Genomic DNA, 72,089 nt, shown 5'->3' on the forward strand with positions numbered 1-72,089 from the left:
CTCACCCACTCAGCTACTCGGTGATTAGGTGCCTGGCTCTGACTGGGGGGTTCGAACTCCGTACAAGAATCTGTACTTTACTGAGAAAGTATTATCCCAAATATAACATATTTTGCATTTGACCGCTTTCTAAATGACATTGTGTATTGACAACCCGTTTCAATCTACAAGGTAATGGATGGAGATGGTGAATCTTCAGTGGCGAGTGAGTGAGTTGGGTTTTATGCCGCTTTTAACTATATCCCAGCAATATAACGCAGGGGACACCAGAATTGGGCTTGTACCCATGTGGGGAATAGAACCCGGGTCTTCGGCGTGACGAGCGAACGCTTTAACCACTAGGCTACTCCGTCGCCCCCTTCAGTGACGAACAAAAACAACTTGAAAGTAATTGAGAACACGGAGGACTAATGACCCTTTTTACACAATTCTTTTATTGAAAGAGGATGGTTTTGGTTGGATGCTCAATAAAATATGTAAATAACGCCCGTAGAAATATAGAGTGGATCAACTCCTCTCGAGGTCACTGTGATTGGGTCATGCATGTCACGTGGTACTGGAACTCAAACACAAATCACGCCTTTTCTCGCTAAACTCTCGCCCCTGTTGCTGAATTGGAAGGATTTGTCGGCTTTTGTAGGTATGCTGAAATGCGAAAAGCACATAGTGATTCAATGTGAATGCTATAACGTAATAAGATGATACGCTGATTGAACATCTGTGTTCACAAATCACACATTGGAAATTAGGGGCTTACCTTTGTGAAGAATACACGGGAATTCGACGGCGAGTATGGTATATGCATCTGCTATGGGAAATATCACTAATCGCCTGGTATAATCCTTTAACATTTATAATTCACATACACGCACACACATATTCTCTTGCTGTTTGGAAAAAGAGTCAGCGACCTGAGACTGAACGTTCTAATATATTCTAACTTTGAATCCTTAGAGAGGCAATATATTTATAATGAGGTTGGCCCATGGAAAGAATTTGTATACCTAGATTCGATCATGTTTTTTGTAATGATAAGTAAACACAGATTAATTCAGTCAGTTCTCTACTCTTAATTGTTAGATGATACGGGCTAGAATTGGGCTAATACAACCAATGTTTGTCTTAAGAAGCGGTTAACGGGATCGGATGGTCAGGCTGACTGACTTGATTGATACAGGTATTCGTGTCCCAGGTGTGTACACCGGTGCTCATGATGTCGACCACTGGTTTGTCACTAGATTGTCTGGCCCAGACTGGATTATTTCCAACCGCCATCATACATACACATGGGAAGTATAGCCATATAGCCATTTACATTCATATCATAATTATGTTTGTTTCTATGATTAGTTTGATTTTAGATGTTAGCTGAGATGAAAGACGACCATCACGGGCAATATGTGTATCCGTCATTAAGCAAACATCAAATTTTAGTAAACTGTTCCTACAGTTAATTAATTGATTTCGTTGTTGATATATGGGGCCTCTTCAACGGACAATTACTCAAAGATGACAGGTTATTGGTATCCTTAATGCTGGCCTGTCATTGAGGTCTATTGCAAGATATGTTGGTCATCCATTGACTATCGGCCGTTGGGCCATACACATCAGCAAACTAATGACGTTAAGGACCTTCAACATCCATGTCAACCACGAGTTACACTAGGGAGGATACAGGCCTTCTCAGAATCACAACATCTCATCTGTATGGGTCAAGTTGAGTGTTAAAAGAGTGGCTTCCACATCGACGTTCGTCCATCAGAACGGTACAGTATTGCCTACAATTCTCCGTTGTTTTCCACAGAGCGCAGAGCAGCACAACTAGCTTGGTGGTAAGCTCGAAGTCACTGGAATTTAAAGTCATGTGGAAGGGTCCACTGTTCGACCAAAAGTCGGTTGTTTCTTCTGCTCACGACTGATATCCGAGTTCGTAACTGAACGGTTCAGTATTGCCTACAATTATCCGGGTATAGAGCCATCCGTTGTTTTCCACAGAGCAGCACAACTTGCTTGTTGTCCAGCTCGAAGTCACTGGAATTTAAGGTCATGTGGAACGGTCCACTGTGTTCGGCCGAAATTCGGTTTCTTCTGCTCACGACTGATGGCCGAGTTCTTGTTTGGCTCCGTAGACACACTGCACTTCACAACGGGGTATCTTGGAACAAGTACTGATTGGTGTGGGGGTGCCACAGAAATGACTGTAAACTGACCATGTGACGATCAGACAAAATCCGAATGGACAACGGTACATCACTGACATCCTAGGCAGGGTTGTTGTACCACATTTCAATGACCATCCTCTGAACACGTGCTGTTGGGGATTTATTGCTAGTGAGTGAGTGAGTTTAGTTTTACGCCTCACTTAGCAATATTCCAGCTATATGGCGGCGGTCTGTAAATAACCGAGTCTGGACCAGACAATCCAGTTATCAACAGCATGAACATCGATCTGCGCTTTTGGGAACAAATAACATGTGTCAACCAAGCCAGCGAGCCTGACCTGACCACCCGATCCCGTTAGTCGCCTGAGCTCTTATGACAAGTATGGGTTACTGAAGATCAATTCTAACCCGGACCTTCACGGGTAGGGATTTGTTGCGTCAAGGGGCAGTAGCAACTCTATCTCGGCCCGCCAGGAGTCCAGATCTCGATCCCATAGAGGATGTTTGAGACATTATGGGTTGCAGTGTACGTCAGAGAGATCCTCCGGTAAAAAATCTTGATGTATTACATTACATTTATATACATTTATATAGCGCTAATATCCAGTCTTAAGAAGACTGCTCAAGAGCGCTGCTGAACTCCGTATGCAATGCTGAACAAATGAGTTTTTAATCTGGATTTGAAAGTACTGAATGTGTCTGCAAAGCTGGGCCGACAACCTGAAAAACCTTTCACCAAATGTCTTGGTCCGGCTGACCTCTATCTGGCACAAGTGTTGTTGTGATGACCACAGATGACGTGTTGGTTTATGTTCCTGCACAAGGTCTGAGTGGTAACTGGTGCCGTGTTGTGCAAGGCTTTGAACATCAGTACCGATAATTTGTACTGGATACGTTGTCGGATGGGTAACCAGTGACATGTCATCAGAGCAGGTGTTATGTGCTCTGTTTTCTTTGTGCGTGTCACAGATCGGGCAGCTGAGTTCTGGACTCTCTGTAACCTGCTCAGAAGATATTCTGGAATCCCCTGTAGCAGAGCATTGCAATAGTCCAACAGAGATACTACATATGCTTGCATCAATGTTGCAGCAGTTTGCTGGTTGATGTACTTCCTGATAAAGCCTATGTTGCGGATGAAATACTAGGCATTTTTGCACATGTTATTGACGTGCTGTTCAAGGATAATAGTTCAAAGATTGCGCATGATCAGTGGGTTCAATGATACATTCATCAATTTCAAGTGTTATTGAAGACAACCTTTGTCGTGTTGAACTTGAGCAGAGAATGAGTATTTCTGTTTTGTCTTGATTCAGCTTCAGGAAATGTCTGGCCATCCATATTTGGATATCAACAATACAATTTTGAATTGCAGCACATGCTGCATCGCAGGATGACGACTGCAGTGGCTTGAAGATTTTGTCATACACTCTTCAAGAAATCACATATGTATCAAACCGCTTACAATGTCATTATCTGGTGTAACCTCACTGGCCATCCTTATCAGGAATGCAACCCAATAAGTCAACATCACATTCTACAGTATATACTGTCAAAGATGAGGATGTTACACCAGATAATGACATTGTAAGCGGTTATTTGATAAGTATGTGATTTTTTTAAGATTGCATGACAAAATCTTTAAAATGACCCCACTTGTTAGCATCACAGGACCGTTATTGAGTAAATGTTGTACATGCTTGCTTCTCAGATTCAACAAGAGCTTTACGTTTCTTTTTGCGTTTAGAATTGCCATTTACGTATTGATGGAGGGTCAATTTATCCTTATCTTTATAGCAAGGTTTGGAGTTCCTTTGCTGTGGTTAACGGTAAGTGAGTGATACTGTGAAACATATTTGGTGTTGTGATACTTTTTTCCATGTGCATAGCTGGACGAACAAACAAATACACAAATCAAGTTGCCGCTCGTTTTTCACAAATTCCCTTGAACCATTGGAGCACTGACTCTGCATATTTTGTCAGGACTAGGAACAAACACAATCTTTTTATAACAAATGGAATAAATAGTTTACAGAGAAAGGAACGACCAAGGTTCATGAGATGCTTTCATGCATATGATCTATACGTCATTTACCTGATGTAAAGTTTACTGTTCATTTTCTCTTGAAATGTCATTGGCTTCCTTCTGTACAATGGCGTTAACTAGTGCCCATCTCCTTTCGTCATCCTCAGACTGAATTTCCGGCCGGAAACCGGATCGCTTCCTCTTTCCACTGTCGCAAAATGTAGTTTTTAAGTGTTTTGGAATACATGCATTCAAATAACAAGTTTATAAAAGAAAATACTGATTCGACTTTAGCAACAAATGTCTTCAATAGTTGTTGAACTGCATTAAGATTAAAGTGTAAGACAGCCTAGTTATGCATCAGGATTTAGATTGTTATGGCGTTACGAACACGTGAAGAATTAGTCATAACACTGAACAAATTGACGGACACACACAAAAACAATATGATAATATACTAAACAAACATGTTACGTCACAAAGTGTTGAAGAAACATATACTGTCGCACAAACAAATCAATAAACATATTTACTAGGCCGAGTAACATAACAATAACTACTGTAACATGTAGTTTGTAAGCAGTACACAGCCTATGATTTTCTTATAGTGTGACAGATTTCACAAATTTGATCAGGGTGTTTATCAATGTACTCTGAGATAATGTCAATGAAGACGCGATGGCAAGAGTGAATGAGTGACTGACTGAGTGAGTGAGTTGGGTTTTACGCCGCTTATAGCAATATTCGAGCAATATCACGGCAGGGGGACACTAGAAATGGGCTTCATGTACATGTACCCATGTGGGGAATCGAACCCACTAGGCTACCCTACCGCCGGCGATGGCAAGATTTTTATACATTATAAATGTTGAAGACGTTATCCCTGAGTCGTGGTATGTCGTCAATATTAGACATGACAGCTCGTATGGACGTAACGTTAGTTGTCATTGTTAGTACAAGGGAGCATTATAAACACACGATTGTTGTACATAGGGAACATGCAGACACATTGAAGGACACACAGTGGGGCGGAGACATACATCTTGGTGATTCATGATACGAGTGCTCTCAGCTACATCCGCATGCACGTGTGACAGTCATGTGAGTATGTTAACAACAGACATCGTATTGCATTGTGACGAGTAACAAATAACCCATGTTACAGAGCGAACCGACAATGTTCGACTGAGGGTCGTGCCGCCCAGTGTCACGCCACACACTGTATGTTACTTTAACTGTAAAAGCAATCATAGTCAAACTTGCAGTTAAGTCAACGTGTAGTAAAGTCAATCATACAGTAAGTCAATCATACTGAAAATATCACCAATGCAATAAAGTCTATCATACTAGAAAAATCACTAATGTAGTAAAGGCACGTATACAGTAAAGTCAAACTTGTAGTAAAGTCAATCATGCGATAATGTCAGTCATACTGGAACAATCACCAATGCAGTAAAGCCAACATACTGGAAAAAATCATCATTGCAGTAAAGTCAATCATACTTGAAAAAAACAAGGCACCTATACAGTAAAGTATATCATACTGAAAACCAATGCAGTAAAGCAGTCATTCAATCACACAATAAAACCACTCTTACACTAAAATATAAAACTCTATTACGTCAGTCATACAATAAAGTCAATCCTACAATAAACTAAGTCATCAAGCATTCACTTGAGGTCAATCATACAGTAAATACAATCACACAAACAGACGCTACTGCAGGGTGACACTCCAGTTTTGACAAGGAAGAGAGCAACTGGTTCCGATATAACGCCACATTGTTTTAAAGATAATACAAAACGGAGTATTCCCAGTTCATGTTCTTGCAAAGTCACAAACAGATATGGGACGGTACATAAATATACATGTTGAACACGGTATATCCCCTCAGAATGAAACAACATTGATTTTCTTACAACTTTTCGTTGTATCCATGATTTCATTACCTGGGGTACAAGACCGAGTTTCTCTAATGATTGTATAAAACAATCACACAAAACACATGAGTAAATCACAGGTCAAATATTAAGGTATGGTAGGATATATATATACACACACATCGTTGTTCCTAATTCAGACACCACATTGCGCTCCCAAAGAAGAATCCCTTGGAAACACAAATCGTTGGACAAGAGTTAGATCCGACATAAAGGGTTGAACACACATACACACAGGGCAAAACATTGCCATGGTGACGCTGTACTGTGGACGTTGAACACGTGACATCACCACGTGATGTCGTCACGTGACCAAACAATGGCCCCACACGTGACCGACCGACAGGGATACCTACATACTGAGCGGATCATACTGTCCATGGGCAACCATGCCGCCACTTTGTACCAAGGCCATCAGGGCCTGTAACTCTGCTATTCTCTGATCGGATGATGACCGCCTGATTCTAAACAAAGTGAGAGACACATCTATTACCATGGTAACTGGAAGAATCAAGAATTAATCACAAAGCAAGAGCTTTGAACGATGTTCCTGGGTGGGTAAACAACTCAAGAAAACTAAGCGTTTTGCCGCGTCGCTAGTCCAAACAAACCAGCCTTTCTCAAGCGGTATCGCCTCCCCTGTTTCAAAAACCTCTGAAAGGAAATGCATGAATACACTATACTGCATGGATTTGGAATGATGCAGTGTTGTTGTAAACGGCAATGGAAGGATTGACGAACAAAGAATATAAAGCATATCAATAAACAGCTTCATTACACTTAGGAGCTACGTTTCAATTGTCATATCAGCCATGGCTCTGAAGCATATGTAAAGCCATGGACATGAATAATGTAAATGTATCGTAAAACACTCTTTGGTTTGTTGTGTTTCTTTATCATCATGGTACTCAGAGTTCTTTCAAAACATCACGCCTCCGTAATTAGTCCAACATTGTTGGTAATTAAGCTGATTGGATTAAGAGAGGCCAGTGCAGGGACACTGAAGTGTTGAGGGGCCACTCAGGGAAGGGCCACTCCGGGCATAATTCGACCTAGACCCATCCATCTCCTGATTATAATAAAGGAGTTGTTCATCCATGCATCCTATCCTTACTCATTACTATAAGTTCGAAACGCCTCTCAAGAAGTTGTCTGAAAGTGAAAAAAAGAATAATTTAACGTCATATAGTTTCCTTGGTAATCTCAGCAGATTCATCCGCCATTATCAAAATCCATGAACACGTCAGTACACAGACACCCTGTGACCGCTAAATCCACTGTAATACCGACTTTCTGTGTTCACAATTAACTTGACAGCCGAAGCTAGATTTGTGACTCCAGAGTCCTAAAATACTAAGGAAATATAGACTCTTTGAATTGTCTTAAAACACAATAACTACAAGATGAAGCACTCAGAACATCCGAACGATATATTTGTCGCGTTATTTACATCACACAAAAAGAGTGTGTACAGCGTGCATGTGTGTGTGAGTGAGAGATAGGAGTTTGGAGATTTTCTGTTTGATTGAGTTTAACGTTGTGTGTTGCGTTGGAATATTGATATTGAATCATGCAGGAGTGCATGCAGTATATGGGCATACGTGTATAGTGATATACAACCAGCATGCGAACTATAACATTGTCTCGTGCAATATGACAAGTAGTCCAGCCAATGACAATCCAGATTTAAAATCTGTACTACCAAGATAAAAATGCAAACTTTTCCAAACACTATTTACAGAAATGTTTCACGTGCATCGTCGAGAAAAAGATTACAGCAAGTATTGATCAAACACATCACTTGAAGTATCCCGTTTTTAACCTTTATTTTTTGCCCGAAACACTCCATGTATAGTTTTTTAATTACGAAGGGTCAATTTGATCTGTGATTTCACCATTGGTAGGACTACTTTGTGTCCCCTTTATCACCAAATGCTAACAAACCTATTGACTATATCGACCACCCCACACGCAACCTGAGCACAGCCGTTATAAGGAATCTTTCCGCCAAGTGCAATCCATGCCAAGTATTCCGCCGCCTGTACGTCGGCTGACTGGCGTTTTACCCTGAAAGCAAATAGCGCCGAAACGCAACATATCGTTGTTAACATTTTCTACGCGATTTATGATTGGGTGACAGCTTCAGCTGTTGCGTGGAAACTATCATGGTCACGTGGAAGCTCAACTGGAACAACAACACATATCATGGATAAGAAACGTTTTGTTTGTAGAAGATGGTATATATGTGTTTGTAGAAGATGGTATATATGTGTTTGTAGAAGATGGTATATATGTGTTTGTAGAAGATGGTATATATATGTGTTTGTAGAAGATGAAGATGGGTATATAAGTGGTTATATAGAAGAGAAGATGGTATATATGTATATGTGTTTGTAGAAGGTGGTATATATGTGTTTGTAGAAGATGGTATATATGTGTTTGTAGAAGATGGTATATATGTGTTTGTAGAAGATGGTATATATGTGTTTGTAGAAGATGGTATATATGTGTTTGTAGAAGGTGGTATATATGTGTTTGTAGAAGATGGTATATATGTGTTTGTAGAAGGTGGTATATATGTGTTTGTAGAAGGTGGTATATATGTGTTTGTAGAAGATGGTATATATGTGTTTGTAGAAGATGGTATAGATGTGTTTGTAGAAGGTGGTATATATGTGTTTGTAGAAGATGGTATATATGTGTTTGTAGAAGATGGTATATATGTGTTTGTAGAAGGTGGTATATATGTGTTTGTAGAAGGTGGTATATATATGTTTGTAGAAGGTGGTATATATGTGTTTGTAGAAGATGGTATATATGTGTTTGTAGAAGATGGTATATATGTGTTTGTAGAAGATGGTATATATATGTTTGTAGAAGGTGGTATATATGTGTTTGTAGAAGGTGGTATATATATGTTTGTAGAAGATGGTATATATGTGTTTGTAGAAGGTGGTATATATGTGTTTGTAGAAGGTGGTATATATGTGTTTGTAGAAGATGGTATAGATGTGTTTGTAGAAGATGGTATATATGTGTTTGTAGAAGATGGTATATATGTCTTTGTAGAAGGTGGTATATATGTGTTTGTAGAAGGTGGTATATATGTGTTTGTAGAAGATGGTATATATGTGTTTGTAAAAGATGGTATATATGTGTTTGTAGAAGATGGTATATATGTGTTTGTAGAAGATGGTATATATGTGTTTGTAGAAGATGGTATATATGTGTTTGTAGAAGATGGTATATATGCATGGTAACATTACCGTCAATTTGATTTTTTGTTTGCTGTTTTACGTCGCACTGAGGTACAGTCCACGGGTATATAATAAATCGGGTCTGAACCAGACAATCCAGTGATTAATTAGCGATGAAACACCACCAACCAAATAACCGAACCTTAACGGCCAATCCCATGGGTCGCCTCTTCCGACAAAGTGTTACTGGGATCTATTTAAGTCCTGACTCCCCACGAGTCATCAATTTCATGCCAATAACATAATTATATAGGATTTATAACATTGATTGTAACAAATAATATGAGTGAGTGAGTGAATATGGTTTTACGCCGCTTTTAGCAATATTCCAGCAATATCACGGCGGGGGACACCATAAATGGCATAGAATATGAAATAGAATCCTTTGTAAGTTGTTGTAAATATGAAGTTAACGATCTCAAATACAAAACTGTTCAAAGAGGCTAAAATATGTAATGACTTCGAAACAGTGACGTTATAAATCCTCCATTGTGATATACATTTATGTGTTGGGTTTGAACTGTGTGGGCATCTGGTTTCCCTCTGATGACTAGAACACCAATAAATAAATAGAAAATATGAACTAAAACTTTGAAAGTAATAGAACATAAAGGTATGAAATCGATATTGCATTTTCACAACTTAGAGTACGCGAAACATACCTATTTTTAACATCCGGAAGTCCCCTGGCGTCTGTCAAAGCTGCTAATAAAAGGGAGAGAACTACGACGAGAATTGAAATTCTTGTGTTGTTCATGTCGTCTGAAACAAACAAAAATGACAATAACATGAAAACTAATTTACACAAGACTATTTACTAATATAATTAATTGTGTAATTATGTGTATATATCTAAGTTTTAAGACCATAGGTCTTCCTTGACAGGGAGAGCTCAGTGGGTTCTTGTAGCATACTGGAAGACTCCGGTTATCCACTTTGCTGGAATGTCGCTAATAGAGCGCTTTTTGAAAAATTCAAATGTCCTATTAGAATCTGTTTTGACGAGTCCACCATGCATTAAGCTTAATGATAATAGGCACCGTTGGGGTGTAATTTCTTGACATCATTGTATAGAAAGATTGTCGCGTTCATTAAATGAATCATGTTTAGCGGATTTGTGTGATCTCTCACTCACTCACTCACTCACTCACTGGGAAATCGTCACCTATTGTTGGCGTACAATATGACAAGCCAGTCGGCCAACATCACAATGGAACTACATGTGCTAATGTAATTAGGACCGTATGTTATTTATGAATATTCAAATAATAATAACAATACAAGTCACTCACTCACTGAAACTGATGTGGATGTTATGACGGATAACATACGCTCAGCTATGTTTAACCAATCTCTAGATTGCGTCTAAATCCTCCAACTGTCCTAGATTTTACGGTCTTTACTCGAATGCAAAAATGTAGACAACATTTTCTTTTAAAACATGACGTTCTGTCTCCTAGAATTGGACTTTGATAGATTCAAGAGAAAACAAAATATGATACAGTAATCAAACTAATGCAATATGAGAATCCATCTGTTTCTTTAAAAGATCAGAACAGAAATAAAGTTCTGAAACAAAAGAACACTGTCATACTCACTGTACCTTTATTGGTATTCGTCTAAATATAGTATGAAGAACCGTTTCTTATGGGAAACAGATGAAAGTACGTCAAACGATTAGCTTTAAAAATGTCACATCCACCTAACAGCCTTATTGTGAAAGTATTAGTATATATGCCAACTTTGCCCACACAGCACATCAATGACTATGGTAGTTGTCTGTCGAAGTAATTCTGACGCTTTACTGTAGTGCCTTCCATCATTAGCTTGTCAACTCCAACCTCAACCACGCTTTGTGTAACGTAGTTTATAATAGTTTAACATTTAGATAAACTGGTAATTGTTCATAAAGGAATTTCCCGTAGATCGAGTGGCTTTGCTTATGAAACATGTTTTGATAAACATAGACAAAGAAAGATCAAACAGACCTGTTTTTTAGGAGTGTGCAAAGGTAAGAATATTTTTTCAATCACATGACGGCATAATAGTGTAACATTCCTTCATGGCCCAGTTTGTGACCATTAGCTTTCGTAATTAGTGGTTACCAATGAATTCGTTACTTGTAACACATATTTTATTTGGGATTACACTCAGCGGCGTAGAAAAATACCTCAGATTATACAAGAAAGAACAGAATTTGCTGGTCATGATGGATGTCCTGCAAAATTATTAAATACAATATTATTGTTTTTCTTTTGCTCTGAGGTAAGGAATTGTCTTGTATGTTTTAGAACTGTACCACTAAGACTGTTTTGTGGAAGGACGGGGAAAGAGAGATGTTGAGTTCCTTCCAGGAAAGTGTTTTGAAGATGTGCCTCAAACCTCAAACAAAGATCCAACCAGAATATGAACTGGGCTTTTCCCCAAAAGTTTCATTAGAAATCAGTGAGGATGATCACCGATGATGACAGATTTTTATAAAGAGATTAATTGCATAAGTAATAGATGTACACAACTAATTCGAATATATCGCATATTATAAATTCGACGATACACAGTCAATCAGGTGACCAAACCTGGCCGCTTCAAACATTAATGTAAATGCTTCTGAGTAAGGAAGTTCCAAACCTCAGTCTCTGACAGAAACCAAGTATTTTCCCTTCCACCCATTCTGCAATGCTAAAGCCCTAAATGAAGCAAGTCTAGATTTCCTCAGGTTCTGAATCTCACATCCCATTGGGGCTTATTCATATGGAAACAGTTGTTTCTATCAAAATTTTATATACACGTATTCCGAGTCTAAGCATTAGTTCATTCATACATTGGAGCACACGCACGCGTTCTACTTAATCAGTTCTTCTGAATGTCTACGCAAACGTATGGAATGATCCGACCCGGACTTTGATGGTTATTCCGTTATGGAATAGTTTTGATGCAAGAATAACGTGACTCTCCTAGAATGTTGAAAAATACCAAATACCAAAAAGTACCAAAGCCAGATGGGGAATTAGTATTTACCTTTTCACGATAATCTGGAATCATCACTATTTCATATTTCAATGCTTATGATATAGTCCAGTAGGATCAAGCTTGTAGCAGAGATTTCTTATAGACATGGAAAGGGTTCTGTCGGTTCTGTATTCATATACATGTATAGTCTTGCTTGGATATCCAGGTCTGATCGATAAAGGAATTGAAGATACTCATTAATCTTAACATTGCTGAATCTGAAACTAAGGTTGGACTCTAAAGTAGTAAACAAATCTGACTCGTATGCGAAGACAAAGCTTTATCTCATTTACTACAGCCTGCCAAATATTTGATACGAAAATTGCTCCTGTTTTATTATACGTGAAATTTGGGGCAATAATTATCATCATGAAATAGAGCAAGTGCAAACTACATATTTTAAACGATATTTAAGGGTGGGAAAGTTTGCATCAAATAAGGCCATACTTGGTGAAACTGGTAGGTATGACATGTTTATATTAACTCAAATACGATGTATTAAGTATTGGATTAAGTTGTTGCAAATGAATGTAAATCGTTACCCATATCAATGTTATGTATTACTTAAAAATTTAGATGAAAATGGAAAATGTAATTGGGTGTCCAACATTAGAACAATCCTGTTTAGAACAGGTTTCTCATTTGTGTGGATATTGCAAAATGTTGGTGATGCAAATGTGTTTATAGTGAAGTTTAGAGAAAGATTGATTGACATATACAAACAAACTTGGCATGATTCTATTTGTAACTCGCACTATTTAACGAACTACTGTAAGCTGAAAGCAGTTCTGGAGCCTGAATGTTATGTTTTACAACTGAATGATAAGTCTCTTCTAAGAGCAGTTTGTAAATTTAGAATATCCCTACATAATTTTAGAAGTGTTACTTACAGGAGAAATAAAGACAGTGGGAAAATTAGTTGTATCTGTAAAAATTGTAATCTTGGAGCGATTGAAGATGAATACCATGTTTTTATGCAATGTACAAAATATAATGAAATTCGGAAAAAGTATTTGCCACAGCTGAATGCCATGCCTCAATGTGAACAAAGCATGATAAATGTATTACACTCCAAAGATTCTAATATTATTAAATCAGTTGCTCTGTTTTTTAAACATCTGTTTAAACATTATATATGAAACTATCACGTGGCATTGTAAAATATTGTAAGTTTCAATTGTATTATAGGCCGTTAGGCCCACATTACTGAATAAATATGTCTGTCTGTCTGTCTGTCTGTCTGACAAACAGACAAGTCCTCAAAATGCCGAACAGTCAGGATGTGAACCGACTGACACACTTCTAGATCTGTGACTAAATATGGCACTTCACAAGCAATTGAAAGTTACTAGACATGGGTGTCGACACGGTGTTTCAGGGAACTGGTAGTCATCACAGTCAACAAAATGCATCATACTACTGTATAACTAACGATCGACCAGAGACCATATACAGATTATATTTCTAGGAGCTACACACTTTTGGCTGATATTGTTTTTTTAAACATAGATTGCAAAGTTAAATTTTTGTTTGCAAGGGAAAAAGTTAACGGCGATTCAATCAATCAATCTTTATTTCAGTACTGATTAGGCCACAGGCCTTCAGTACATTTCATATATACAAGTTTCTAATCAACATGGCTTGATAAATGAAAACCGCAACATTTTTAATTACAAATTCATTTGAAGAATTCAATAGAGAAGTAAATGGTATTCGTCTTCTATAACAGTATTATTACAACATAATACTATTCATGGAGAAATACACTGATTTCAAAATAAAGTAAAATAGTATGACGTCAATACAACAAGACAGACACTGATGGTTTAATTTTGGGGACCAAATCTCTACATGTATATGTACAATTATTTATGGGAATGAGCACTATACATTTAATATCGGATCCATAGCATATCTATGTAAATCTTTTTTTGCACATTTCGTGTCATTCTTCTGTCACAGTTCCAGGTGTGGACCACAACACACAGCTTGTCAGTACAAATGGATTTGGTAACACACTGCGCTGCAATCTCGTAATCCGCATATCATTGCGTCTATGGACATACATGTACTTAGTCCTGATGATTTCCATATGATCATCATGGCACTCTATTTTGTCAGTAGACAACTGTGTTTTTTGAACAGAAGACTCACAAGTTCTGCTCCATCCCGTATAAATTAATATCAATGAGATATAAAATACGGATCCGACTGGGGAAAACTCAGACGAACATGAAAAGAACACGATTTTTCTAAATGTTGAAAACAATGAACAAAGTAAATAATTTGAAGAAAGCTGCCAATTCATTTTTGATTTAAATTCCGATGGAATATCATGCACACAAACAAATCAGTTCTGATTATTTGAAAAAGCAATGCGTGACTTCAATGACGGAGCCAGCACTCTTATCCCATCTCTCGCCCAAAGTACATTCAGATTTTGATAAAGCTGAAGCCGTCAAATCATTTTATGTCACTTTCCAGTGTTTGTGATGTAATCGACTAGCGTCTACCATTTACTAAGCTATGTGATCCTCAACTGGATCATACCGTCATCGAATATCAAGAAATAACAGATCTCATAAAATCTCTACAGGAAAATACATCAAGCGGTCCTGATCCACAGATGACTAATAAAATAATCATTATCAGTTGATAATCTCCGACCTTCGGTTCTTCACTGTATAACTTGAACAAAGCACATTCAAATGTGCAAAAGTGCAACTACCACATGTGATGTCATTGTACAATATTTGAAATATATCCCAACCACAGGTTGTATTTAAATGATATTACTATTAAAATGATATATATTTACTTTCTGGAATCTTTCCAAACATCAATCAGGATTTGTACCACATAATTTTACTTCATGTCAATTGATCGAAATTTATCATCATATTTGTAATTCTTTTGATGATCTTAAATATTGTTTAAGATCCGGGTTAGAACGGGTCTTCAGCAACCCACGCTTGTGGTAAGAGGCAACTAACGGTTTCGGGTGGTCAGGCTCGCTGACTTGGTTGACACATGTCATCGTTTGCCTATTGCGTAGAAAGGTGCTCATAATGTTGGTCACTGGCTTGTCTGGCCCAGACTCGATTATTTCCAGACCGACTCCATATAGCTGGAATATTGCTGAGTGCAGCGTTAAGCAACAAACAAACATGTCAAGGAACCTAATCTACTGATACAGCTTTATTTGAACAGAAACTAAAACAAGACATATTCTCCGTTCATCATTGGTCACATGGCGTATGCTCATTTGTCACAAATAATCCAACCATTTGTTATGCAGTAGACACTTAAAGACATCCAAGTGTCACTGTATTTCAAGATTCAATATTGACAGCACACATTTGGATTATTCAACAGTAAAATGTGTATCCACTTCAACTTCAATATAAATTTAATAGATACAACTTCTCACATAGCCGTCTGACATTTAGAAGACATATTCAAAGACAAAGGTTCTGCTGCTATAATTGTTACAGGGTTTATTGCCTGAAGGTTTCCAATATGGCTAGCTACCTATAACAGAGAGGCCAATAACTGAACGAAAGTCCCTCATACCTAGGTTTAATACTTCAAAATAGATCAACTGTTTCAAAGTTTAATATATGTAACAAGCGTTACGAAGCTGATTCCCTTCACTTGAGTGAGTTTAGTTTGACGCCGCACTCAGCAATATTCCAGCCATATGGCGGCGGTCTGTAAATAATCAAGTCTGGACCAGACAATCCAGTGATCAACAGCATGAGCATCGATCTGTGCAGTTGGTATACGATGATATGTGTCTACTCAGTCAGCGAGCCTGACCGCCCAATCCCGCTAGTCGCCTCTTACGACAAGCATGGGTTACTGAAGATCAATTCTAACCCGGATCTTCACGGTCCCGTAACAAGTACGTGTAACACGTTTCATATGTGTATGGACACAATTCCCATATACTGTACATCTATCCTGCACTCTCACAATTAATTGTCAAATGTGATGATATGTATATAAGAAAAGGCCTTCTAAGTGTGTCACTTGTGCATAAACCATATGACTTTTCGCAATAAAATATACTGATATCAATCCGACCAACTCGAAACTCACAGTCACTACCCAACCTTTTGTTAAAAGGTTCTTATTTGACAAATGAAATGTCAACCAAGCAATTCAGCAGCTCACGTTTTTTAGATAGATCTTTTTCAAGGGGAAATGACGCCTTTCCTGAAAAAGAGCACCCTTGTTGATTACGGAACCCATTTCTCATTCCATTCATCATGATGGTGCAGAGGATGAGAAAATCAACAAGGGTTTACTTGAAGTGTTTGCCCTGGTCCCCTGCAATTTTACAAGATATCCCCGCGAATAGCTGCAAAGTAGCTGATATTCACATAGATAAGTAACTTGGTGGCAAACATGTTATTAAAACTGATTAAATAAGAAGCAGTGATTCATACAAAAACGTTAATTTGTCACTGATGTATTTCTGTGCAGATCTATACGTTATGCAAAATGTTTTTCTCATTCCAAACACATCTTAATACTTTTAATCGGAATCCTAAAATATGCTTTGAATTGTTCAAAGATCCACAGTAGGAAGCATATAGTGATGATATCAGATTTTGAGACACCGATGACACACTTCGCAAACACACGCAAAGCCAAGTGCATACCGAGGAAACTTTTGGTCAAAATGGGAAATTGCATAGGATATCATGTTGGTCGCGGATGAGTCACATTTGGAAATCTCCTTCACGTATATCGTTTAAATTAAATTTATTTATAAGGGATTGGATGTTGTAATTGGGCAAACAGCCTTAAGGAAGAGCCGTACTAAACTCCGTGAAGTCTTAATACAGCCTGGGGTAATACAGCTATAATATAGCTTTAGGTAATACATCTCGCAAACATCTAGTGTCATAACTGATTTTAAGTGGTCCTTTTAATATTGTTTACACTACTTGAACATTTTTAGTAGGATTATCATGACTGTTAAGCTTATGAAATACCATTCTAGTTCCGTAGTTTCCATTGTCCTTCTTGCCTATAGAGTTGACCATAGTGGGGATCGTTACTACAGGTTTATCGACTACAATAGGGATCATTACTACTGGTTTGTTGATTACAATGGGGGTCGTTACTACAGGTTTGTCGACTGCAGTTGGGAGGGAGCATTACTACTGGTTTGTCGACTACCGGGAGGATCGTTACTTCTAATTTGTGGACTACAGAGAGGATCGTTACTACAGGTTTGTGGACTGCAGTGGGGGTCGTTACTACTAATTTGTGGACTACAGAGAGGATCGTTACTACAGGTTTGTGGACTGCAGTGGCGATCGTTACTACTAATTTGTCGACTATAGAGAGGATCGTTACTACAGGTTTGTGGACTGCAGTGGCGAACGACTACAGTGGGGGGAACGTTACTACTCAACTACTTTTGTCGACTACAGAGAGGATCGTTACTACAGGTTTGTAGGACTGCAGACTACAGTGGGGAACGTTACTACTAATTTGTCGTTACTACAGGTTTGTGGACTGCAGTGGGGAACGTTACTACAAATTTGTCGACTACAGAGATCGTTACTACAGGTTTGTGGACTGCAGTGGGGAACGTTACTACTAATTTGGACTATAGAGAGGATCGTTACTACAGGTACTGCAGTGGGGATCGTTACTGTTTGTCGACTACAGAGAGGATCGTTACTACAGGTTTGTTGACTGCAGTGGGGAACGTTACTACTAATTTGTCGACTACAGAGAGGATCGTTACTACAGGTTTGTAGACTGCAGTGGCGATCGTTACTACTAATTTGTCGACTACAGAGAGGATCGTTACTACAGGTTTGTTGACTGCAGTGGGGAACGTTACTACTAATTTGTCGACTACAGAGAGGATCGTTACTACAGGTTTGTGGACTGCAGTGGCGATCGTTACTACTAATTTGTCGACAATAGAGAGGATCGTTACTACAGGTTTGTCTGACGTTACTACTAATTTGACTACAGAGAGGATCGTTACTACAGGTTTGTTGACTTGGGGAATCGTTACTACTAATTTGTCGACTATGAGAGGATCGTTACTACAGGTTTGTTGACTACAGTGGGGAACGTTACTACTAATTTGTCGACTACAGAGAGGATCGTTACTACAGGTTTGTTGACTACAGTGAAGAACGTTACTACAAATTTGTAGACTACATAGAGGATCTTTACTACAGGTTTGTTGACTACAGTGAAGAACGTTACTACTAATTTGTCGACTATAGAGAGGATCGTTACTACAGGTTTGTGGACTGCAGTGGCGATCATTACTACTAATTTGTCGACTATAGAGAGGATCGTTACTACAGGTTTGTGGACTGCAGTGGGGAACGTTACTACTAATTTGTCGACTACAGAGAGGATCGTTACTACAGGTCTATTGACTGCAGTGGCGATCGTCACTACTAATTTGTCGACTATAGAGAGGATCGTTACTACAGGTTTGTTGACTGCAGTGGGGAACGTTACTACTAATTTGTCGACTACAGAGAGGATCGTTACTACAGGTTTGTTGACTGCAGTGGGGAACGTTACTACTAATTTGTCGACTACAGAGAGGATCGTTACTACAGGTCTGTTGACTGCAGTGGCGATCGTCACTACTAATTTGTCGACGATAGAGAGGATCGTTACTACAGGTTTGTGGACTGCAGTGGGGAACGTTACTACTAATTTGTCGACAATAGAGAGGATCGTTACTACAGGTTTGTGGACTACAGTGGGGAACGTTACTACTGGTTTGTCGACTACAGTGGGGAACGTTACTACTGGTTTGCCGACTACAGTGGGCTTGTCATGTCTGGAGTTGGTTATTTACAGGCTACCGCGTTAGAGCTGGGTTTTGCTGTCTGTGACGTTACACAACATTCGCTCAGCTTCTGTTTGTAATTACATAGCTGTGTCTACTGACATCGACTTCACGCGAGATTTCACTCTAATTCTGGCGTAATCAATACGGACATGCCACACTTTTAACATTTAAAAACAACAACTGAAATTTAAAATATGTTTTTTTCATTCCCCCAAAAGTTAAAACCGGTTTTGAGAGATTTGTTTTTCATATCTGAAGATGAAACTGTAAACACTACCTCCTCTTAACGCTTCAGTTAGACTATGAAATCAATGTCGGAAGTCCGGGAAAACAGGTTCTATTTGAAAAGTAAGGGTTGCCAAACAAAAGAAGCGTTTGTTGCATTTTTGTGCGTGTTAATACAGTTTGACGCATTCCAGACATACCCAGAGACGCAGTTGTCTGATCATTTTGGCAGTTTTATTAATAATCTCACTATGCACCGTAAAAACACGTGTCCCGTAATGCGATAGGTCGGGCGAGATTTCCCGAGACTTGTCAGATGTGTGGATTCAGCCATGATTGAAACGATGTTTTATTTTCTCTGTTAAGGAAATATCTCTAGCTGTATTGAATGTCAGATTTCTTCTTGTATCCTTACATCGATGTAAGAAACATCGCTGCCTAGTCGTTTCATGTACATTAGATACACAATCTGGAGGCGACTGTTGTCAGCATCTCTGATAATCACTTTGGGAATAGTGTGGAAAGTTTTAAAGATTTGTTTGTCAGAATACTGATTAAAATGAAAGGTTAAGTTTAGAAAGCTTGAACACGACGCACAACTTCTGTGGTTCCACAGCGCCTTTACCAGAGAGCTGAAAGGCGACTCATCTATACCAATAGATGGAGTGTGTTACAATATCTGGCCCTCTGAATTAATACAAGGAGTGATCGGCTTAAGAATCAGTATAATGTTTCTAAGTGGTATATCGCTGGGAAAATACACTTACAATCTGTAGACACAGCAACACATACACGCACACAGCCACACGCACAGCCACCCCCACCCCCCAACAAACACACTTGCACGCACGCGCGCACACACGCACGCACACACACTCAAACACACACCACACACTTCCAAGTAAACTTAACACACACTGGCACACACTAATATCACACACACACACACTCGCATACACACACACACACTCGCATACACACCTCACAATTACGCGTAAACTTAACACACACTTACACAAACTAATTGCTCACACAAATAAGTGTTTGCGTGTCGCTACTAATCTTGAACACCTTAAGTTTAAATCCTGTTTCCTCTCACCTAGAACACGACAATAACCTGAAAACACATACTAATAAGGGCAACGGTCACACTCAGTATCTTTGTTCGTTGTTTAATGCCACATTGAAAACATTTCCAGCTATATGACGGCGGTCTGTAAATAACCGAGTCTGGATCAGACATTCCTGTGATTGACATCATGAGCATCGATCAACGGAATCGGGACACAATGACATGTGTCAACCAAGTCAGCGAGCCTGATCACCCGATCTGGTCAGTCGACTCCTTAAACAAGCACGGTTGCTGAAAAACAGTCCTAACAGTCTTGAGGGAAACGAGAAGGTAGACGCATAAATAAGTAATGAATACACGAGTCAGTGCATGCGCGAGTGAGTGAGTGTGTCAGTGAGTTTGTTTTAACTCCGCTTTGAACACTATTCCACTTTTAATAACGGTGCGTCAGACTGATATTAGAGTGGTTGTGTGAGTGAGTGAGTTTTACACCGCTTTTAGCAATATTCCAGCAATCTTACGGCGGGGGACACATATGGGCTGCACATATTGCATCCATGTGGGGAATCGAACCCGGGTCTTCGGCTTGACGAGCGAATGCTTTAACCACTAGGCTACCCCACCGCCCCGACTGATATTAAAGGAAATCCCGAAGTAGTTTACGTGTCACAAAATGTACATATGCAGTTAAACCCAAGGGTATGATGCCATTAAATATAGAATCATAACCAGTGTGAATCTAGAAACACCGAGACTTGAAGAAACCACTGCGTAAAAGAAAAATGTTTCCAGTGACTAATTACAGTGTTAAGATGAATATTATTAAATAGTATATATTTTGTACGTGGCCATTGGTCTTTACATCGAAAACAACCATACGTGTCAAGATAAAATGTAAACAGGAAAAAGAGTAAGCATATAAAGTTATATAATTATACATTTTTGTATATGCCTCACTTACATGGTTTGAAGGTGCTGGTTCCCTCCCCGAGCTCTGAATGTTCTCTGAGGGATCTCCGGATCTCCGAGTCTTTATCTGATTATCCTCACAATATGTGACCCCATTTAAACAAGGTCAACAACAGAATACACACCTCCATTTATCGTTGATTAAAATGCTGTACATATATTGACCTTCAGGTGTGTAAATTTTACATGTTCATGTTCAGAGAGAGCTCAGTAAACACTTTGTGCAGGTTTCAAGATGCACACATGTCAAATATCAAGTGGAGCTTTGTTTACATTGCCTGTGGGGATTGTTCAGCTCATATATATGGAAATAAAACAGTTTGCTGTTAATAGCCGCACTCACAAATATATCTGATACATGACAGCTATGTGTAATATAATCAAATATGGACTAGTTGTTGACACTATAAGCACCGATCCACGTAATTAGGATACCCCCGAGTTATTCGCCGAGCACGAGAAAAGTGTATTGGTTGAGTTGAAATTCTTCAGCCGTGCCAGAAACATATGATCCGGTTTTTCGAATAACGAGTCGTCCTTATTACGTTCCTTGGTAAGTCAGAACCATACCGTTGGGTTTCATCAAAGTTGGAAAACATTTACGACTTACGACACTTTTGTATCTTCGCCTATGCCACGCTGATATGTAAAACATGTAAAACTATAACTGAACTACTGGTCGAAATCGACCACTCCGGTGAATCGTTTTACAGACAGAGCATCTTAATCAATACTAATGCAAATACTTATGCATTTTCAAAATATAAGAATATTGCTGCGTTTCGTTTTCTTCCAGTCATTCAATACCCTTTCATGAAAGACACTACAGAATGATATAAACTGCTGGGTTAGCGCAATAAATATATCCTTTTTTGACAAATCTGAATATAGATCGTGCTGCGTCAACTGTAGCCTTTCGTGCATGGCTAACATAAAGGAAGTGCTTAACCGCCGATAAATGGAGAACTGTATCAATATGGAGTTGCTTTATCTACTGACAGACGCTAAATGGAGTCAATTTGTAAATATAAGCGACAAAACTGTTTCCATAATCAAATTCAAAGATGTATTCGAAACATGCAGTGCGGCGTGCCTGTGTCGTTTAACGTCGCCAACAGCATGGATATCCTATTCTCCTGACAGTGGTGTTAGATCCGTGGCGAACGTTTCAGGTTGGTTACTTGTTTTCAATGACTACCTTTGCTGATGACTTACAAGTGATCTGTTGCAAACTGATTTGTATTATTTGGATATTTATAATGATTTTCCTTCAAACAACGATAACTATTTCTTGAATAACTGTAAATGTATCCTGGTATTTCCCGAGAAAAAAAAATAACATTTGAAGAAAATCAAAATACATGTTAATTCGTTCTCTGCAAACGTTTTCTCGTTGATCTAATTACTAACCATAAAATTTAAGTATCTCCAGTTTATGTTCATGAAACAATGCAAAAGATCTGCAACTCTAAAGGTTAGTTCGTGTGGAAGTCGTTGATATTCGATGTTTAAATTCTGTTCAGACTCGATTATTTACAGACCGCCGTCATAAAGCTGGAATTTTGCTGAGTGTGGGGTTAAACAAACAAACAAACAAACAAACAAACAAACAAACAAACAAACAAACAAACAAACAAACAGAGACCAGCAACCACCCCATCCGTTAAGTCGCCTCTTCCGACAAGCAAAGAAGAAACAGGGTACTAATTCTAACCGGCTTCGTCACGGGGATGTCATTACCCTTTTTATCTCAGTAGATATAAACCATTATTGATCATCTGTCCTTGAACATATTGTAACTATATATTACACATGTATTATATTAATCATAACAGTGCAGCAAGAAGTCGTTGATCGTGAGTTCTTGCTCACCCTCTACTGTTTATTGCTTACTATTGCAAATTTCGGTTCCATTAATGTGCGGGATTTTGACAAAATATAACATCACAATTTCAAACCTAATTTTCAATGTCTAATTTATATGGTACTGCTTACTCAACCCCATCACAATCCTTCGTCTGTTAGCACAATCATAATTTTCTGTCTGTTTGCTCTGTTAATAATCTTTGTCTATCCACCCTGATCCAAATACTTTGTCGGTCTGCCCTGATCACAATCTGTTAGCACAATCATAATTTTCTGTCTGTTTGCCCTGTTAATAATCTTTGTCTATCCACCCTGATCCACATATTTTGTCGGTCTGCCCTGATCACAATCTGTTAGCACAATCATAATTTTCTGTCTGTTTGCCCTGTTAATAATCGTTGTCTATCCACCCTGATCCAAATACTTTGTCGGTCTGCCCTGGTCACAATCCCTTGTCTGTTAGCACAATCGTAATTATTTGTCTGTTTTCCCTGATCATAAACCTTTGTCTGTTAGCACAATCATAATAATTTGTCTGTTTTCCCTGATCATAAACCTTTGTCTGTTAGCACAATCATAATAATTTGTCTGTTTTCCCTGATCATAAACCTTTGTCTGTTAGCACAATCATAATTATTTGTCTGTTTTCCCTGATCATAAACCTTTGTCTGTTAGCACAATAAACATAATTATTTGTCTGTTTTCCCTGATCATAAACCTTTGTCTGTTAGCACAATCATAATTATTTGTCTGTTTTCCCTGATCATAAACCTTTGTCTGTTAGCACAATAATAATTATGTGTCTGTTTTCCCTGATCATAAACCTTTGTCTGTTAGCACAATAATAATTATGTGTCTGTTTTCCCTGATCATAAACCTTTGTCTGTCAGGGTCGCTGGTAACCCATGTCTGGTACCCACGATAATGATGTTTTTGACCATCCTGGATTTCGCTACACTTTGAACAATCTGTGGGCTTTCCTCCAAGAGCTTTAGACTGCATCCGTGGTCAAGTGGGTAGAGTTCGAAACTGTTCGAATCCCTTGTCACGTCATACCAAGATAAGTTAAAGGATGGTACTTTTTGTTACGTGAAACCCGTTTCTCCTTGTTACCTTAAACAGTCTACTGGTTGCTATATAATGTTTATAACAGCGTTGAAACGCAAATGCCCCCTTTACACTCCTTTACACTAACACAACATCGAAGTTGCTTAGCAGTAAGTGGATCGGGGTTCTCAGATGGCTACAAAGTGTATGGAATAGCAAGCTATTGAACAAGGAATCCAGCTCTCATCGATGATCTGTTGTCAACCACAGCACGCTCCTGCTATGAACCACTTTCTTCTCTAGGGGCGGTGGGGTAGCCTAGTGGTTAAAGCGTTCGCTCTTCGACCCGGGTTCGATTCCCCACATGGGTACAATATGTGAAGCCCATTTCTGGTGTCTCCCGCCGTGATATTGCTGGAATATTGCTAAAAGCAGCGTAAAACCACACTCACTCACTCAGTAACTCACTGTCTTCTGTGCTTCATATTCCCTTGATGTTTCTACAGCATATATACTCTTGTTGGTCAGCTGAACAGTGAGTGAGTGAGATTTACACCATTTTGCATTATTCCAATCACTGACGTCCAACATTGTGTTCACGTCCAACATTGTGGGAGTCGAATCCGGTCATTTGGCGTGACGATCAAATACCTCAACCACTATGCAACCCCCGACTGGTTAGAGGTAGAGTGGTTGTATGTATGATCTAATCCAGACTGTATTCCATTAGTTATACAGAGAGGTAGGGACCAGCTGTGTCACCATTCACTTAAAAGAAGCTGTATGTAAATGATTATCCATATGCTCAAGACTGAGGCAATGTCTGCAACGTGATAGTCAAACTTATGTGATAGAGTTGCAAATTTGAAACACAGACTTGGCGTTACACTTTCACCATTAAACCTGGTTAACAATCCAGGATCACAGACAATTGGTACGGGCACTGACTCCAGGAACTCGCAATGTGACACAGCATGACAGAGAATGGCGCCTGCTGCGAATGTTGACCGAGTTGGTTATCGCTCCTCTATCAGTAGGACACATAATGACACAGTATACTCATCACACAGTATACTCATCACACAGTATACTCATCACTATACTCACTCCAATCAGCAATGGTTTGGTTTGGTTTGATTCTTGTTTAACGCCGCACTCAGCAATATTCCAGCTAAATGGCGGCGGTCTGTAAATAACCGAGTCTGGACCAGACAATCCAGTGATCAACAGCATGAGCATCGATCTACAAAATTGGGATGCAATGAAATGAGTCAACAAAGACAGCGAGCCTGAAAAACGATCCCGTTAGTCACCTCTTACGATAAGCATGGGTTACTGAAGATCAATTCTAACCCGGATCTTCACAGGTAAATCAGCTATGGATGTGGCACCAACTTAACTTCAGTTTAAATCAATGTAATGACGGACACCTGGTGTTTCTTGAACTGACACACCTGTTGTACTAATCCAGTACCACCCGCCAGATGAACATCACACATGCACACCTGGAAGTATGTTCCTGGTTCTACCACTGGCCAGCAGCACTAGGGCATGAGTGAGTGAGTATTCCATCAATATTCGGAAAGGGACACCGTAAATGGGATTCACGCATTGTACTCATGTGGGGATTCGAACCCCGGTCTTCGGCGTAAAGAGCAAATGCTTTAACCACCAGGCTACAAATGTACACAACCACTCTTCACCTACAGCTAAACCCAGATGTTTATCAGGAGAGTGAGTGAGTGAGTTTACTTTTACGCCGCACTCAACAATATTCCAGCTATATGGCGGTTATCAGGATAGAGTATTCTTGGTCTTATTGGATTTCTGTGAAAATTCCGTTATCATAAAACTCAGGGCCTGCATTACTAAACTCTTTCATCTTCCATACAGCTGACAAGCTATGAAATACTATTCAAAGCGGAGATGCATCCAATTCACTCGCTGTGTTTTTAATCCGATATGTGGAATTAAATTTAAATCCTCGAAAAATGTAGCATTTGTTTTTCAGATTCTTTTCTCAAACATCTCACACTCAACTCCAAAAAGTATATACAAAATGTGTTGACAGTAAACATGAAGATCGGATATATCTGTCCAACCTTTAGACCATTAAAAACTATTTGAAAACAAATAAGTGAGTGTCAAATTTCTTGAACTGTTTGAAGACTCGCCTCTGGTGACACATCAAGCAATATCATACATGTAAACATAAAGATCCAATTATTGATTTTCCAAAATGACGCCTAAGAATTGTTGTCATCTAATCTTCGGATAATTTACATACGAGTTTATCGATTTTCCCAGCACTTCCAAAGGTTGAGTCCAATTTGTTTCAAGTCTTTCATTGCAAATCATGACATGTGACGATCTGCGTCAGTTCGAATGACGGACTAAACTGCTGTTATGAACTTTACGGTCATACGCACTTGTGCATAGTGACGAAGGTCAGCAGTTTTGTATAAAGCTGAAAAAATTTGACATTTAACAATCTGAAACGTGCAAACTTAAGCGATTTGAAAAGACCTCTTCTCTCTCCCCAACAATTTTAATCTATTTACTGTCACACCTCTCCTTTAATGATCCTCGTGAGATGCTAACCTAAGGCGGCGATTATTATTGCTAAACGTAGATAAAAGCTCTAAACCTTTTCATCTCCATAAGAAGTAACTTTTAAAAGCAGTATCGATTATACAATTCCGACTGTATCATGGGCATGTGTTCATCAATCAGTATCAATATAATTATGATACCAGGTGTTCATGAAAAGGTGATCGTATTCTGACACGCCGGTGGTCATAAACACATGCAAAGGCTTGTCAAATGTTCACCTCAAACAAATCGGGAACGTATGGTACGAGTCAAAATAGACCATTTTTGTCATTTCCTCCACGTGTCTACTGTTGATATTTTGACCTTTAGTGTTAATATTCATTCCAGTGAGGACATCTGGGCAATAGCATCAACAGTAGTGTTTATATCTAATTTCAAGGATGCCTTGGTTGTAAATAATATATATATAAGCTTATGCGGGCTAGTCAGAGAATGCAATTATGAATTCTGCTTGGAATACCAATAATGACACATTGCTATACGTTTGGAGAAACAACGCAGTGTTGATCTACTATGCTTCCGTTACCATGGTAAAACATTAGGATATTGATACTTACGTGTTCGACTCTAATGCTGTTGACTTTAAGCTATGCCTTTGACTTTAAACTGGGTAATTAAATATATATATAGGACCTTGATACACCTACACATTTTGTTGGCTATTCATATAACAGCGGAGTGGTTAATCACGATACTTATGTATTTGATCAGACTATTAGCTAGGGACAGTTAATAATGTTTCTCTGTCTCTCTGTCTCCCTCTCTCTCTCTCTCTCTCTCTCTCTCTCTCTGTCTCCTGTCTCTCTCTCTGTCTCTCTCTCTCTCTCTCTCTCTCTCTCTGTCTCTCTCTCTCTCTCTCTCTCTCTCTCTGTATGTCTCTTTCTGTATGTCTCTCTCTCTCTTCTTCTCTCTGATGATTTCTATGAATATTTCTATGTACAAACTTGATGACTCCCCCCAACCTCCTCAGAACAAAATGGCTGACCCCTCCTTCAAATCATCTTCATCCCCCCAGCAATAAATTATGAACGGTCCTCTAGCCTGCTACTGCGGTATGTCCACTGTACTGTATGGTAAGGAAGTAGTTCATTATTAAAACTAGAGGCTTGTGACATGTACCGTGATAAAAGCACATTAGGTATTTTCCTCTACCAGAAAATAAAAGCGACAGGACCAATTCCATAGCACCAAGAAGTCTCTACCGACAGCAGACTCCACTATAATGAGGGAACACGATGGCATTTACAAGGTGGTCAACTGTACCATATCTGGGGCCCGATCCACAAAGCGTTCGTAGCATTACGTCATTCGAAAAATGATGTAGTATATGGTTACGATAGATCGTAACGTTACGAACACTTTGTGGATCTGGACCCTGTACCTTACTGAGAAAGTGGTATCCCAAATGTCACTTTAGTTAAATAATGGGAATGTTTGGAAACACAGGTCAAAGAGCAAAAGGTCCACATTTCGTGCGTTCGAATCAAATTCTTGATCTAGTTAAGATCTGTGGTCTGTGAGCACCCAGCTCGTGGTCTAAGTCTGAATTGTGATAAACACAAGTGACTGTGTGATATGACCAACACTGTTGATTGCGGCGTACGATATAAACCCGCTTCATCGCTCCGGTATGAAGATAACAAGAATCGCTTTAAAATCAATACAATGTACTGTTGTATTCGCCGCTGTTAGTTGACATTTCCTAGGCTGAAGGTACAATCAGTTGCGAGTAATTGTCCACTCTTTATAAAAGCGGCAAAACCCTTTCCAAATTCATTAACTTCTCTGAGTCCACTGTACGATTCCGACTATATCATGAGCATGTGTTTATGAATCACTAATAAATAGTGACGATGCCAGGTGTTTGCGAAATGAAATATGGTGAACAAACTTAAAACTGGTGAAAGTTTAAGCTGTAGATTCAGAATCTCTTTTGTTGCTTAACTGTTCATACATGATAAAGCAGAGATGAATAAACTGTTAATTCCTATCAAAGTGACTCTCGGTTAGATTGAAAACGTATTCGCCTTTCTCATTTTCTCGAGTCGAAGCATGTGGACAGTGTCACGCACAATACACAGATAGAAATGAAATGGACCCATTCACCTCATACCTTGGACAGCCAGAGTCAGATCATTGTATATCCAGTACAAACTAATTTGAAGAGGAAAGATGCTAAATATCCCTCATCTGTCTTACATGTCACACACAAGCTGATGTCGCGTTACGTTTGATATTTTTGTATTAAGCCAGGTCACGCAGGTTTACACTGTGACTCGGGGTGTCACGCACTGAAACATGGCTTCACATTACCATAGCACAACATATAAAACTCAGTAAAACATTCGAAAGCATTTGTGAAAATAAAATTACATATACTAGGATATAACATATAATATTTTAAACTATATTGAGAGGTTCCAGCTTTGAACCGCATTGGATTTGTACCACCTTAATGAGAAAAAATATAAAACTGCATATGACTGTAATCCAACAATTTCACCTTTCTACCTCCAGTGCATGTTCTGTTTGTTTAGTAAAATATGACAGGTATTAGTGAGCTTGATAAATAATTCAATCAAGGAAAGGTTAACACCATAAAAGGTAAACGCAAAGACGTCAAGCAAGATGTGTCATATTCAGGATACGTCTTGACATCATCATCATGAACTTGCACAATAAGCAAAAATATTAACAAATATCACCGGAATAAAATATAATGGAAACATGAACAAAAAATCTAGATTATATTTTTTATCCGTGATGGAACTGATCTATCGAACATAAAAACAATCTCAAAATATAAAATATAATTATGAAATGTTTCTATTGATTACATAAATTCTATTGTGACATAATCATTATTTTCAAATATCACAAAATGATGAAACACATTATATGAAGCGGTGACGGACCTACTTGTGGAGTTCTGAGAATGAAAGACAAAACGAAACTCGGACATACCTGTGTTTCTCTTCCTTAATGCAGCTAGCACCAAAGCCGGTTCTTCTTGCAATGGAAGAATATCAGAGGATGAGACTTTATATCCCTAAAACACCCCCCTTGATACGCGTGAAGCCTTGCACGTAGAGCACATGCGGGGGTGATTATTATCAGAAACACTCAGACTGTCCAATCAGAATTCACCTACCGTTATCTATTGACAAACGTGATTGGTTGGCACCGTCTAGAATGCATGGTGCGTTAACATAGTCCCTGGAAGCACGCTCGAAGATACGCCAAGAAATATTGACTCGATACACTGTCAAGAAGTCCCCAATGACAGATGACGCCCTGGTCGAGTATTTGCACTAAGTGACGTGTCTTTAGCGACAGGCTCAGTCGATATCCATGTTCACCTTGAAGCATTAGTTGGATCTCTGCGATCACGTGAACGTGTTTGACGTCAATTAAGCAACAATTTGCCAGCCACCTGCAATTAACGTTGGCAATAATTGTTCATTGTGTAACCGTATAGGATTGTCTTCATCCATATTAAAGACATCTCTTTGTTAGAGCACTTGTGTTGGGTACAACTGTATAAACTACTGTGTCGGTGTGGGCTTAATCCAAGGTGACAGAGCCCGAGCGCTATATTACAACAGACTAGGACTGCCGGTCCTAGGTACACCGGTATATAGCAATACGCTTTTCAAACGATACGTATTGCAATATCTGAAAACTGGTATATTGGGTAAAGAACATACAAAGCTTAGATTAAAATCTGCGCAGACTTTCATTCACAACAAATGTTTTTCTTAGTAATTCAATGACAAAACGGCATAATATCATGCTATAAATTGTATAAAAATGAAAATGGATTCCCTGACTATACAACCTGCTTTTGAGATTGCTGTTATCAGAACCATAACATACATGTTTAGGGATTTATAATATAAAAAAATACGATTGACATGCACAATTAGTGTCACTCACTGTCAAACACAAAGTTCCCCAATATATCGCAATGCGTATCGCAATACGGGTTCCTGAGTCGCAATATATTGCAATACAATTTATTTGCCAATAGACATCCCTACAAAAGACAATGTACCATCTCCCAGAACAAACCAGGGCCCCGTTCCGTTCCTCAAACCGATCGTAGTGCTACGACTGCTGTTATCCTATGTTAAAGTATGGGAGTTACGATCACCTTAGGGTTACGATCGCTTTGAAGAACGGGGCCCAGGTGATCCACGTCCTTAACGTCACAAGGTGATCTATTTCGTTAACCCTCAATACCGGTAAAAGTATATTTACAAATCTAAGTGTTTAAGAACTTATATAGTTCATTTACTAATTGATTTAAGATTTTTATGTCGTTGGTGTAATATAATCTAGTTTGTGTTTACACGCATTATAAAAATACGTAATAGGAAACTGTAGAAGCAATATTTACAATTAAAAGAGACAAATGTGGGCATTAAGTTACTTTTGGACATGAATAAAATGGATATTTTCTCATTAATCTCGCACGAGTGTAGCGATGTATAGGAAAACCAGACACGAAGACCATGGAAGCTGAATGATATGTGTTTCCTTACCTTGAGGGTCAGTTAAAACATCCTGTGTCCAAATAAAACCACAATGGTTGTCTGAGTGGTTTCTACTAACCGAGAAAACGAAAAAACTGAATTGTTGAAGTCTATTTGAAAGTAGGGCTCTGACGAAAGTATTTGTTTCGATGACTTAATACACCATTGCATGTTATAGTTGGTAGCCATCAACGAACATCTGTCTACTTACATCAGTAAGTTCAGTGTAATCCTGCTTTGTAAATCTCAGTAATGTAATTATTTGTGTGAAGTGAGAAAAAACGACGTGATGCAGCTCATTGCATTGGGTGAAATAGAAAACCTTTCCAAATAATGAGAATAATGAGAATTCTCTGCAGGAACAGAAGCGAGTGAGTGAGTGAGTTTAGTTTGACGCCGCACTCAGCAATATTCCAGCTATATGGCGTCTGTCTGTAAATAATCAATTCTGGACGAGACAATCCAGTGATCAACAGCATGAGCATAGATCTGCACAATTGAGAACCGATGCCATGTGTCAGCAAAGTCAGCGAGCCTGACCACTCGATCCCGTTAGTCGCCTCTTAAGACAAGCATGGGTTACTGAAGATGAATTCTAACCCGGATCTTCACGGGGGGTCAGATGCCCAAAACGTGAATATATGTCAAAGGTAGTGGCAAGCAGTAACAAACACATGAAAAGGCAAGTCAATTTTCCAAATGCATACAACTATGATCATAAACTAATTAGGATTATATGACCAAATATAAAGACGTACATTGACTAGTATCTACATACTGGCGAGTGGTCGTTAACCACGTGAATGTAGCAAGAAATTTATCGCGCAGTATTTGTCACTTCGACCCCCACCTCGCTTCCGTGGAAGAAATCGTTATGTTATAAGTTGATTCAAATACATATTTGACTACGAGTAGAAAGTAGTTCTGATTTTCTAACTTGATGAAAAGAAACCATAATCTCATTTATTCTAACAGACTTTAGCCCGTGACTTTACGATTTTCAAAAATGGCGGCGCACTGTCGCGAACATCCGCCAGTCTGAGGATAGATGCTATTTAGGTTTGTTTTCACCGAGTTACAAAATCAAAACTACTTTCTACTGGTAATAAAATATGTATTTGATTGATGGTCAATAGGATTTTGCATGACATAGCTAATAACATAACAATTTCTCTCGTGGAAGCGAGGTGGGTGTCAATATAATACTATATACTTACAGTATTATTGTTACTTCGACCACAACCTCGCTTCCGAGGAAGAAATCGTTATGTTACAAGTTGTGTCATGGAAAATCTTTTTGGCCATCAATCACATACATATTTTACTACAACTAGTAAGTAGTTTTGATTTTTTAACTTCCGTGAAGCGATCTGAACACAAGTAAGATATCGTTTTAGGCTTCCATAACGTTCGCTTCGCACTCACAAAGATAACCCATTTAGCACGAACTGCGGGGTCCTGTGGAAATCTGTGCATGGTGACACCATTGCCCGACCCCCAGGAGCAATTGACGACAACGCAACGATTCGGCATGTCTTCGTTGATGTCGAGAAATCATCAAAATGACGAGTTTGCTACACACTTTCTATACAACTAACTGAAAATCGTTCCTCATATGACGTCACTGCAGTGCTCTGGCGACAGAGTTACGTAACCTGTCTGTGGTTTCGTTGGCGAGAGAGAGCCAGAACTCCGATTCGGGAGATGCAGAAGATGCAAGTACCGGCAATCATTTGACTGGGTTTTGCTTGTCTGATGTCTGCCTGTAGCTTTCGTAACGTTGCGTTACTCTGTATTTTTTGTAAGACTGTCATGTTCAGGTACAAGTCATAGGGAAAGTGAATTATAAAGTCACTTTTTTTCTGTAAAATTTATGTGAAAATTTAGTTGTAAGCACTATGTGTAAAAGAAAGTACTATGTACTACTATTTATTATGTGTATGTTATATGTCTTATATTCAGACTACCAGCCTGTCACCGAAATGTATATAATCATTGTGATCTTCACATGCCGTTGTCTTACGGCCTGAAAAGTATTAACAGTTCTGTTCTGTTCTGTCAGCTTAGTGCCAGTAATACCAGAAGCAACCAAAAGTTCTACTAATGTTCTACTAAATGGTTCCAAACTTTATCATTCTCGGGCCTCGTTCTGCTGTCAGTCGTGTCATTTCAGTAGTGTTATATTTATCAGTGTAAGTGTCTCACACCACGTCCTTATCTGACTGCACGTGTTTTTTAAAAACTTTTTTTTGCGTTTTCTACAGACAACAACAAAAGAAATCCAACAAGACAAAAAACATCACAAACAAACAAAGAACAACCCCCATAAAAACCCAACCCCCAACAATGCCAACAAAAACAGCAACAACAAAAAAAACAAAAACAAGAAAAAAACAAAAAACGTTCCGTTGACATGTATCACTTTCTGCACTGAATTTTATTGTTGTGTTTTCAGTTGGGTTGATTAAGCTTGAACTCGTGTTATTAAATGTTTGCAATTTCATTTTGAAAGCGGCAAAGTTTCTAATGGGCGTCAGTTTAACATTGGCGGTGTCCACAATGTAGCACCCATGCTTGCCATAGTGATATCTATGTTTATGTGTTGCTTAATTACCACGCGGATTCTGAAGGGGAATGAATTTCACTGTGCCATATCGCATTTTTATGGCTTCAGGTATTTCTGCCAACAAATATATGGACACCTGAAGTATTTTATGGCATGTTCCGCCATGTTATTGTGAAGTAGAACACAAGATATCATTATACATGTGAGTCATAGGAGGGATGTCAACCATCTCCCCCATCCCCACCCCCCTGTCCTCATCCCCAATGACTAGGAATCATTTGCCCATGAGATTAAGATGTAGGTTATTCTCTCGTCTCAATGAACCTCTGCTATACGTTTATTTCTTGTCTCTGTCACCTGGAGTTGTACGTTTATCTCATGTCTTTGACTCCAAAGGTTGTACTTTTATGTCTCTCTCCCTGACAGATGCACGTTCATCTCATGTCTCTCTCCCTGACAGATGCACGTTTATCTCATGTCTCTCTCCATGACAGATACACAGATTGTTCCTGATATGATGCACACTCATGACAGATTGTTCCTGGTATGATGCACACTCATGACAGATTGTTTCCGGATCTGATGCACACTCATGACAGATTGTTTCCGGGTATAATGCACGCTCATGAAACATTGTTCCGGGTATGATCCACACTCATGCCAGACTGTTTTCCCGGGTAAAATGCACACTCATGACAGATTGTTCCGGGTATGATGCACACTCATGACAGACTGTTTCCAGGTATGATGCACACTCATGGAAGATTGTTTCCGGGTATGATGCACACTCATGACAGATTGTTCCTGGTATGATGCACACTCATGACAGATTGTTTCCGGGGATGATGCACGCTGATGACAGACTGTTTCCGGGTCTGATGCACACTCATGACAGATTGTTTCCGGGTATGATGTACACTCATGACAGATTGTTTCCGGGGATGATGCACACTCATGACAGATTGTTTCCGGGTATGATGCACACTCATGAGAGACTGTTTCCAGGTATGCACACTCATGACAGACTTTTTCCGGGTATGATGCACATTCATGACAGATTTTTTCCAGGTATGATGCACACTCATGAGAGACTGTTTCCAGGTATGCACACTCATGACAGACTTTTTCCGGGTATGATGCACATTCATGACAGATTTTTTCCAGGTATGATGCACACTCATGACAGACATTTTCCGGGTATGACGCACACTCATGGAAGAGTGTTTCCGGGCATGACGCACACTTATGACAGATTGTTTCCAGGTATGACGCACACTCATGACAGATTGTTCCTGGTATGATGCACACTCATGACAAATTGTTCCTGTTATGATGCACACTCATGACAAATTGTTCCTGGTATGATGCACACTCATGACAGATTGTTTCCGGGGATGACGCACACTCATGACGGATTGTTTCAGGGTATGATGCACACTCATGACAAGTTGTTCTGGGTATGATGCACACTCATGATAAATTTTTCCGGGTATGATGCACACTCATGACAGTTTCCGAGTATAGTGCATGCTTCCTGCAGATAGTTTCCGAGCCAGTTTCTCTAAACTCGCCTCTTTCTCTAAACTGTATGAAGACTTGATCAGGAGCGTTGAATGTTATGTGTGAAAATATGGCAAACTAATAAGAATGCACGAAATAACTGAGCTGAAAAAGAAATCGCTGTTATGATTGAGATGTGATCGTTTAAAACTGGAATGATGCACACACATGACAGCCTGTTTCTGGGTATGACGGACACTCATGACAGATTATTCCTGGTATGATGCACACTCATGATGACAGATTGTTCCTGGTATGATGCACACTCATGATGACAATTTGTTCCTGGTATGATGCAAACTCATGACAGATTGTTTCCCGGTGTGATGCACACTCATGATAAATTGTGCCTGGTATGATGCTCACTCATGACAAATTGTTCCTGGTATTACGCAGACTCATGAATAATTGTTCCTGGTGTGATGCACACTCATGACAAATTGTTCCTGGTATGATGCACACTCATGACAAATTGTTCCTGGTATGACGCACACTCATGACAGATTGTTCCTGGTGTTATGCACTCTCATGACAAATTGTTCTTGTTATTACGCACATTCATGACAAATTGTTTCTGGTGTGATGCACTCTCATGAAACATTGTTCCTGGTATGATGCACTCTCAAGACAAATTGTTCCTGGTATGACGCACACTCATGACAGATTGTTTCCGGATATGACGCACACTCATGACAAATTGTTCCTGGTATGATGCACACTCATGACAGATTGTTTCTGGTATGACGCACACTCATGACAGATTGTTTCGGGTATGATGCACACTCATGACAGATTGTTTCGGGTATGACGCACACTCATGACAGATTGTTTCCAGGTATGACGCACACTCATGACAGATTGTTTCCGGGTATGACGCACACTCATGACAAAATTGTTCCTGGTATGATGCACACTCATGAAATATTGTTCCTGTTATGATGCACACTCATGACAGATTGTTTCCAGGTATGACGCACACTCATGGCAGATTGTTTCAGGGTATGATGCACACTCATGACAAGTTGTTCTGGGTATGATGCACACTCATGACAAATTGTTTCGGGTGTAATGCACAGTCATGATAAATTGTTCCTGTTATGATGCACACTCATGACAAATTGTTCCGGGTATGATGCACACTCATGACAGTTTCCGAGTACATGTATAGTGCATGCTTCCTGCAGATAGTTTCCGAGCCAGTTTTCACCACTCGCCTCTTTCTCTAAACTGTAGGAAGACTTGATCAGGAGTGTTGAATAAGAATGGACAAAATGACTGAGCTGAAAAAGAAATCGCTGTTATGATTGAGATGTGATCGTTTAAAACTCGTGAAAACTATATTGTCATCCTGACATTACAAAGCACATAGATAACGGCATTGTGTTGCAAGAATTAAACTTGTTAATGGACTTTTACCTTATATATTGTGTTTAAGGGAGAGAGTTTATGGATGTCAACTTCTTTATTATGAGTATATCCTTACTCCTTCATCAGGTGAACATTCATTTCTCTTCATTGGGGATATAACCCGTATATGTGTGCCACTTCAAAATGGCATTCAAAGACCTCATATTGTGTTAATATTTCTGTTCATTGGGGATAAAACCAGGATATATCACATCGTGGGTACATATCCTAGCACATCTGGGTGTTTTTTTCTTATCCCTTTTTGATACAATTATTTCATCAATAGCAGGTTGTCCAAGCATATCTTTTTTATGCGACATGCACTTTACCCTTAATATGCATTCAAACTCATGATCTTGTTTTATATGATTGAGAGAAAAATCAATTTTCAGACTTCTCAATAATGGGATTGTGTTTCATTTGTTTTAAAGTTTATGTTTTTGTTGTCAGAAATATACGCCATGTAACACGAAACGCAATCCTATTATTCCGAACCCTCAAAATTCTAATTCTAAACCTTTCACTAAAAAGATAGCTCTGTATCTTAAAAAAGCTAAAATGTTGACAAAATCGGTTTATGTTCGCTAAATGCAATAAATGTAAACGCTTCAGACAGCGAAACCCGATACTTACACTTGATCATGTTTTGACAATTGTGTACCTGTATTTGGACTTTTAAAAAGTATCAATGTAATAGCCTATTCAAGTAAAACATCATACTTGCGATTATCAAATGTCAGCGAAATTTGAATAAGTTAGTTTTCACTACTGCGATGTAAAGCCATATTTAGCAATGTATTATTGGAAATATACCATGAGCGCCTGAGAATAGTAACGTCAGTTTTTTTGTTTTTCATTTTGATTTTGATCTTTTTTATTAGCAGTAGTATATTTTCAAAAAGTTTAATTCTTTTTAAAAAAAATGCAATGTGCGAGTACTTCTGTAATATTTATTACTACTGGAATAAAAGAGAAGTATAGTGATTCTTGTTTGAAGTAGTTCGGGTGTCCATACATCAGTATGAACTCGTTCTGGAGCGACGCGAGTCGCTGTTCCACTTGACCCGAAATAATATGAGACACGAACTATTTTCGGATAATGTGCTTGCTTCTTATAGATTGTTTCTGGGTATGGCGCATGCTTCCTACATACTGCCTCCGGGTATGGTGCATGCTTCTTGGAGATTGTTTCCGGGTATGGTGCATGTTTCTGACATATTGTTTCCGGGTATGGTGCATGCTTCTGGGAGATTGTTTCCGGGTATGGTGCATGTTTCTGACATATTGTTTCCGGGTATGGTGCATGCTTGTGGCATACTGTTTGACTTGGTGGTGGTCAAGTTTTCAATTTGGTTTGGTAAGTATATCGTACGGACATATTGATACAATTTTTCAGGTACTGTGATAAATGATTGTACTGAATCATGAGGCGATGTTTTATGCCGCACTGTGCATGGTTTTGTGTGATCGTGAATTTTATTTCAACGCCATACATCATATTGTGAGGATAGTATTATTTCATATCGCGAGATGAGTGTCGCGATCGGTATAGTATCCTGATATATAGCATGAGGGGAGACTCGAGAAATACTGATATCACGTATCAGTATCGTGATTTATTTCGTATCATGTGACAGTGATCATGTTATTAGTTAATGCGAATTGTATCAAATCTTGACTAGTTTTCTGATAAATATCGCTTCATGACATTTTCATGAATCTGGAAGAACAAACAATATGTTGATTAACAAAAAATGATTTGTTCAGACCAATCTCTGCGAGACAGTTCCTGAAAGCCTGACATGGTAATTAGAGTCATACGTCTGTTTAGCATTTCCGTATTCTCTTCTGTGAGTTAAAGGTAAAAATAAAAGTGAAGGGATGAACATTTTGATGCATAGTTCTGGCACTGCCGCTTCCCCAAGTGGGGGGATTCATTGTCCAGACATGGCAAGGCGACAGTTAAATAAACACCGTGATATTCTGACAATTAAAACTCTGGCACGCCAGAAAACAGTGATAGGTCTGATTCACATGAAATGTCAAATCAGAATCCATACAACGTAAACGACCTAAAAAGGTTTGAAATTAGAACAGGACAACTTTTATTGTTTAAACAAAACACATAATGGATCAGAGTGTGTTGCTGGTGGATAAATCTGGTTTATTTACGTAATGAGAGTACGCTAAAACAGGAGTAGGAAGTAAGGTACGATTGATGCACCCTCCAAAGTCAATTAGGAGATAAATTTATCGACATTGTAAACACAAAAGTAAACCAAAAGGTCCACACACGTTTTTTGTGTCTGCACTCATTGACATCGAGTACGTGTACAGCAGTAAAATGTCATCAGCCGGCTGTTTCCCATGGTAGCATCTGGAGCTGCTCATTTGTGACGTCATTCGGACTTTACGTCACAATATGATTTTAATGACGTCATCAGAGCTGACGACGTAACAATACAATGGTGTGAACGATGTTTGCATGTATTAATACCCAGCGAATTTCCGGGAATCGAATACCATTTGATCATGTTTTTCAACCAATCAGATTAAAGAACACAGTAACTTTTGGTTTACAATAATACTACGATGGTGTCTCTTTTTGATTTCACAGGAACTAGCCATTTGTATTGGAGCTTGTTCAGCACCGCATGCTCCCCGCTCGCATTCACAACAGCAAGGCAACGTTGTCTCATTGACTGCCTAACACCCGTGAACACAGCATTAGGCAACCTGAGCCATTGCAGTACCAACATGGCGCCCAGCTCTTGACCATTGTGGGACTGACGTCTCAAGGCACTAATACTTCTTATAAGAGCGTACCGTACGTGTTCGATTGGATTGAGGTTAGGTAATCTCGATGGCATCTCCATGACGTCAATGTCCGCCTTATTGCTGGTGCAATTGCGCCCAGCGTCAACGCTCATTATGTTTACCTGTGTCAGTATCGGTCCAAAATAAGAGCACGAAGACGGGTAGCGCAGGCGGTTTCGTATGGTTGCAAAGTAACGCAGTCACGCTACCCTTAAACTATGTGTTACCGGTTGACGTTGCGACTGTAAAACAATTAGGCATATGACGTAGCCGAATTTGATTGTCCTCGGCATGTGACGTCACACGTGGTCGTTCTGACCTGGGGCGATCAGATGTCCCGCTTGATGCACAGGTGTCCAATGTTTGTAAATTGTCCGTTTACTGCATCTCATGGCACGTGCAGTTGTTGATCTCTCATTGTTTGTTTACGCTGTCAAGTTTTTTTTCCGGAACACCAGCACATTATGCACACGTGTTGATGGTTAGGTACATTTGCCCATATTAACTTCCATATGTTACTTATTTTCAACTGATTTCTCCAAATGGGAAGTTTCTTTTTATCAGTATATTTCTAGAAAAATTAATTTCTTAATTATTCCTGTTGTCACCTATGTGATTAATGCACGTTTGTCATGGTGCAACCTTATGAAGTGATATTTCCGTTGAATATGTCTTTTCATGTGAACACAGATGCCTATAATCATCTCCATGACAACATGATTGGCATTTGTAGAACGAAAGAGAAAGGACTCTCTGTTAAAACGCCAACAATATTGATTTAGCGTCAAAGATGTTGATATGCATAAAAGGTTGTATTTTAACATTGCAGACTGGCTGATGTATATAATGACTGCAGCAGTTAATATAAATCAGCATATACTAGGGGAAGAGAATAACTGAATTGTAAAAACGTGGTGTCATTGTAAGAAATAACAACTTAAACTTTTCTGTTCGTTTGATCATTGCTTTACAAATTCAAATTCATTGATAGAGAGACATACCCTGAACGTGAGTGGTGTCAAGCCTCATTTAACACTGTCAATATCGGGTCAACTTCTGTTGACATAGGCGAGCAACCGACCGTGCGTGAGTGAGTATAGTTTTTACGCCGCTTTTAGCAATATTCCAGCAATATCACGGCGGTGGGCACCAGAAATGGACTTCACACATTGTACAAACGTGGGGAATCGAACCCGGGTCTTCAGCGGGCGGACGCTTTATCCATTAGGCTACCCCACTACCGTGCATGAAGATGATAGAAGAGAAACGACAAAACCCTTTCCACATCCATAAGAAATCTCTGCTAAAAGCAGGGAGTAGATGGTATAATTTCGTCTATAACACGAGTATGTGTTTGTTTGACATTCAGCAGTGTAAAAGCTGTACGACATGCAGCGACAGGCGAACATTGAGACGTTAAATACCAAAGAAACAAACAAATTAAATTGGTTCCTTAATCAAGCATTACATTACTATTGATGAAACGCCCATGGGTATTCTGGGCAGTGTAGGTCCCCATGTTTTGCTTCAATATGGCTCAAGGTAGAGTTTAACTATTCCCACTCACTCATGTTTGACGCCCGCAATGATATTGCTAGAACATTGCTAAAAGTGGCGTAAAACTATTTTATCTCACTCATGTTTGGCGCCCGTAATGATATTACTAGAACATTACTAAAAGCGGCGTAAAAACTATACTCACTCACCGATGTTTGACGTTCACAATGATATTTCTAGAACATTGCTAAAAGCGGCGTAAAACTATTCTCACTCACCCATGTTTGGCGTCCGCAATGATATTTCTAGAACACTGCTAAAAGTGGCGTAAAACTATTCTCACTCAACCATGTTTGGCGTCCGCAATGGCATTTCTGGAACATTGCTAAAAGCGGAGTAAAACTAGTCTCACTCAACCATGTTTGGCGTTCACAATGATATTTCTAGAACATTACTAAAAGCGGCGTAAAAACTATACTCACTCACCGATGTTTGGCGTTCACAATGATATTTCTAGAACATTGCTAAAAGCAGCGTAAAACTATTCTCACTCACCCATGTTTGGCGACCGTAATGATATTACTGGAACATTACTAAAAGCGGCTTGAAACTAGTTTCACTCACCGATGTTAGGCGTTCACAATGATATTTCTAGAACATTGCTAAAAGCGGCGTAAAACTATTCTCACTCAACCATGTTTGGCGTCCGCAATGGCATTTCTGGAACATTGCTAAAAGCGGCGTAAAACTAGTCTCACTCAACCATTTTTGGCGTCCGCAATGATATTTCTAGAACATTACTAAAAGCGGCGTAAAAACTATACTCACTCACCCATGTTTGGCGTTCACAATGATATTTCTAGAACATTGCTAAAAGCGGCGTAAAACTATTCTCACTCAACCATGTTTGGCGTCCGCAATGGCATTTCTGGAACATTACTAAAGCGGAGTAAAAAACTAGTCTCACTCAACCATGTTTGGCGTTCACAATGATATTTCTAGAACATTACTAAAAGCGGCGTAAAAACTATACTCACTCACCGATGTTTGGCGTTCACAATGATATTTCTAGAACATTGCTAAAAGCAGCGTAAAACTATTCTCACTCACCCATGTTTGGCGACCGTAATGATATTACTGGAACATTACTAAAAGCGGCTTGAAACTAGTTTCACTCACCGATGTTAGGTGTTCACAATGATATTTCTAGAACATTGCTAAAAGCGGCGTAAAACTATTCTCACTCAACCATGTTTGGCGTCCGCAATGGCATTTCTGGAACATTGCTAAAAGCGGTAAAAACTATTCTCACTCAACCATTTTGGGCGTCCGCAATGATATTTCTAGAACATTACTAAAAGCGCGCGAAAACTATACTCACTCACCGATGTTTGGCGTTCACAATGATATTTCTAGAACATTGCTAAAGCGGCGCGTAAAAACTATTCTCACTCACCCATGTTTGGCGACCGCAATGATATTTCTAGAACATTACTAAAAGTGGCGTAAAACTATTTTCACTCACCCATGTTTGGCGACCGTAATGATATTACTGGAACATTACTAAAAGCGGCTTGAAACTAGTTTCACTCACCGATGTTAGGCGTTCACAATGATATTTCTAGAACATTGCTAAAAGCGGCGTAAAACTATTCTCACTCAACCATGTTTAGCGTCCGCAATGGCATTTCTGGAACATTGCTAAAAGCGGCGTAAAACTAGTCTCACTCAACCATTTTTGGCGTCCGCAATGATATTTCTAGAACATTACTAAAAGCGGCGTAAAAACTATACTCACTCACCCATGTTTGGCGTTCACAATGATATTTCTAGAACATTGCTAAAAGCGGCGTAAAACTATTCTCACTCAACCATGTTTGGCATCCGCAATGGCATTTCTGGAACATTGCTAAAAGCGGAGTAAAACTAGTCTCACTCAACCATGTTTGGCGTTCACAATGATATTTCTAGAACATTACTAAAAGCGTAAAACTATACTCACTCACCGATGTTTGGCGTTCACAATGATATTTCTAGAACATTGCTAAAAGCAGCGTAAAACTATTCTCACTCACCCATGTTTGGCGACCGTAATGATATTACTGGAACATTACTAAAAGCGGCTTGAAACTAGTTTCACTCACCGATGTTAGGTGTTCACAATGATATTTCTAGAACATTGCTAAAAGCGGCGTAAAACTATTCTCACTCAACCATGTTTGGCGTCCGCAATGGCATTTCTGGAACATTGCTAAAAGCGGCGTAAAACTATTCTCACTCAACCATTTTGGGCGTCCGCAATGATATTTCTAGAACATTACTAAAAGCGGCGTAAAAACTATACTCACTCACCGATGTTTGGCGTTCACAATGATATTTCTAGAACATTGCTAAAGCGGCGTAAAACTATTCTCACTCACCCATGTTTGGCGACCGCAATGATATTTCTAGAACATTACTAAAAGTGGCGTAAAACTATTTTCACTCACCCATGTTTGGCGACCGTAATGATATTACTGGAACATTGCTAAAAGCGGCGTAAAACTAGTCTTACACACTCATGTTTGGCGTAGAAGCCGACTCATCAACCGGTTACAGCGTTACACCCTTATCCCGTTGGTGTCGTCAGTTGTTCATGCTATCATCCACAGATCTGTGGATCCAGATTTGTTTATTTACAGACCGTACAGATGGAGTATTCCTAAACGCGGCCTATGCCGCCGCCGACATTATCCTTTAACTAATCGCTCTTTTGTCGACACAACATCAATACAAACTAGACGACACTAAAGCTGTTGTTCTCTTATGACCCTCATTCTTAAAAGGTCGTTTGTGTGTGAAAGACCAGTTGAGAATCTCAGTGATGAGTCATCATACTATATGTCATCTGGCAGACTTGCTGTGACAGGACGTTGCTAATTTAACAGTTGTAAAGACTATGATGAAGCTTCACATGCTGTGGTATATACTGGTACCGTCTATATGTATGGCTTACAGAGAGTGAGAGTACGTTCTATTATGACGGTGGTAAAAGTTATGATGAAACTACATTATGTTGTGGTATATACCAGCTGTATCTATGGCTAACAGAGAGTGACAGTACGTTCTATTGTGACACTGTTAAAAGCTATGATGAAACTACACCATGTTGTGGTATATACCAGCTATATCTATGGCTAACAGAGAGTGACAGTACGGTCTATTGTGACACTGGTAAAAGCTATGATGAAACTACAATATGTTGTGGTATATACCAGCTGTATCTATGGCTTACAGAGTGTGGGGTGCATGTTGATAGTTTGCGACTGTGGCTGTGATGAAACTACACCATCTTATATATACCTGTTATCTATATGGCTTACAGAGGGTGGAGTGTATGTTTATAGTTTGCGACTGTGGCTGTGATGAAACTGCACCATCTTATATATACCTGTTATTTATATGGCTTACAGAGTGTGGAGTGTATGTTGATAGTTTGCGAGTGTGGCTGTGATGAAACTACACCATCTTATATATACCTGTTATCTATATGGCTTACAGAGAGTGAGTGTATGTTGATAGTTTGCGACTGTGGCTGTGATGAAACTACAACATCTTATATATACCTGTTATCTATATGGCTTACAGAGAGTGAGTGTATGTTGATAGTTTGCGACTGTGGCTGTGATGAAACTACACCATCTTATATATACCTGTTATCTATATGGCTTACAGAGAGTGAGTGTATGTTGATAGTTTGCGACTGTGGCTGTGATGAAACTACACCATCTTATATATACCTGTTATCTATATGGCTTACAGAGAGTGAGTGTATGTTGATAGTTTGCGACTGTGGCTGTGATGAAACTACACCATCTAATATAAACCTGTTATTTATATGGCTTACAGAGTGTGGAGTGTATGTTGATAGTTTGCGACTGTGGCTGTGATGAAACTACACCATCTTATATATACCTGTTATCTATATGGCTTACAGAGAGTGAGTGTATGTTGATAGTTTGCGACTGTGGCTTTGATGAAACTACACCATCTTATATATACCTGTTATCTATATGGCTTACAGAGAGTGAGTGTATGTTGATTGTTTGAGACTGTGGCTGTGATGAAACTACACCATCTTATACTAGTATATACCTGTTATCTATATGGCTTACAGAGTGAGAGTATGTTGATAGTGTGCGACTGTGGCTGTGATGAAACTACACCATCTTATATATACCTGTTATCTATATGGCTTACAGAGAGTGAGAGTATGTTGATAGTGTGCGAGTGTGGCTGTGATGAAACTACACCATCTTATATATACCTGTTATCTATATGGTTTACAGAGAGTGAGAGTATGTTGATAGTGTGCGACTGTGGCTGTGATGAAACTACACCATCTTATATATACCTGTTATCTATATGGCTTACAGAGTGTGAGTGTATGTTGATAGTTCACGACTGTGGCTGTGATGAAACTACACCATCTTATATATACCTGTTATCTATATGGCTTACAGAGAGTGAGAGTATGTTGATAGTGTGCGACTGTGGCTGTGATGAAACTACACCATTTTAATATACATACCTGTTATCTATATGGCTTACAGAGAGTGAGTGTATGTTGATAGTGTGCGAGTGTGGCTGTGATGAAACTACACCATCTTATATATACCTGTTATCTATATGGCTTACAGAGAGTGAGAGTATGTTGATAGTTTGCGACTGTGGCTGTGATGAAACTACACCATCTTATATATACCTGTTATCTATATGGCTTACAGAGAGTGAGAGTATGTTGATAGTTTGCGACTGTGGCTGTGATGAAACTACACCATCTTATATATACCTGTTATCTATATGGCTTACAGAGAGTGAGTGTATGTTGATAGTTTGCGACTGTGGCTGTGATGAAACTGCACCATCTTATATATACCTGTTATCTATATGGCTACCAGAGTGTGGAGTGTATGTTGATAGTTTGCGAGTGTGGCTGTGATGAAACTACACCATCTTATATATACCTGTTATCTATATGGCTTACAGAGAGTGAGTGTATGTTGATAGTGTGCAACTGTGGCTGTGATGAAACTACACCATCTTATATATACCTGTTATCTATATGGCTTACAGAGAGAGAGTGAGTGTATGTTGATAGTTTGCGACTGTGGCTGTGATGAAACTACACCATCTTATATATACCTGTTATCTATATGGCTTACAGAGAGTGAGTGTATGTTGATAGTTTGCGACTGTGGCTGTGATGAAACTACACCATCTTATATATACCTGTTATCTATATGGCTTACAGAGAGTGAGTGTATGTTGATAGTTTGCGACTGTGGCTGTGATGAAACTACACAATCTTATATATACCTGTTATCTATATGGCTTACAGAGTGTGGAGTGTATGTTGATAGTTTGCGAGTGTGGCTGTGATGAAACTACACCATCTTATATATACCTGTTATCTATATGGCTTACAGAGAGTGAGTGTATGTTGATAGTTTGCGACTGTGGCTGTGATGAAACTACACCATCTTATATATACCTGTTATCTATATGGCTTACAGAGAGTGAGTGTATGTTGATTGTTTGAGACTGTGGCTGTGATGAAACTACACCATCTTATACTAGTATATACCTGTTATCTATATGGCTTACAGAGTGAGTGTATGTTGATAGTTTGCGACTGTGGCTTTGATGAAACTACACCATCTTATATATACCTGTTATCTATATGGCTTACAGAGAGTGAGTGTATGTTGATTGTTTGAGACTGTGGCTGTGATGAAACTACACCATCTTATACTAGTATATACCTGTTATCTATATGGCTTACAGAGTGAGAGTATGTTGATAGTGTGCGACTGTGGCTGTGATGAAACTACACCATCTTATATATACCTGTTATCTATATGGTTTACAGAGAGTGAGAGTATGTTGATAGTGTGCGACTGTGGCTGTGATGAAACTACACCATCTTATATATACCTGTTATCTATATGGCTTACAGAGAGTGAGTGTATGTTGATAGTTTGCGACTGTGGCTGTGATGAAACTACACCATCTTATATATACCTGTTATCTATATGGCTTACAGAGTGTGAGTGTATGTTGATAGTTTGCGACTGTGGCTGTGATGAAACTACACCATCTTATATATACCTGTTATCTATATGGCTTACAGAGAGTGAGAGTATGTTGATAGTGTGCAACTGTGGCTGTGATGAAACTACACCATTTTAATATACATACCTGTTATCTATATGGCTTACAGAGAGTGAGTGTATGTTGATAGTTTGCGACTGTGGCTGTGATGAAACTACACCATCTTATATATACCTGTTATCTATATGGCTTACAGAGAGTGAGAGTATGTTGATAGTTTGCGACTGTGGCTGTGATGAAACTACACCATCTTATATATACCTGTTATCTATATGGCTTACAGAGTGAGAGTATGTTGATAGTTTGCGACTGTGGCTGTGATGAAACTACACCATCTTATATATACCTGTTATCTATATGGCTTACAGAGAGTGAGTGTATGTTGATAGTTTGCGACTGTGGCTGTGATGAAACTACACCATCTTATATATATCTGTTATCTATATGGCTTACAGAGAGTGAGTGTATGTTGATAGTTTGCGACTGTGGCTGTGATGAAACTACACCATCTTATATATACCTGTTATCTATATGGCTTACAGAGTGTGGAGTGTATGTTGATAGTTTGCGACTGTGGCTGTGATGAAACTACACCATCTTATATATACCTGTTATCTATATGGCTTACAGAGTGTGGAGTGTATGTTGATAGTTTGCGAGTGTGGCTGTGATGAAACTACACCATCTTATATATACCTGTTATCTATATGGCTTACAGAGAGTGAGTGTATGTTGATAGTTTGCGACTGTGGCTGTGATGAAACTACACCATTTTAATATATATACCTGTTATCTATATGGCTTACAGAGAGTGAGTGTATGTTGATAGTTTGCGACTGTGGCTGTGATGAAACTACACCATCTTATATATACCTGTTATCTATATGGCTTACAGAGAGTGAGAGTATGTTGATAGTTTGCGACTGTGGCTGTGATGAAACTACACCATCTTATAAATACCTGTTATCTATATGGCTTACAGAGAGTGAGAGTATGTTGACAGTGTGCGACCGTGGCTGTGATGAAACTACACCATCTTATATATACCTGTTATCTATATGGCTTACAGAGAGTGAGTGTATGTTGATAGTTTGCGACTGTGGCTGTGATGAAACTACACCATCTTATATATACCTGTTATCTATATGGCTTACAGAGAGTGAGAGTATGTTGATAGTGTGCGACTGTGGCTGTGATGAAACTACACCATCTTATATATACCTGTTATCTATATGGCTTACAGCGAGTGAGTGTATGTTGATAGTTTGCGACTGTGGCTGTGATGAAACTACACCATCTTATATATACCTGTTATCTATATGGCTTACAGAGTGTGAGTGTGATGTTGATAGTTTGCGACTGTGGCTGTGATGAAACTACACCATCTTATATATACCTGTTATCTATATGGCTAACAGAGTGTGGAGTGTATGTTGATAGTTTGCGACTGTGGCTGTGATGAAACTACACCATCTTATTATATATACCTGTTATCTATATGGCTTACAGCGAGTGAGTGTATGTTGATAGTTTGCGACTGTGGCTGTGATGAAACTACAACATCTTATATATACCTGTTATCTATATGGCTTACAGAGTGTGAGTGTATGTTGATAGTTTGCGACTGTGGCTGTGATGAAACTACACCATCTTATATATACCTGTTATCTATATGGCTAACAGAGTGTGGAGTGTATGTTGATAGTTTGCGACTGTGGCTGTGATGAAACTACACCATCTTATTATATATACCTGTTATCTATATGGCTTACAGAGAGTGAGTGTATGTTGATAGTTTGCGACTGTGGCTTTGATGAAACTACACCATCTGATATATACCTGTTATCTATATGGCTTACAGAAAGTGAGAGTATGTTGATAGTTTGCGACTGTGGCTGTGATGAAACTACACCATCTTATATATACCTGTTATCTATATGGCTTACAGAGAGTGAGAGTATGTTGATTGTTTGAGACTATGTTGAAGTTACATCATGCTGTGGTATATAACATTTATATCTATGGCTAACTATCATCATACACTCCACTCTCGGTAAGCCATATATATAACTTGTATATGCCACCTCACATTTAACAGTCGAAACAATATCATAGACATTAAACCATTTGTGGAAGGTCCAAGCCAAAGACCGTGCACGTGCGTGATACAAAGCTATGATACATACCCCGCACTACGTACACAATCTACCCGTGAAGGTCCGGGTTAGAATTGATCTTCAGCAATCCATGCTTGTCGTAAGAGGCGACTAACGGAATCGGATGGTCAGGCTCGCTGACTGGGTTGACACATGTCATCGGTTCCCAGTTGCGCCGATCGAAGCTCATGCTGTTGATCACTGGATTGTCTGGTCCAGACTTGATTATTTATAAACCGCCGCCATGTAGCTGGAATATTTCTGAGTGCGGCGTAAAACTAAACTCACTCACTAACTCGTGCACAATGTGGAACACGCCGCAGTCGTGATGAGTTAGTTCGTTTATGGGCTGTAGCTGGATGAGCCCCACGTAAGGTTTCATCCAAGGAAGAACGGTTTATCATCACTAATTGGAAGGTACATTTGTCCTATGTCAGGTTTCGCTTCCAAGCATTGTAGTGCGTTAAATGTGTGTATAGCTGGGCTATGTTTGGCACTTGGTTGAATGTTTTTCAGTCAGTGGTCAAGGTAAAAATAGAAATGAACTTGCAGTCACAATCGTTAAGGGTAAACGAGTACAATGACATTCCCATTTGGAATTACAGTATACCCTGGTTATTATGCCACTGTTTGTCCAGGAGAAAATATGGCACTATCTCCAGGGTGGCATTATAACCAGGTTGGACAGTTAGAGGCCCTGTACAGTCAACAAGGTGATTGAGCTGATGTCTCCTGTAATGAGCCTTGAATTGTATTTTTGTATTGTATTTTGTACCTTGTTTGTTTGGGGGTCAATCAGAACTACTGTGGACTTAACACTTTTATGTGAAGTTCAAGTTAATTTGCGTAAAATGTTCGGTTCGTAAACCAACTCAGTAATATACTGTTAAGAAGACTAACTTCTCTTGGGTGGTTGATTGGGTGAGTGAGTGAGTGATTAGGGGTGGTGGTGGAATAATTAATACAGGAATGAAGGGGTGAGTGAGTCAACACTAATTTCTATTGATTCATTCATAATATTTTCACATCTTTGTACTCAAAATAGAATCGGTCGATAATTGAAAATACGTATTCTCTGGCACTGACTTATATTCTGTAAACGTCATATGTGTTTTTATTCCACCGAAAACGTGACAGAATATAATCCTGAATCAGGGGTGCCCAATCCCCGCCCCCGCAAGACTTGTACATACCATACACATTTTACAACGAGTAGAAATCCGCGCGAGAGGAAACAACGCATCGAGACACTTTCAAACGTTTCTTTACCACAAATACTGGACACAATTTGCCGGGGCGAATAATCCCCAAGCAGCGTCAGATAAGAATAACGTTAGCCGGAGGCCGTAGAAATCTCAATTAGGCGGCTCTATAATTAATTCAGATTCACCGAGGGCTGATGAAATGACCAAAGTTACGACGTAACAGACAACATTAAGGCGATTCCTTTGGGAGATTAACTATGCTTGGCCGATTCCTCGCAAAAATTCAGCTCGAGATGTCAATGCTGTATTTCCTTAACGTCGGCGAAGCCAGGTTTCCACGCACCCTTGACACGAACGGGAGAAATATATCTCTGTCGACGAAGACTAAGTTAATGTGAGGGAACGTACGGCGGTATTGTAGGGAATATTTTGGGAAGGGACTAAGTACTGTGTGGTTTCCTCAAGTATCATCGTACTGTTGCTTGAAACGATCCCTACACACTGAATTTTAATGAGGAGTATTCTATTCAGATAAATGTCAGATGCCAGTGAACGTATTGTGTTGACGATTTCAATGATATGAGCGTGTCAAATTAGTTGAACATTGTGATGGCGTAACAATCACATTATAGGCTGGTAATAAGGAGCCTGTAAATATAGCTTGATCTGTATGTGGAGATGCTGTAGTTATTGTAGACTATTGGGGTGAGTGAGTGAGTCAGCTGTGATCGACTCCGATTTGAACAATAAGTCATTTCACGACCCACCAGTTTCGTGAGGGCACTGACCCCTTCTTTAGACATCCGCCGTACTACTTAATTTGTCTCAGCATCTATTCTGTTAAATCCGATCAATGTACATAACTGGTACAACTAAATTAGACGGGGATAATCACATAGAATGAACGACCATGCGTGCTTATATGCTTATTTTTCATGTACAGAGGGGGCGGTCAACAAACAGGTCAGTCCTAAGCATATACGCACACATGGTCGTTCATTCTATGTGATTATCCCCGACCTGTTTGTTGACCGCCCCCTCTATGCATTAAAATAATTACACACACGCACACACACCAGTATAGCATGAAAAATATCTGGTTGTTGAATGCCAATATTATGGATGTATGTATGTATGTATGTATGTATGTATGTATGTATGTTTGTGTATGTATGTATGTATGTATGTATGTATGTATGTATGTATGTATGTATGTATGTATGTATGTATGTATGTATGTATGTATGTATGTATGTATGTATGTATGTATGTATGTATGTATGTATGTATGTATGTATGTATGTATGTATGTATGTATGTATGTATATTCTTCGCTATAACACACATTCACGGGGGCCGGGACTAGACTAGTGGTTAAAGCGTTCGCTCGACTCGCCGAAGACCCGGGTTCTATTCTCCACATGGGTGCAATGAGTGAAACCCATTTCTGGTATCCCCCGCCTTTATATTACACGGATATTGATAAATTCGGCCTAAAACCACATTCTCTCACACATTCGTGCGTGTCATCTTCCAAGATAAAGCTTCACAGTCATGTTTCATCATCTGCCGATCTGTGACCACAGTAACGCACATCAGTCACTGATGATACAGACACAGCTACTCAGGACGACGACATTGGCAACTGATGATACAGACACAGCTACTCAGGACGACGACATGGGCAACTGATGATACAGACACAGCTACTCAGGACGACGACATTGGCAACTGATGATACAGACACAGCTACTCAGGACGACGACATGGGCAACGTGCAGGTTACGGTTAGCATTACGTGAACCTTCGAGTTATAATTTATTAAGGCAAACCTCGACGTTCCTAAGGAAAATCCGGTTTAGAATTGACCACCAGCAACCCACGTGATATGGGTTGCTTGAGGCTCATTCCAACCCGTGTCGCCCACTAATACTGAATACCACGAGGTCTACGTGGACAATGTGTAGAAAGTCTGTTTTGTTTTGTTTGTTGCACAACGAACGCCGCCGATATTCCAGCTACATGGCGGTCTGTAAATAATCGGGCTGAACCAGGCAATCCTGTGATCAACATCATGAACATCGTTCCACGCAACTGGGATACGATGACGTGTCAACCAAGTCAGCGAGCCTTACCCCCGCTCCCGTTAGTCGCCTCTTACGACACACATGGGTTGCTGAAGACTAATTCTAGTCTGGATCTTCACGGGTTTTTAGCGATGTCCATTACGAAGGCATTCCATTCAATGATTTGTTAATATTTAAAATGTGTGTAACGGCATATATCATTCAAATATTTTTCAAACCTAACAAATTGAAATTGACAGCGATTAATTAAGCATATCTGAAGCCGTCCCTGGCCAGAGTTTGTAGTAATTCGGGAGTTTTAACATCGGAACTTGTGGTATTACAGTTGATTGACGCGTTAAGCCTTTCAGAGTGACATGTGTCGATAGCAAAGTCGAGCTCTACCTAGCTACGTCAAACTGTCAAAGGAACAGATTTCATGTGAGAGTCTTGAATTTGAGTTGAAAAACTAAACCATTCTTTTTTAATTCTACATCTCTTTTTTACTACACAGAGACTAGATTGATACAGTCGGAAATATCAACATTTAGAGAACACATTGACTTGAAACCTATGAAACGGATATCATAATCTGGTAGTGTATTATTAAGGATTGTGTTACTTTTTTTGAATCTGAAAGACACAAGACCTTGGTCATTAATATAACATTATATAAACATAGCACAATTCCGATTCAGGTCGTGAATGTATCCAACCCAACCGATGAAACCGTCACAAACACATGCAAGGCAAGTCAACTTTCTTACCGAACAAACGTAAGAAAAATAGTGGACAACATTTTGGTCTGTTCTGCGTCATATTTGAAAATGTGTGAAGTCACCTTAAAAACTTCTGAAACCTATTTATGGCGTTCTCTGTTTTAACCCAGATCAAAGAACTTTTGACTGTCCTCTTAAATATTTGAGAGCATTAAATTATCTCAGTAACATCCAATGACGTCAAATGTATTGCTTATTTTATTTATTTATTATATTCAAGATTCAAGATATTTATTTGTAGAGAGATATATATTTGTAGATATTTATTTGTAGAGAGATATATATTTGTAGATATTTATTTGTAGAGAGATATATATTTGTAGATATTTATTTGTAGACCCAAAGTACAAATGTACAATATAACATAAGATTCTAAGAGTAACTTTCTTTTGCTTTATACATTCAAACACATGTTTAAGAAATTTAGCAAGATTTAACAGAAAGATGTTATTATTTGATTGCTACAGGTTTGAAACATTATTATGATTACCACTACTACAATTTGGATGAAACGCTTTCTCTCTGTTACAAAATATACACAATCATACAGTACACGTCTTTCATTCAGCATTACATTACAGTGTTTACAAATTTTGGAGTTATTACTAAAGACATTTTTCTTACTCAGATATCCACTTCTAAATAAAGTTAATACACGTCTATGCTCATAGGAACTAATGTTTAACAAATGTTTTTCACATTTAAGCAAAGACTTATGTGAATGATAAAATGTGAGAGAATAGTGCCAGTTCTGATAGGCACATTCTTTAACACGTTGACTAAAGATATAAATGAAATGATCTGGATCCCCAACCTCTTGGCTTATCCAAACCAAACCATAGCCATAACGAAAAAGTAAATATTTTACTTGATTGGCCCAACTCGGCATTTTTCTCTCAAGAATGGACAACAACATATTATAACATTAGAAAGCATATCTTTGGCGTTGCATTCTTAACAATCGTACTTAATACATTTAATATGATAGGAAACATAAAGTGGATATCTTCCACACTCCCCGCATGATACAGCATTCGACGATTTATAACTAATATAGTGAACAAATTTACAAAACTTCCTATGAATAATTTCAATATCACTCCTTTCTTCCCAACCCCAAATTTCAGCCCCATATGTAAGAACTGGAGTAATCTTTTTATCAAATAAAAAGAAAGCATCTTTTACTGTAAACTCAAAACGTCTAATCAATGAGTTTATAGGCCATAATGCTTTACTTGCCTGCTCCGCTAATGTTTTACAGGCTCTAGTCCATATCAATTTAGGCGTTATCTTTTGTTATATGATTACTGATATATTTCGGTAAAATGTTACGTATTGTATTAACTGGAGTGAAGCCCTGATTCCTCAACCATGACAGTATGATGTGGACAGTGCACTGGACAGTTACGTCTATTCATCATTCATCCATGTTTGATTAACTGGGCAACATGGACAACTATACCCTGAATACTTCTCTGTTCTAAAGCAATAACACAGATTTAGTTATTACCAGATAAGAGTATATGAAATGTGATTACCTTTGGAATGAGTCCATACGCATCTATGACATGCAGATCCGACGAAATTTAAGGCTGGTAAGCTAGATAAAAATGTTCCAGCCAACACAAAGCCGTTTTTCGAATCGAAGCCTAACAAACTTTTCATAATTTTGTCTAGTCCTTTTTAAAAATTTTTTTTAATAAAACGAATCCCCAAATATAAAATAGTCGATCCCCTCTCTTATTAGTACCGTAAAGATTATACCCGGATTATATGCTTAAAGTACATCGTTACATCTCTATTCGTTACATATACTATTCATACTTTGCTAAGGATCAAATCATGGATTCAACAGAAAACTATAATATGGGGTCAAATTTGGTTTAAATATATAAACTTATTGTTAGCATGGATCCAAGGTTTCAGTATGTCATTGCATCTTGTGGATCCCATACCTACTATTGACAGGTGTTGTTTATTTGTCAACGACTCGTTCCATGATTTGCAAATTGGTTGTTGGTTGAAGTGCATAATGTTAGATTAAAGTGGCTGTTTGCCTAAAGAGGGGTTACCATATCATTATTTATCTAGTTTTAAATGGATATAATTTCAAATAATAAATCTACGTTTAAGTAAAGTTGTGAGTTTTTGTGATCCTTATCAAAGTGTGAGTAGTATATTTAATGTAAAATGATATCATATTGATATAATTGTGATATGACGACTAGAAAAATGGTAATATCTACAGACATAGTGTGCGCCATTGGTTGTTAAAAATGAAGTTACAATCATGGAATTTCATAGTGCTACTATTTTCCTTACTTATTTATGAATGTTTTTACTTATATATTAATGTTATTTTTGTTGGCAATGCACATGTCCCAGTGCCACATACAAAACTAGACTAGGATTTGGCATCAGTCCATGAACCATTTACTGACATTAACATAAACACCAGGTGGTTTTTAATTCTATGCGGAAAAAAACCGTTGATGCTGTGAAAAGTGTTTTGATTGTGACTCACAAGTCACACACAGTGTGCAAGTGTTGCCAAGGCACAACACAAATTTTTTTAAACATTGTCTTTCGAAAAATATTCCTAAAGCCACAGGTGTGTACTTTCTTTTGAACGTCAGTATAGATGCCCTTTCTCAGACAATAACCATGCCCCTAAGCGACATTCTCTTTACATCAGAAAATCAAGATTACAAATATACTGAACAAATATATATGAAAGAATCGGGTGATCCTTAACTTCTTTCGAGTAGTATATGGTACTATCATAGCAATAAACAAGAACATGAAGAAATAGGTAAAATGGAACATATTAAAACGAAAGGGAAGACAGCATAATTTAACGTTTCTATAGGTATCGGTTAAATTTAACATTTAAATTCAGGTGTGTTCTTTCTGATTGAAAACCTATGCAGCAATGATACACTCGCAAAACATGGGAAGGTTCATATTAAATTCTAGGAACTGAAACGTTGACATACATATGTAAACTGAGGGGCAAAAGAAACGTCCCCGATCATTTTTGTATTATAAAATGATACAAACACGTGCAATTCAATGTTGAAATGTTTGATATAATTTTTGAACATATTATGCAGACTGTCATTACAGAACAAATGAAACAGTTTGCTGTAAGTAGAGTTTTTGTGACGTTTTTCACAGGAGGTTCAAATGTCCGGTTTTCGATCATGACAACACATGCACATCAGTACTGACAGAGTGTCTTTGAGTGTCCAACTCCTCAGTAGCGAGTGTGTCCACCTCTTGCAGCGATACATGCTGCCACACGACGTCGTGCAGAGTGCACAAGACGTCTGATCACGTGATGTGGGATGCGACGCCATTCTTCCTGTAGAGCTTGAGCCAAAGCGTTTCTTGTCTGTGGGGGATGTTGACGTTGCTTAACCTGACGGCCGAGATGATCCCATAGGTGCTCAATAGGTGATAAATCGGGGATCTTGCTGGCCAAGGAATGACGTTTACGTTGTTGTTGTTCAGGAAGTTCCGGGTAACAACAGCAGTGTGGGGAGTAGCGTTATCCTGCTGAAACAACACGCCTCGATTCTGCTGGAGGAAGGGTAACACGACAGGTCGTAAAACAACATCAATGTATCGACGGGCATTCAGGTTTCCCTCTATCACCAACAAGTCAGTCTTCCTCTCGCCACAAATTTCCCCCACACCATCACACTACCGCCGCCAAACGTCTCAACTTCCTGAACGCAACAACGTGCTGTGCGTTCGTTCCGACGTCTGTAGACTCGTACCCGACCATCAGCTTTGTTCAACTGGAAGCGGCTCTCGTCACTGAAGAGTACCCGGCGCCAGTTCCGCGGCTGCCACTGCCGAACTCTACGTGCCCAAGCCAATCGACGACGTCGATGTTCACGCGTTAACGTCATGCCCCGGAATGGTCTGTAGGCTCTGATACCGAATCGGCGGAGTCGTCTGGATATGGTCCTTCTACTGACTGGATGGGTAAGGCTGGTTGTTGCTGATGACGTCACAGTCAGGAATCTGTTGCGCAAGTGAAGCACCCGTAAATGGCGGTCTTCCTGAGGGGTGGTTACGGGTGGTCTCCTGTCCTAGGCCTGTCTGCAGTCCGACCTGTTGTTCTGAAGCGTGTCATCAGACTGGTGATGGTTTTCTTGCTGCAACCCATGATTCTTGCAACGTGACTGTGAGAAGCACCCTGCTGCAACATCCCAATAGCTCGTTCTCTCTGTTCTGCCGTGAGTCGAGGCATGTTCTTTGTGTCCAACGTATTGAAGTGATGAATTCGAACAGTCGAGCATAATTTTTATACTGTACTTTCATACGGGTATGTTTCCACAGAAGCATGCAAAAAACGTGAATAAAAGCAATTTTCATGCTTACAAAAAACTCCACGTGGATTTCCTTTCTGTGAGACGTGGGGATGCGTTCGGGAGATGTGTTCCTAAATAAATTTCCGTCATAACGAAAACAGAAGAAATGTTTTTTACAATTTTACTTTGGGGACGTTTCTTTTGCCCCTCAGTTTATGATACAGTTCAAGTCTCACACGATAATTGTCCAGTAACCTTTGGCTTCTAGTCTTACAGTTGTTCTTTTTACGAACACCGGGTGGCATATTTTTCAGTGAAAAAATTCGGAAACGTATGGAAGAAGTCAAAATAGGAAATGGCATCGGGCATCATTTATGTTTTCAAATTTTGAAATGTACTTCACATGTCTACCATAACTCTTTGAATAATTTGCTGAGGCTTTCAATGTTGTGACCTTGATCGAACAACTTTTGAACAAGAGTTGTATGACGTTCTTTGAAATCTTGGTAAATAGAGCTTGCTCGATTGTACCTCAAAAGTCGGAAATGTAAACACCATAGTCTGAACGAACTGTCTGTTGGAATGTAGCTTGACAGCCTTGTGGATAGTTATTTTGTCTGTGAATCTTAATGCATAGATCGTAATATGAAACACAGTGGTTAGTCTCACTTGTTTCCTACCGTTCAAGTTCAGGAGAGCAAATCAATGTAGAAGAAATTATCTGTTCGATGGTTCTTGAACGATATTAAATCATTGATATACCTCGACATTTTGGCCAGATTTCTTTGTTTTAATTTTGCTAACCCGAGAAGAAATTCTGACTCATGTGCACTAAGAAAGAGATCCGCAAGGAAGGGAGCACGGTTGGTGCCCATAAGCATGTCTGAGTCAAATATTGCAGCCCAACATTTTACCCAAATGTTATCAATGAAGAGGTTAATGAGGTCCAGGCTCACCTAACATCCCGCCTGAACAACTGCAACTCCCTCCTCTTCGGGCTTCCCAACTACCTGATCAAGACACTGCAACATGTGCAGAACACCGCAGCCAGAGTTGTCAGCAGGAAGAGGAAATTCGACCACATGCAACCAGTCCTGCAGGACCTTCACTGGCTGCCAGTGCACTACCGGATGCAGTACAATACACTTGTGCTGGTGTTCCTGTCCCTCCATAACAAAGCACCAGATTACGTCAGCAGCCTGCTGACCAGATACCACTCACCTAGGACACTGCGTTCATGTGACAAGTTTTTGAACGTGCACGACCCCTTCTCTGGAACAGTCTCCCACTTGACATAAGATCTGAGCAAACATTGACCACATTCAAATCTAAACTCAAAACGTTCTTCTTCAATATGACATGTATGTATGTATGTATGTATGTATGTATGTATGTATGTATGTATGTATGTATGTATGTATGTATGTATGTATGTATGTATGTATGTATGTATGTATGTATGTATGTATGTATGTATGTATGTATGTATGTATGTATGTATGTATGTATGTATGTATGTATGTAAAGCATTTCCCAACTTGTTTTCTAAGTAAACTTTAAATGGCAAATGCATGCATTTTTGACAAATTATGAATATACATGTATATCTGAAGATAGATATGTTTGTGTAAGGATCTAGGAATTTTCAAAGGAGGGTGGGGGTTGGGGGTCGAACCTCCTGAACATTTCTTGGAACCGCCAGTGGTGCATCATTGTTCATTTCGTCTATTGTCAAATGCCACTTGGATCAATGAATGATGTATGTCATATGCAATGGTGGTGTACAATGATGAAAATCATTGACAGACTCAAATCCTTTGAGTTGTTGAGGATCCACATGGTATTATTTCCGTTGGTCTCAAATGGCTCATTTGATAAATGGTACAACTTCTACTAAATATTAACAGAACTGAAAGTCAATATTAAAAGATCTAAGTTCCCTAAATGTGAGGACGACGTTGGCACTTCCTATACATTGAGAAAGTCAGTGTAAAATGATTTTGCTCAGACACGACATTTACGGCCGCTGGTGTAATATTCCAAAGACGTTTGGATAATGAAGTCAGCCTCCTCACTGTTGCTGCTGTAGTCGTGATGGAGTAGAACAGCCGGGATCCACTGCTGGTGGAGTACACGCCGTCCATGTCACTGACCTCGCTTGAATGGGTTCTCATGTGACTGTGATAAACACAGAACGCCAACGCAAGAGAATAATCAGTCTCGATATAAATGAGAAGCGACAAAACATTTCCATAATCATAAGAATTTTCTACTAAAATCAAAGCCCGGTTCCGACTATATCAAAACATGTGGTTATTTTCAGTAATCGTTTCATATTTCCACGCACAATGAAATGAATACACAATGCTTTTCAGAAAGTGGTAAATGCCGAGGTGGCATAGTGGGTTAGATCCACGAATTTATGTGCTGTCGATTCTGCAGAAAAGTAGCAGTGTTTGTACTTTATTGAGAAATACATTATCCCAAAAATAACATATGTTGTATGCTACAAAGGAATGTGTTTCATGGCCTACTCAAGATGGAAATTCCCTGGTGTTTTATATGTACGAATGGCTATGAAATAATTGTGACACCAGGTGTTAGTAAAATGAAATAACACCGATATCGTTCTCAGTATTTCAGGTCAGTGTCTGAAATTGTAACGATACTTTGTTCAAGTTTGCTTACTTGTGGAATCAGGAATCTTGGTTTAATGCAACAGGATCTGAAATTGAACAGGAAATGAAATTGTGGGAATAAAAACCTCTCCATATTCATGAGGACGCTCACAACGACGCATGGCGTGGATGGTTACCACTCTGGCGAACGCCTCCCCAGACACTACCTTCTTCCCGTTCCCGTTTACGATCAAATTTCTGTGACGTCTTACTCGCCTTTTTTCAATCATGAATCTCACATTTATTTTAAAAAACGTACATAGTTTGAAGATAGTAGTCATATTATTTGTGACATATTAGAAGCCGATCTTTTGATATGGCTACAAAAACTGATATTTTTTTATCCGAACTATGAGCCTGAATATTTAAGATAAAACATCCCCAAACGTCTTGCATGAATGTGGTGTGCTCAACAAATTTCTTTGTTTCAAAAGGCAGAGGCAAAATTATTCATTTCAAGCATTTTCTTAGACAACTTTTTATGATTACTAATAGTATGTATTTATGGCGCATATTCGGTTTATATACTGCATTCTATCAACAAATAAAAGCAATTGCAACAATCCCTTTCTATGGCCGAAGAAATGTCTATTAGGATTCCTACTCTTTCAATAGCTGCATTGTCTTAATGAGGCACAGTTTTATAGTGACGGAGCCAAGCGTTCCCGATAAGATAGCGCATCCTGCCCCATCGGTGGCAATCGTCACTAACACATGCAGTGGCGCGTCAACTACAATGCGCAGAAAGAATAATAAAAGGAAACGTCTTTACAAGTAGTTCAGTAATTTTTGTTTGTTTGTTGTTTAACGTCGCACGTTATACATAATGAGAGGGGGGTGCGGTAGCCTTATGGATATAGCGTCTGCTCGTCACGATGAAGACCAAAGGTTCGATTCCCCACATGGGTACAATGTGTGAAGCCCATTTCGGGTGTCCCCCGCCGTGATGTTGCTGGAATATTGCTAAAAGCGGCGTAAAACCATACTCACTCACTACATGATGGGAAAGACCAGTCAATGTAGGTCTTGTACAACACTGTGGGTGTATGACAACACGCAATACAATGTAGCTTCCTTGTTTCACTATGAGGATGTCATAGCTGTTTTCTTCACGAAATTAATTCAATAAACAATAAAAAGGTTGTTTTAGAAAAGGTATTGTGAGTAAGGTATGCTCATCGTTTTAAAGGTATATGTTTATATGCGATATAATATGCATGATTTTAACATAGCCTTGCTACCAACACAGACACCTTTCTAAAAGTGAGTGAGTGAGTTTAGTTTTACGCCGCGCTCCATTTCTAAACGCCTACAGCCATATTCGTATGTGGCTCTCGTATCTCTTGATTTTAGAACTCGGTGCCACTTTTCCCCACTTCCAGAAGTCTATGCCAGTATCCAATCTCACATAATAATCTTTTTAGCGACAAATGTGTAAAACAGTATGTAATGCATTGTTACTGATACTTAATATCAATATCTATTTTGCCTTCAAATGCGGTTAAATTGAAAAAAATGTCCCCTTAATTATAGGAAAAATATATTGCATTATAGTGTTGGAATCTGTATTTGTATACAACCAAGATAGCATTATTGAAGATGTTGGTGAAACAAATATATTTTTTGGTTTTAATCTAAACATATCTGGTTGAGCAGGTGCAGCTGAAAATGAATCCAGCATAATCCCCCTCACCTTCAAACATCCGGGCCCTCATCACGTGTCTTGTCCTTGTATCCGCAGCTGATTGTGTGTCATCATTGCGAGTTGTTGTTCATTTCAACTACCGGTGCTTTGTCTGGTAGACTAGAGTACCTAAACACAGTTTGGACAGAGTTGAAGGCAGGCCAGGGCGTCAGATAACGTAGACTTCTTCACGCAAAGGTTTATTGACAAATGGAAATTAGAAGCCTGTGAAATACTGAATGTCTGTCGTCCCCAATCACGCGATATACCAATAGCGTAGGAATCCGACTCATACAGATGTTGATAACAGGGACAAGTATGGCTATGATATTGTCTCAAAAGACGAACAATGTCCTTAGACTATATTTGGAATGAGCGTTGAGTAACGCAGTTTTCCAGTTATATGACGTCTCGTGGTGTTGAAGGAAACAAGTCTAAAGCGTTTAGCACGGGAAAGGTTCGGACAAACTTGCACAGCTTGAAAAATGATTGGGTTGACATAGGATTCAAATCTACAATCATAGGGTTCGGGGCACGCAAAGGGACGCAACTCTGTACCGCGAACTGGGACACCTTTGCCAACATAACCACCTAAGACATGAAAAACGGGATCTTACTATAACGCTTGGTTCTAATTAATGTGATTGTCTGTAGAAGGCCTATATTTTTATTTAACGTATTTTGAATATGTATCCCCTGGAATATGTTTCTTTTAGACATACTTTATCCCCAGCGTTTAACTATCATTTCAACTTCTGACTCTTTCAGACACATCCCTGGTACCGTTTTATAAACGTTCTTGCAAATGTTTTTGTTTACACCCGGTGTTCATTGTAATCGGATAGCCCGTAGCCGAGCATTTATTCGAGGAAATATGGTATTTCCAGAACATTCCACGTATTATTACCTTCGAGGGCGAAACTATCGGATTCATGTTTTGTATACGATGTCCTAGGGCAAAATATCACTATACATGGTGACGTGACGTCATGAACAATGCTTTGACGTCACGTTTCTTCTGTGACGTTGCATGCTACATGCGGCGACGACGGGTAGCCAGCCTAAGTTTGAAAGTAGATTTGGGTTTATTTTCGTCAATTTGACGACATCGGTAATAAACAGAATATTATATTCGTGCCCATATTATACTATCTTTACGACACTCGTGCCTAAATATCGGTACATCCGTCGCTGTCGCTCGGGAAATACCAACATGTAGGCACTCGTGTCGTAAACATAGTATGACATGGGCACTTATATAATATCCTCTAAGTAGTCTCTACTGACATATGTGACGTTGGAATGTATCTGTAAACAGGAATGAATATAGGGTGTACCTGTATAGTAAATGCTACGGTAACATTCTTTTAACTGAAATAATTTGATGGGTTTTATCACTCGTCACGTGACGTGTTTCGTAAGAATACAATTGCTTTATTGATGTTTAAATTTTTTGAACAAACGTAATATTAAACTCAATTGTATTAATGTTTATCCAATCTTTAAAGGGCAATAACATATTTACACTTAGTCGAATGTGTTTGTTTAATTGAGTTTAGTTGGTATTGGCTCGTGTGACCCTTCATTAACGATAGATGTCACGTGTACTTATGGAGACAATTCCATGCCCATGTATTAATCATACTTGTGCTTAAATATTGATCACCACTTATCGAACAGGTATGAATATAAACGTCCATTAGTTTTCAGGTATGAACAGTTATTCATTATTGAGACAACAGCAAAGGTTCACAAAGAAGACTTTTTTGGCATGGTGAATGAATGATTGCATATTTTGGCGGAAAACATTTGAAACTACCGGGTTTGAAGCATTATATGTATGCATGTATGTATGTATGTATGTATGTATGTATGTATGTATGTATGTATGTATGTATGTATGTATGTATGTATGTATGTATGTATGTATGTATGTATGTATGTATGTATGTATGTATGTATGTATGTATGTATGTATGTATGTATGTATGTATGTATGTATGGTATGTATGTATGTATGTATGTATGTATGTATGTATGTATGTATGTATGTATGTATGTATGTATGTATGTATGTATATGTATGTATGTATGTATGTATGTATGTATGTATGTATGTATGTATGTATGTATGTATGTATGTATGTATGTATGTATGTATGTATGTATGTATGTATGTATGTATGTATGTATGTATGTATGTATGTATGTATGTATGTATGTATGTATGTATGTATGTATGTATGTATGTATGTATGTATGTATGTATGTATGTATGTATGTATGTATGTATGTATGTATGTATGTATGTATGTATGTATGTGTATGTTATGTTATGTTATGTATGTATGTATGTATGTATGCATGTTATGTATGTTATGTATGTAGATATGTATGTATGTGTGTGTGTATGTGTGTGCATGCATGCATGCACATTCCTCGCTATAACACGCTATAACCGGGTTCATGATGCCAGTATAGCATGAAACATATCTGGTTGTTGAATGCCAATATTATGTATGTATGTATGTATGTATGTATGTATGTATGTATGTATGTATGTATGTATGTATGTATGTATGTATGTATGTATGTATGTATGTATGTATGTATGTATGTATGTATGTATGTATGTATGTATGTATGTGTATGTATGCATGCATGTGTGTATGTGTATGTATGTATCTGTGTATGCATGCATGCATGTGTGTGTGTGTGTGTGTGTGAGAGAGAGAGCCGGTGTGCGGGGGTGGGTCTATGCATGCATGTATGTATAATCAGCGTATACTCAAAACGTCCAACCCCTTAAAAATACTCTTATACTCCACACACAGTCCACATGCATCCTGCAAGGGAGGCTGCCACAGTATAAATATAGACAGTTCCAAGTATTTTTCACAAAGTTGTGTGTAGTGATCTGAACGTGTTTTAAGTAGACAAAGTACGGAATGCAACATAGAATTCCCATTCGTATTGCACGGCTCTAATGCTATTACGACGCTACTTTCTTTCCAAATAAATCGGTAACGATTCAAGGTCATCATGACTGTTGTGAATGAGAAACAACATGTATAAGAAAGATGAAAGAAACAACAAAGACAGAAAAATGACAGATATTTTAATAAATATAATATGTTTATCAAATGTGTACATTTTGTGCACCTTCATATGATAAGGATATTTCTTATTTCACCGTACATCGTTGGTCACTGCACACTGTACACTAACTGACATGCTGTGTAATGCATATACATGTATATTTTATAAAATAAAGTGAATAACAAATATAAACATTCTTAAAAATATACATTACAGAATTTATAGAGAATTTATATTTGTATCTACTTTATGGTATTACGTGAACCACTTTATCTACTATATATCACACGATTCACTGACGTCAGACACCAAACCAAAGTAACAACAACAACAACAACAACAACAACAACAACAACAACAAGAACGCCTCCCAGAAATACAATACACTACAGTTTTTTCGAACTCAAAGGTACTACGTACTGACTTTAGTTCGTTATATCTGTAGTTGGTAATAGGCATTTCGACTAATATAAAACAGTTCGTTATGTCCGTTACTTCGATATAAGCGTGCTCGTTATAATCAATAAAATACATGATCCTAATCATGATTGACGTTTTGCAAATAGCTTTTATAAAAACAATATATGCCGCATCCGTTCAGAGAAAAAACGCATCTCCGTAAGAGAGGGCTAAAAAGCACAGTTTGTCTCGAACAATCCATCATGACGTTGAAGAATTCTAGAGATTGGTTACAATGAAGTATCAGTTGTCAATTTTCCGATCGCAAACAATGTGACGCTAAGCCTTTTCACTCAATAAATACGTACGTATGAATATTTATACTTTAGTTGACGTTAATAAAATGGAATGTCCAATTCCCGAGTTATACGGATCCTTCGTAATAGTGCATAACCAACGTCAGTAGGTTCATGAGGTACGATATTACCTTTCACGATTACAACACAAGGTTACATCACAGTCACGTGTACGTGACTTAGACGCATGACTAATTCATGAACTTGCTGGAAAGTGACAAGGTTATTGCACAACAAGCTGGCAGGCACGTGTAAATAGGAAGCGTGAAGAGGCAATCAGGTTATTACTGATCAATTTGGAACTGAAAAATGGTTTTCTTGTTACCAAGGGAGACGCACATGTTGCCAGCTGCACCAGACGTTGTGTCTGTTGGCATGTATTACTGCCTCAGTACCCCGTCCATGTTATTATCACCTTCTTCCACCACAACTACTGCTACTACCCCAATCTCCTCCTTGTATTACCACGACTACTGCTACTACCTCAATCTCCCTCCTTGTATTACCACTACTGCTACTACCTCAATCTCCTCCTTGTCTTACCACCACTACTGCTACTAAACCTCAATCTCCTCCTTGTATTACCACTACTGCTACTACCTCAATCTCCTCCTTGTATCACCACGACTACAGCTACTACCTCAATCTCCTCCTTGTATTACCACCACTACTTTTACTACCTCAATCTCCTCCTTGTATTACTACCACTACTGCTACTACCTCAATCTCCTCCTTGTATTACCACCACTACTGCTACTACCTCAATCTCCTCCTTGTATTACCACCACTACTGCTACTACCCCAATCTCCTCCTTGTATTACCACCACTACTGCTACTACCTCAATCTCCTCCTTGTATTACCACCACTACTGCTACTACCTCAATATCCTCCTTGTATTACCACCACTACTGCTACTACCTCAATCTCCTCCTTGTATTACCACCACTACTGCTACTACCCCAATCTCCTCCTTGAATGCATTACCACCACTACTGCTACTACCCCAATCTCCTCCTGTTGTATTACTCACCACCACTACTGTTACTCACCTCAATCTCCTCCTTGTATTACCACCACTACTGCTACTACCCCAATCTCCTCCTTGTATTACCACCACTACTGCTACTACCTCATTCTCCTCCTTGTATTACCACCATTACTGCTACTACCTCAATCTCCTCCTTGTATTACCACCACTACTGCTACTACCTCAATATCCTCCTTGTATTACCACCACTACTGCTACTACCTCAATCTCCTCCTTGTATTACCACCACTGCTACTACCTCAATCTCCTCCTTGTATCACCACGACTACAGCTACTACCTCAATCTCCTCCTTGTATTACCACCACTACTGCTACTACCTCAATCTCCTCCTTGTATTACTCACCACTACTGCTACTACCTCAATCTCCTCCTTGTATTACCACTACTGCTACTACCTCAATCTCCTCCTTGTATTACCACCACTACTGCTACTACCCCAATCTCCTCCTTGTATTACCACCACTACTGCTACTACCTCAATCTCCTCCTTGTATTACCACCATTGTTCTGCTTCACCCCAATCCCTCCCCTTGTATTACCCACCACTACTGCTACTACCTCAATCCTCCTTGTATTACCACTACTGCTCTCAATCTCCTCCTTGTATTACCACCACTGCTACTACCTCAATCTCCTCCTTGTATTACCACCACTACTGCTACTACCTCAATCTCCTCCTTGTATTACCACCACTACTGCTACTAACGCAATATCCTCCCTGTATTGCCATCACTACTGCTACACCCCCAATCCTCCTCCTGTCTTACCACCACCACTGCTACTACCTTTAACCTTCCCTCCTTGTATTACCACCACCACTGCTACTACCTCAATCCTCCTTGTATTACCACCACTACTGCTACCACCCTCAATCTCCTCCCTTGTATTACCACCACCACTGCTACTACCCTCAATGCCCTCCTGTATTACCACCACCACTGCTACTACCCCCAATATCCTCCCCTGTATTACCACCACTACTGCTACTACCCCAATATCCTCCTTTATTCACCCACCACCACTGCTACTACCCAATCCCACCTTGTATTACCACCACTACTGCTACTACCTCAATCTCCTCCTTGTATTACCACGACTACAGCTACCACCTCAATCTCCTCCTTGTATTACCACACCACCACTGCTACACCTCAATCTCCTCCTTTGTATTACCACCATTACTGCTACCACCTCAATCTCTCCCTTGTATTACCACCCACTGCCACTCCCTCAATATCCTCCTTGTATTACCACCTTCACTGCTACTACTCCCATCTCTCTCCTTGTATTACCACCACCACTGCTACCACCCCAATCTCCTCCTTGTATTACCACCACTGCTACTACTACCTCAACTCTCCTCCTTGTATTACCACTCACTGCCACTCACCTCAATATCCTCCTTGTATTACCACCACTACTGCTACTACCCCAACATCCTCCCTTGTATTACCACCACCACTGCTACTACCCCAATCTCCTCCTTGTATTACCACCCACTGCTACTCACCTCAATCTCCTCCTTGTATCACCACGACTACAGCTACCACCCCAATCTCCACCTTGTATCACCACGACCACTGCTACTACCCCAATCTCCTCCTTGTATTACAACCACCACTGCTACTACCCAATCTCCTCCCTTGTATTACCACCAATCTCCACTTGCCGCCACTGCTACTACCTCAACCTCCTCCTTTGTACTACCAATTACCACTCCGCTACTACCTTAACATCCTCCTTGTATCACCACACTGCTGCTACTACCTCCGTATCCCTCCTTGTATTACCACCACTGCTGCTACTACCTCAATCTCCTCCTTGTACACACCACTCACTGCTACTAACCCATCCTCCCTTGTATTACCACACCACTACTGCTACTACCCCAATATCCTCCTTGTATTACCACCACTGCTACTTCACCTCAATATCCTCCTTGTATCACCACTACTACTACTGATACCCTAACTTCCTCCTTGTATTACCACACTACTGCTACTACCGCAATATCCTCCTTGTATTACCACCATTGCTGCTACTACAATACTCACCACGACTACTACTACTACCTCAATCCCTCCTTGTATTACCACCACTACTGCTACTACCCCAATCTCCTCCTTGTACTCACCACCACTACTGCCGTTGCCACTTAATCTCCTCCTTGTATTACCAACCACCACTGCTACCAACTTCATCCTCCTCACATGTACCACCACCACTGCTACTACCCCACTGTCCTCCCTAATCCACCACTCTGTACCTTACTTGTATTACCACCACTCACTGCTACTACCTCAATCCCTCCCTTGTATTACCACCCACCACTGCTACTACCTCACCTCATCCTGTATTACCACCACCACTGCTACCACCTCAATCTCCTCCTTGTATTGCCCTCCCACCATTGCTGCTACTACCCCAATATCCTCCTTGTACCTCACCACCACTGCTACTACACCCCAATCCCCTCCTTTGTATTACCACCACTGCTACTTATCCTCCTTGTATTACCACCACTGCTACCACCCCTTAATCCTCCCTTGTATTACCACCACTACTGCTACTACCTCAATCTCCTCCTTGTATTACCACCACCTACTACTACCACCTCAATCTCCCTCCTTTGTATTACTACGACCACTGCTACCACCTCAATATCCTCCTTGTATTACCACCACTACTGCTACTACCCCAATCTCCTCCTTGTATCACCACCATTGCTACTACTACCTCAACATCCTCCTTGTATTACCACCCACCACTGCTACTACCCCAATCCTCCCGCTTGTATCACCACCACTACTGCTACTACCCGCAATATCCTCCCTTGTACCACCACCACCACCTGCTACCACCTGCAATCCTCCCCAGCCACCACCACCACATGCCACCACCCCATCCTCCCAATGCCACCACCACCGTCCTACCCACCCTCCTCCCACCACCTTAATATTACCAACCACTCACTGCTACTTCACCCAAATCCTCCCTTGTATTACCACCACCACTGCTACCACCCAATATCCTCCCCTTTTATTACCACTCACCACACCCCAATATCCTCCTGTCATACCACCACCACTACTACCTTAATCCTCCTTGTATTACTCAACCACTACCCTCAATCCTCCTTGTATTACCACCACTACCGCTACCACCCTCAATCATCCTCCCTGGCTTTCACCACCACTACTGCTACTCACCCCAATCCTCCTCCCCACCGCTACTTCCATTAACCCTCACTACTACCACCTCAATCCTCCCATTGTCCCCAGCTCGCCACCACTACCGCTACTGCCACACCTCCCCTTTTATTCCACCACCGCCACTTCACCCCTTTATCCTCCTTGTACCGCCACCTGCTGCTACCACCCCATCTCCTCCCTGTACCATTCACCACCACTGCTACCATCCTCAATATCCTCCTGTACCCACCACTACCGCTACTACCTCCCTCCTCGTTGCATACTCACCATTGCTCCCCATCCTCCCTTGTATTCACCACCACTACTGCTACTACCCTCAATCTCCTCCTTTGTATTACCACCACTACTGCTACTACCTTAAATCACCTCCTTGTATTACTCTCACCACTCACTGCTACTTGTACCACCAATGCTCCTCCTTGTCCCTGCTACCACCACCACTGCTACTTACTCCATCAATATCCTTCCCATTACCACCACCACTGCTACTACCACCACATCCTCCTTGTATTCCTTACTGTCACCTCAATATTCCTCCTCACTACTGCTACCACCACTAATACTCCTCCCTTTCCTTTGTATTTCACCTCACCACTACTGCTACTACACCTTAATTCTCCTCCTTACCACCACCACTGCTACCACCCTTAACATCCTCCTAGTGTCCACACCACTACTGCTACTACCGCATCCCCTCCCCTTGTACATACCACCACCTACTGCTACTACTTTAAATATCCTCCTTGTATTACCACCATTACTGCTATTTACCTCAATATCCTCCCTTGTATTACCACCACTACTGCTACTTTACCCAACATCCTCCTTGTTCACCACCACTACTGCTACTAACGCAATCTCCCTCCTTGTATTACCACCACCACTGCTACTACCCCAATATCCTCCTTGTCTTACCTTCACCACTACTGCTCAATACCTCAATGCCCTCCTTCTACTTCCTTACCCCACATCCTCACTTTATTACCACCACTGCTACTACCCCAATATCCTCCTTTGTATTACCCACCACACTACTCACCACCACTACTGCTACTACCTCAACATCTCCTCTACCACGCTACTTCTCACCATCCTCCTTGTATTACCACCACTACTACTACCTTAACATCCTCCTTTGTATTACCACCACTACTGCTACTACCTCAATATCCTCCTTGTATTACCACCACTACTGCTACTACCCCAATATCCTCCTTGTATTACCACCACTACTGCTACTACCTTAACATCCTCCTTGTATTACCACCACTACTGCTACTACCTCCAATCTCCTCCTTGTATTACCACCACTACTGCTACTACCTCAATCTCCTCCTTGTATTACCACCACTACTGCTACTACCTCAATCTCCTCCTTGTATTACCACCACTACTGCTACTACCTCAATCCCCTCCGTGTATTACCACCACTGCTGCTACTACCCCAATATCCTCCTTGTATTACCACCACTACTGCTACTACCTCAATCTCCTCCTTGTATTACCACCATTG

The 72,089-nt window shown here is 39.5% G+C and overlaps 1 protein-coding gene across 1 annotated transcript; it reads right to left on the minus strand.

Moving 5' to 3' along the window:
• Window positions 1-411: 411 nt before the first annotated feature.
• Window positions 412-30,105, minus strand: LOC124282732. Its single transcript, XM_046718753.1, has 6 exons — window positions 29,999-30,105; window positions 10,046-10,145; window positions 8,071-8,193; window positions 6,483-6,590; window positions 4,255-4,393; window positions 412-645 (listed from the first exon to the last, which is right to left on the minus strand). Exons 2-5 carry the CDS (start codon window positions 10,138-10,140, stop codon window positions 4,267-4,269), a joined length of 453 nt encoding a protein of 150 aa, XP_046574709.1. The 5' UTR covers window positions 10,141-10,145; window positions 29,999-30,105; the 3' UTR covers window positions 412-645; window positions 4,255-4,266.
• Between the last annotated feature and the right edge of the window lie 41,984 nt (window positions 30,106-72,089).

This window comes from Haliotis rubra, unplaced genomic scaffold, assembly GCF_003918875.1.
Source record: "Haliotis rubra isolate DU_JTF1 unplaced genomic scaffold, ASM391887v1 Scf301, whole genome shotgun sequence".
In the NCBI taxonomy this organism is placed as follows: Eukaryota; Metazoa; Mollusca; class Gastropoda; order Lepetellida; family Haliotidae; genus Haliotis; species Haliotis rubra.

Bases quoted from the DNA above. Each gene is read 5' to 3' on its own strand.
- LOC124282732 (XM_046718753.1), bottom strand. From the start codon at position 10,140: ATGAACAACACAAGAATTTCAATTCTCGTCGTAGTTCTCTCCCTTTTA. The intron at 6,591-8,070 runs GTTTGTTAGCAT...CACTTTGTTTAG, and splicing joins GTGGTCGATATAGTCAATAG to AATCAGGCGGTCATCATCCG. The intron at 4,394-6,482 runs GTAGGTATCCCT...ATTTTGCGACAG, and splicing joins CAGTATGATCCGCTCAGTAT to TGGAAAGAGGAAGCGATCCG.